This window comes from Neomonachus schauinslandi, chromosome 10, assembly GCF_002201575.2.
Source record: "Neomonachus schauinslandi chromosome 10, ASM220157v2, whole genome shotgun sequence".
Taxonomy (NCBI): Eukaryota; Metazoa; Chordata; class Mammalia; order Carnivora; family Phocidae; genus Neomonachus; species Neomonachus schauinslandi.
Genome location: NC_058412.1, coordinates 104038685 through 104110773, shown reverse-complemented (window position 1 = coordinate 104110773; position 72089 = coordinate 104038685). Strand labels below are relative to the sequence as shown.

At 42.2% G+C, this 72089-nt stretch overlaps 1 pseudogene; it reads left to right on the top strand.

Annotated features, from left to right (window-relative positions):
* Positions 1-26111: 26111 nt before the first annotated feature.
* LOC110579690 lies at positions 26112-38630 on the top strand (annotated as a pseudogene).
* The last annotated feature ends 33459 nt before the right edge of the window (positions 38631-72089 follow it).

Here is a 72089-nt window from a genome sequence, read left to right as displayed (position 1 = left end):
TAAATCTTCCAAGAAGACTCAAAAAGATGTTGGAAGTGGAGGTAAATTTTATGCATAACATGAAACACTCATCTTCTCCACCTATCTCCTCAGAGTCCTATCACACCAACTACTGAACCAAACTAATTCCTTCCAGTTCCTCCCTTCTGTTTCTCAAAAAATCACAAAAAAGACCTAGAACTGAAGCAGACAAACAAGGGATGCCCTGGAAGGTACTTATGCAGTGGATACATACCAGGAGTATCTATGTCCTGGTCAACTTTCTTCAGTCAATTTCAATACCTGAGACAGGTGTTGGCTCTTACACCGGATCTAAAGCTCTCCTGGTCAGGCATTATGTTCAAAGGTACACTGTGGGATTAAGAAAACAGAACTAAGGTCTAAAGACCATGGTTCAAAACTCAGTCCCATCACTTAACTAGCTGTTTGAATGTGGAAAGTTACTTTGTTTTTATGAACCTATTTTCTCAACTATCAAAAAGGAATAAAAAATCCAACTTCACAGTATTATTGTCAAGATTAAATGACACAATGAATAAAATCTGGAAAGAAATGGGTACTCACATAGCCTGTGCCAATTCTGAAAGGCAGTCAAGGTGAGAGAGGACTTGATCCCCTACAGAGGCCATTTTCCTCATTTATGTCTTGTCTCTTAGAAAAATATGAAAGCTTCCAGACTCATAGAGTGCCAGTCCATTCACTGAAGTGGTCTTTGGGAAATGGTACAGTTTCTACAGACAGGGAATCCAATATTGGAGATTTGCTTTCTGTGTACTACATGAGTACAAATAAGGGGGTGCTTGGGTGCTCAGTTGGTTAAGCATCTGCCTTGGACTCAGGTCATGATCTCAGGGTCCTGGAATCAAGCCCCACATCAGCAACCTGCTCAGCAGGAAGTCTGCTTCTCCCTCTGCCCCCTCCTTCCCTGCCCTGCTCCTGCACGCTCTCTCTCTCTTTCTTTCTCTCCCCATTTCCCTCTCTCACTCAAATAAATAAATAAAATCTTCTAAAAAAATTAAAAAAATAAATAAAAAGATGGCAGAGGATGATGTTGGACTGCCCAACATCATCCTCTGTCAGGAAAGATTAACAAACCCCAAAGAACCAGGTACCTGCTCTCTGAGACAAGCCCTTCACCCCTCAGTCCCATTCAGAAGTTTGCTATGTTGGTAGTTGTTAGAAACCTAATTGAGCTTCAGTTTGTCTCTGCCTAATTTTAGGGACTATCTCAACAGTGCCGGAAATGTCTGGTCCCCCAAGAGCATTAACCAAGCTATCTGGAGTATAGAACAGATTGCCATTTATCCAACTTGGTGTAAAATCCAAGGGGAAGTCTTCTGAACTGAGGAAGATTCGGGACTGCTGCGCGGGCTTGTGCAGCATGTGGACCCCACCAAGGGGGTAATGGAGGATGAAATTAAGCCCTGAGTCATAGCACAGGGCTGTAGGTTGGCAGAAGGGATGTTGTGTTCATAACTTAACTGCACGGAGGAGGTGAATTTTTTGTTTAATTCTCACAAAGTTTCTAAAGATATTGGCTGCAGTCCTGGAGAGTTTAATGAACCTTCTGGCTATTAATCTGAGAATATTAGGGGGAGATTGAAACTTAGAACTCCTTAGAGGAAAGATGCTATTATATGGACAAGATCTTAATTGTTTTCAAGCCTTTCAAAGAAGCCATTGCCTGCCCCAGAGAAGACTAACGGCCAAGACCAAACTTACATATTGAGTAGGAGGCTTCAGAAAAAAAAGTCAACATTTGAAAAATGCCAAAGTCAGTTGAAACACAGGAAATTCAATCTGGCAGGTTGTCAAGAATTGGTGGTTTCATTTCATTCACTTAAGCTATTTAACATAACAGGAATTCTGACTTCTCGCTGTCAGACAATCTCCTCTATTTAAAAAAAAAAAAAAAACAGTCATCTGTTGGAGTCATGTGCTTGCCAGGACCAGAATTCTTTCTCATTTTGCACTTGCATTGTTGAAAGTTTCAATAACAAGTCTGTAAACAGAAATGTCTTCTCAGGCTTGATAATGAGTCAAGATTCTTCCTTCAATACAGAGAGAGAACTTCAGTAAAGATATCTGTTGTAAAAGTTGCCACATCACTTAGAAATTTATGTTTGTCCCTTGCAGTAGACTGTGAATCACCATCTCTCATCCCAGAGTAGGAACATTATCTTTTTTCTCTTCCAATGCCTGAGATACAACAGATACCCCAAAATTTTTTTGTTGATTAAATGAATGAATGAACTAAAGTTAAGAAGTTACATAGTCTTTCTTTTCAAATCTCAATGTGAAATTTGTTCTATGGTAGTCTAACAGGAATGTTTAAATGATATATTCTTGCTTGATGAAAATGTTTACATATACACTCAAGTGTGTGTACTTCATGTAAATATACATGTATATAATGTATCATAATACATTATTTGTTATATGCTTTATATATGTGTTTAGATTATATACATATACAATACAGAATATTTTCCATTTCTTTACCAGCATCCGTAAGAAAGAAATAGATTTGTCTAGCTACCATTAAGGATTGGGAAATAGGTAGACTTTGTCATTGCTTCCAAATGATGAGCTAGAAGTTCCTAAATATCATCTTTCCTATCCAGGAAGATGTAAATCTAGACCTTCAAACACAGTACAGGTATTTCTCTAGACCGTTTTTCCCCAAGTGTGGCCTGTGAATATCATCTGGGGGCTTGATAGAAATGTAGAATGTTGTCTTTACCCCAAAGCTACCTAATCAGAATCTGCATTTTAACAAGATTCTGGGCTGGAAGACTATGCTTAAACCAAAGTCCATAGCCTCCACGATGAATTATTTAACTATACCTGGTGAGGTGGCCAATGCTTGAGACAAGGAAGTTGGACCTCTAATGAAGAGGAGGCCCTCCCCGCCCCAGGCCTTCCCAGCTCCTGAATCTTTCTGCTTGAATTTAAAATAGATGGGAGGCAGTCCATTCCCAAACCCATCCTCTTCTCTCAAAACTTTACTGTGGCAAAATAAGTGCTTGGATAGAATGGGTAACACAAAATATTGATTCTTTGAAGCTGTGAAATTACTTCATCCTGTGCTTTGTTTTCTGTGCCTTGTCCACCTGGGCTGTCTTTCTTAGAATAAAGTAACTATGTAGCTTACCCTTCACTTGACCTTGCACAGAGCATTTATGAACATTCAGGGTTTTTTGTGTTTTCTAAGGATGATGACAATAATGATAGCGACAGCAATGGTAATGTTATGCTAAGAGCACTGCAAAAGCTCTCTTCTAATCATGCTTCCCAGTCTGCTCAGAATTCTAACTAACTGATGATTCTCAAACCAAGTTCTGTGGAGTTGATAACACAGTGGGAGAGGAGGGCTGGGGGAGGCAGCTGAGTGACTTGGCATACCCACATGGGCTGAGGTTAATATCTAGAGGACACATACTTTTTAAAAAAGATTTTATTTATTTATTTATTTATTTGAGAGAGAAAAAGCATGAGCAGGGGGAGCAGCAGAGGGAGAGGGAGAAGCAGACTCTCCGCTGAGCAGGGAGCCCAACTGTGGGCTCGATCCCAGGACCCTGAGATCATGACCTGAGCCAAAGTCAAATGCTTAACCGACAGCCACCCAGGTGCCCTAGGTGATACATACTTAACCATCTTTACTTTGCTTTTATGTATTACAGTCTGATGATATTTTTAACATAAATTTTCTTTGGACATAAGATTCGTATGCAGCCCTGACCTAAATAATTGCTGAAGTCCTGAAGTTAGTAGATCCTGGAATATTTAGTATTAAAATTTTTCTGAAAAGGAAAGAGAAACATTTAAGAGAATGAAAAACTATGTTTGGGTTCGAAGCATATTTTTCAGTCCATGGGGGTTGGTAGGAGTTGTTTGCATTTTTCAGGTTCAGACCTAGGTTTCAGCAATACCATGAGATGTTATGATGAGGGAAATACCAATACTGATGACATTTAAAAAATTTTTAAAGATCCTGAATTCTTTGAAGAACCTAGAGCATACAACCAAGAAATTTCATAGAAGAGTCTCCTTGTATGGGTACATTCTGGGCAGGGTGATTTAAAAAAAACCTCCTTGGAGCATGTTAAATTCAGTTTTGTCTGGAGTCGAAAATATGTGTTAGATACTCACTAGTGACCTGAACCACTACAGTAACTCTATGACTCTAAGTTTACTCTTTTATTCCTTGGGGAGAAAGCCATTTCTACTCAGAATCACAAACCTGGTAGGTTAAATTGCATTGATAATAAACCCAAATATCCCATTGTTCCATTGTCCATTCCTTTTGCCCTCATTGAGGTTCATGATCTTATCAATTCTTAGAAACACACTGAAATAAGAAGAAATAGGAACTATATCCCTAGCTGCCATGCTGTGAGGACGTTCACACTATATGGAAAGGCTACGTGCAGGTGTTCTAGCTAACCATCCCAGCTGAACTTCTGGCCAACCACCAACATCAACTACCAGCCATGTGCCTGAGGAAACCTTCAGCTGACTCCAGCCCCGCCACAGTCTGACAGCAGTGCTGTGAGACATCTCAACAAGCTAAGTCCAGTCAACCGTCCTAAAGCTAATAAGATAATGCTTGTGGTTGTTTTGAGCCACTAATGTTCGGGTAATATATTAAATAGCAAGAGATAAAATACTCAACACACTGTGTCAACTAGGACAGAAGACTCTGTGGTCCTGATTGATCAGCTAAATTGTCTGCCCTAAATAATTAATTCATCATAAGAAGTCGATGCTATTAATTTTAGGCTATATTGTAATCGCTTTCATTTCCTAAGGGAGCAGTTTGGCCTTTTCTCATAAACCGCACATGTCATTCTACCTTCGTAACTAATTTGACTAATTTCTCATTTTCATCATGACTAACCATTCAGTTATCAAGGTTTTCTGATACTTTATATTTGCAAATGTCTTCTAAATTGCTAAAATTCCTCTAACAACTTCAGCCCCTTAGCCTTCTGTCTTCATATTCCTGTTCTATAGGCTGCCACCAGATAGTCTTTTTTAAAAAATCACATTTATTCTGCTATTCTATTGCCCCCAAGTTCCACCCCTTCAATAGTCCCACTACTTATACTAGAGTTGCAAATGAATATGCTGATAAGGGCCAGTCCGGTCCTGTAAATGAGTAAATCAGGCCAGCTGTAAGACAGTAGCGAGTGGTAAGAATTGTAGCAAATTGCATTCTGCAGTTCTCTAACAGAGGTAAATGCACTCAAGTCCCAATTGTTGCTAAGCAGGCATGCAGGCCAATATTTCCACATCATATGATTTTTTTTCCTAGGGAAGACGTTTCTCCAGATTTCTATCAAAAATCACCAATTTGGGGGCGCCTGGGTGGCTCAGTTGGTTAAGCGACTGCCTTCGGCTCAGGTCATGATCCTGGAGTCCCGGGATTGAGTCCCGCATCGGGCTCCCTGCTCGGCGAGGAGCCTGCTTCTCTCTCTGACCCTCCCCCCTCTCATGTACTCTCTCTCATTCTCGCTCTCTCAAATAAATAAATAAAATCTTTAAAAAAAAAAAAATCACCAATTTGATTTAAGTAGCTTAAAGCAACAGTCTTTTACTAAGTTAGTTCTGTGAATCAGCAATTTGGGCTGCGTTCATCCAGGCAGTTTTTCTGATCTTAGCTGGGCTCCCTTTTGGATTTGCACTGTGCTGCCAGGTTGGATGGGGACCTAGTTTCTCTAGGATGGGATCAGCTAAAGGGCTCGCCTTTGCTCCATATGTCTCTCATCTCCGGAATGCTAGCCTGGGATTGCTCCCCACCATGGAGGCAGGGCTCCAAGGATGAATACTTGCAAGGCCTTTGGAAGCCTAAGCTTGAAACTGGCACACAATCATTTCCTCTGTTTTCTGCTGTCCAAGCAAATCACAAGGTTAGCTCTGATTCAGAGTAAAGACACTGACTGCATCTATCGGTGGGAGGAAGTACAACATTACATTGTAAAAGGCAATGGATATAGAAAGGAGAAAAGAATTAGGGCCATTTCTGCATTCTACCAAAATACTTTTTTAACTTTAAAAATGTTGTTAATGCTGGGCACCTGGGTGGCTCAGTCAGTTAAGCGTCAGACTCTTGATTTTGGCTCAGGTCATGATCTTAGAGTCCTGAGATGGAACCCCAAGTTGGACTCTATACTCAACATGGAATCTGCTTGAGATGCTCTCTCTCCTCCCTCTGTGCCCCCTCAGATAAAAAATTAAATTTTAAAAAAACAAGATAAAATGTTGTTCATACTAAAAAAAATGTGGGTCAAAACTCTACATCTTCATTTGGCCACCTGTGCTTCCTTCTTCTGCCCTTACTCATGGAGCAATGCTTTTCTCTTATCTTCCCCTTTCTTCTTGCTCTTAACCCACTGGCCCCACACACACTTCCATGCAAGTCTTTCATTTGTCCCCCATACCTGTCCTGCTCCATTTTTTTGTTTTTGGTTTTTTTAAGATTTTATTTATTTGAGAGAGAGCGTGCACACGTGCACAGGGGGAGGGGCAGAGGGAGAAGGAGAGAGAGACTCTCAGGCCGACTCCATGCTGAGTGCACAGCCTGACATAGAGCTCAATCTCACAACCCTGAGATCATGACCTGAGCTGAAATCAAGAGTCCAATGCTTAACCAATGGAGCCACCCAGGCGCCCTCTGCTCATGTTCATTTTTAAACATCCATCTGGATTGGCTTTCATCACCATTTCTGTACCTCACGCTTTCATTGCTTCCAAGGCTAACTAACTTACATTCCTGTATCTCCATGCAGCATGCTTTGAGTATACCCAACTTATTCTCACCACACTCATGACATTAGTACTTATTTCCTGAACTCTTCTTTATTTATACTTTGGCACCATTTCATATTGTTCTTTAGCTTTTTCTTTTTTTTTTTTTAAGATTTTATTTATTTATTTGACAGAGAGAGACACAGCAAGAGAGGGAACACAAGCAGGGGGAGCGGGAGATAGAGAAGCAGGCTTCCCACTGAGCAGGGAGCCCAATGCGGGGCTCGATCCCAGAACCCTGGGATCATGACCTGAGCCGAAGGCAGACGCTTAACCGACTGAGCCACCCAGGCACCCCATTCTTTAGCATTTTCATTTCTGAATGCTTTGTTTGCACACCAAAACTCTGTTTCTGGGGTAAAGAAACACATATTTTCTTACCTAGGAATCACAAATTGGGGTGTATGTCACCATCAACTACTACTGCACAGTGCCCATCCCCAAATTAAGTGACTTAACAAGAACAATAACTTAACAATAATAGCATCGTGAATCATTTAATAATAATCCCCTAATTAAGTAACTTAATACATAGTAAAAAAATAATCATCTATTTAGCTCACAGGTCTGTGGGCTGGCAGTTTAGGGTAGACGTAGATGGATAATCTATCTGGTCATGGCCCGACTCTCTCATTAGCTGGCTTTACTAATTCTGGTGTATTCTCTTACGTGTCTGGGGCCTCCAAAGGGATAAATAGAGAGATTTGTCCTTGCCCTAGGTGGTCCCTCTTCCTCCAGCTGGCTAGCCCAGGCTTGTTCACATGGTAGCTGGGAAGAATGGCAAGAGAATGAGGGAAAGCTCACAGGTCTTCTTGAGTGTAGAGTCAGAACTGTCAGCCTGTTACTTCTTTGCTTTCTACTTAGGTTAAGGAAATCACATCCTAAAGGATATTCTTTAGGAAGTCATATGGCCAGCCTAGATCCAAGGACTGAGGATATAGACTCTATCTACTACTAGGAGGAGCTACAGCATCGCATTGCAAAAGGGAGCAGATACAGAGAGAATAGTTGCACCCATTGTTATAAATAACCCACCAAGCAATGCTGGCCTGGCTCCTAAGGATTCTTCCTGGACCACATGTGTTTATCCTTCTCATTGTGGGGAACTGCTCCTTCCTTAATCTGAGCTATGTCATTAGAATAGGAATTATATCTTCTTCCATAATCAATGCCTCCCTGAGGGAAGTAATTGGATAAAGATTGAGTTCCTGATCCAAATGTGTGAATTGTAGTCACTCGTCTGCTACCTTCCCTCCCACATCCCCTGCCACTAACCTTGTGCTTGTCCAGAGATGGGCACAAAACCCAAGCTAATCTAATAAGAATACTTCTCCAGGGTTTTTATGCGTGGAACTGATGATAAAGAGCTACTTTTCTCCTTCCTTGTCCTTGCACTAAGGCCAGTCCTGCCACTGCCCACATGACTGGCCATGGCAAGGAGCCTGCCCTCTGTAGAGAAGGATGAAACCCAAATGCAGAGCAAAGCAGAGGTGAAACACCAAGGGAGTCCAGAAGGGGTTCAGTTCCCTCCTTCAGCTTCTTTCCCACAGCTTAGTAATATGGACAACGAATTTCTTTTGCTTCACTTACTGTAGTTCAATTTGTAGCTCAAGTTCTTCTTGCTCGCAAGCAGGGTCCTGACAAAAACATTAGGCATATCCTTCAGAATCCAGCACAGGGCTAGGCCCACCACAGGTTATGAAATAAATACACGATAAATTCAAACAGAACACAATGTGATACCACACAACCCAAGACAATGACTAAAATGACAAAATTTTTACTCTAAATGTATACTCTAGGACCCAGCAATTCCAACTCTAAGTACAGTCACAATAGAAATGCAAATATAGTTCAACAAAAGCTTAAGAGAACATTATTCATGGTAGTCCCAAGCTAGAAACAACTCAAATGTCCAACAGCAGGATGGATAAGTTAAGTTGTAGTGTGTCCATAAATGAAATATTATACAGCAATGAGGATGACTGAACTTCAGTTAATGTAACAACATAGATCTCAAAACATAAAGTTGAGCAAAACAAGTCAAATACGGAAATGTACATATTGCATGATTTTATTTGAAAAACACAAAACATTGCTGGAAATCAGGATAGTGATTGCCTTTGTGGAGGAGCTGTGATTGGAAGGGGACACTGGGGCCTTCTGTATCAACTCCATGGTGTGTCAACTCATGGTTCATGCACACTTATATATTTTTATGAAAAAGTTTTTAAAAGAAATTGGAGTAGAAATAGTTTTTTGGTCCTTTGGACAGTTGTCTGCCAGCCAGGTTTGTCGTCTCCATCTGAGCACTATGCCTGGCACATCCTTTCTCTGTAGTAGAGGTGAGAACTGTGAGAAGCACAACTACCCCCATAAAGGAGCAAAGCCATCAAGAGAAAACACTTCTGTGACAAGGGAAAAACATGTTCCCCCACTTTTCCCATCTGTCATGCCATATGTAGCAGTTTCTATCAACACACAATTTGCTGTGTGTGGTTGAGGACATTCCTTCCATGGAGGAGAATAACTTGCCCCAATTAGATCTTAAGATTAAAATGCTTTGGAGCCTGAAGCTCTGTGAGTCAAGTCATTACCATGTGAAGCAGCCTCAACTCAACAGAATTTCATCCTGGACTTATCAAAACCCAAAACTCCACACCTAAAATCTTAAATTCCAATAACCCCATCTCCACGCACGATCTTTCAATGTTCCTTTCTTTCTCCTCATTTTTCTGAGTCTGCACTTCATTTAGACCATGACTCATAGGCCATTCTACTTCCAAGCTTTATATGAGCACCTTCTATGCATAGTGGTTTCCCTAACCCATCTTCAGGGATCCAGCAATCTCAGTTAGTCTAATCATTAACTTTTATTCTTTTGCTTTTTTGATCTTCAATAACACTTGCTTTGAAAAACCTCACCTCTACCATTCCAATTGCTTTAAGCCCTATAGCTAGTCTTTTGAGATTAAACAGTGAAAAATCACAATCATATTACTACAAGTTCAGGGTCTCTGACCAATGCCCTGCCCAGTAATTCAAATCCATGGTTAGTTCTCTCTACAATTCTCCTCAAGGACAGTTCCAAATTTCTCCCATTCTCTCATTTTAGCTACTCCAGTGCCTCCTCTTACTTCCAATTTTCATGAGACAATCCATTTTGTGAGATCTCCCTTCTGCAGGGCCAGTTTCATGGGAATGCCCCGTTCAATCACACAGGGCCCAAAGCTTGGTTTAACGCTCTGCTGTCACTGTCTTGAAATTCTTAATAATTTGTAAACATGGGGCTCCACATTTTCATTTTGCACCAGGCCCCACAAATCATGTGGCTGTTACTCCCCTCCTGCAAAGTGGTAACATGTCATTTACATTCTTTTTGGCATTTCTACCTTGGAGATTAAGAGGTCTCTCCTTCTACTCAAGGAGCATTCCTTTTTTCTTTTCAAAATTTGTTTTAATTGTGATGTAATTCACATACCATAAAATTCACCTTTCTAAAATGTACGATTAAATGATTTTTTAAATTTTTATTAAATTTTGCCACCATCATCACGATCTATTTCTAAAAAACAAAGATGACTGACCATTAGCAATCACCCCACATTCTCTCCTCCCACCAGCCCCTGATTAACCACCAATCTATTTTCTGTCTCTACGGATTTGCCTATTCCAGACATTTCATATAAAGAGAACCATACACTATGTGGCCTTTTGGGTCTGGCTTCTTTCACCCAACATAAGTTTTCGATGCCAATCTTTACAATAAAATGCTTTCCTTCCATCAGTCAAACTTCTCCCACTGGTCCTTGCTTTCTTCCTCCCTTCCTGGCCAAGTTTCTTCATTCTCTCTGCTTTCTTATCTCCCATTTATGCCTCGACCTTCTCTAGTCTGGTTTCCACCAGAAAAAAGGAAATGCTCCTGCTAAGTCCCAGTAGGTTAGTTACCTGACCCACAATGTCTCTGCCTTTGGCTTTCTTGACATCTCTGCAAGATGGGACATGGATGACCACTCCCTTATGATGTCTTCTTTTCCATTGGCCTCTTGATTCCCTAACACCCCTTAGATATCTTTGGCTATCTTCTTTTTTTTTTTTTCAGAATCTTCATATTTCCCTCAAACTCTAAATTCCAGCACTCCTCAGGACTCTCTGTTCGTTTTTCCTTATTCTCACTATAGATTTTCATTGGGTCCTTCATTGAAACCGAACTCTCACAAATATGTTAAGGATTCATATTTATGTTGTCTCCTGGGTTCCAGATCCATATGCAAATGTCTACTGAACATCTCTCTACCTGTATATCCATGTGCTCCTCAACCTCCTTAAACATGTTTATAATTAAATTCACAGTGTTTTCCCAAACCTATTTAAGTGAATGAGATCTTTGCCTATCATCCAAGCTATTCCACACAAAAACTGGGACTCACCAGGGACTCGAAACTTCCTTCACCCACACACAAAAAATCTCCAAGTCCATTTTCTCTTCTCTATCAACATCACCCAAGCATTGCATTTGTCTCCATTCTCTTCCTTCCCACTGCCACACCACAGGTCAAGAAGGCAGGCCCTGCACATCCAACCAATCTGTCTAATAGTTCTTGTAGAATGAGCTTTCCGAAGCACAAGTCTTATGATACCTTTATCTGCTTAGAATCTTAGTTTTGCTAGCAAAGCTCAAACTACCTCTGTGACTCCCACTGCCCTAATCAAAACATGAGGTATCATTTCACTACTCCGTGTTTACATATCTATTATTTTTCTCTTCCAGAATAGGCTTCATCCCTCAACCCCATTTCTCAGACTAAATAATGGTCTATAACTCTGTAAAATATTTTCCCAAGAGTTTCTCTTCCTAGAAGCCTTCCCTTAATCACATGCTATAGTTTCAATTCTCCTTTTTGCACCCAGTATTTCTCTTATCTCTAATTGCACTTCTGTCTAATTGCATGCTGGACAGTATCAGTTAATTTATTTGCTTTTTCCCCTACCTGAGTGCAAGCTCCTTACCAACCATACTGGTTTATCATTCATACCTCAGTGCTTAGTTGTTATGCTCTGAATGTCTGTGTTCCCACCTCTCCAAATTCATATGTTGAAATTTCATCCCCAGTGTGAGAGTCTCTGGAAGTGGGGCCTTTGGGAGGTAATTAGATCATGAGTGTGGAGCCTTCATGAAAAGGCTTAGTGCTCTCAGAAGAAGAGGCCAGAGAGCCAGCTTGCTATCTTTCAGCCATGTGACTATAAAATGAGAAGTAGTCAGTCTGTGACCCAGAAGATAGTTCTCACTAGATCCTGACCATGCTGGCATCCTGATGTGAGACTTCCGCCCTCCAGAGCTGTGAGAAATAAATTTCTGTTGTTTGTAAGCCACTCAGTCTATGGTAGTTTGTTATAGCAGCCAAAACTGACTAAAACACTAGTATTGTGAATGGCACCCAGTAGGTGCTCAATTAAAGCCTAATAGAGGCTCCTGGGTGGCTCAGATGATTGGGTAACGGACTCAATTTCAGCTCAGGTCTTGATCTCAGGGTCAGGAGTTCAAGCCCCAAATTGGGCTCTGTGCTGGGCATGCAGCTTACTTAAAAAAAAAAAAAATCCTAATAAATTAATTCCATATGATTCTGTGGTTCTTAGTCAAAATTCTTAGGAAGCAGCACAAGATACCCATGGGCTAGAGATTATATGGAAAGAAACAGCATCCTATAAAGTTAACTAGTCTATGGTCACTGACCCTTTTAAGAACTTAATTAAATCTGGACTCTGTCCCTAGAAAAAAGCTCAGACAAATCTGGAAGTTTGTATACAATTCTGTTAAGTCCCTAAAACTTATTCATAGACTCTGCTTGAGATCTTAGGTTTTAAAACTGAGTTCCACTTTCTCCTGTGCTCTCCTGAGCACTCAAAACTCCCAAGAGAAAATTTCATCTTGGCACCAGAGCTGAACAGACTAGCTTGAGGGCATGAGGACTTGACTAAATGTATTAACATATCAAAAGGAAAGATGTGAAAATCAGAAGAGAAGTAGCTGAGCCCTGGAAACACAGGAAGAAATAGCCATATAAGGATAAAAATTAACAGTGTCCACCTTAGCACCATTAGATCAAAGTGGTGATGAGCACAGGGGGTGGGGATTAAAAAACCTACTATGTTTTAAATAACTTTATTTTTTTAAAGATTTTTTTTTTATTTTAGAGAGGGAGGAGAGGCAGAGGGAGAGGAAGAGCGTTTGTTTAAAAAAGATTTTATTTATTTATTTGAGAGAGAGAACAAGAGCTTGTGCACGCGCGTGAGCAGGAGGAGGGGGAGGGGCAGAAGGGACAGAGCAGGATGCTTAACAGCCTGAGCCACCCAGGCGCCCCTTGTAAGGAATAACTTTAAAAGGTGGTGAGGGGAGACTCCTGTATGCCCTGTGGTAGGAGATGAAAGGGAGACATGGTTGAGATCCCAAAGAAAGACTGGTCCTGCCCCAATGTGAAAGGAGCTATAACCCTCGGTGCTGCAACAAATCTAAGGGTTCAAAGTCCTTGGCCTAAGAAACACCAAGTCCACCTCAAAGCTGGGCAACAGGGATTTAGGTGCCACCACCAGTGCTCCTGACCCAAAATTACAGACAGCTTTGCCAGCAAGGATGGGGCCAGCCTTCACTGGAGAAACTCACAAACAACCCATCCCCAACCCACCCCTCAAGTGGTTCCTAAACTCAATGTCCCTCATGCATCCTAGCCTATGAGGCAGTAAGCACCGCATTCTTGCCCATCTCCCCAGTCCTGGGTTGAACCCAAGGAATTTTGGTCAGCTTGGCTGAGAGTTCCCTATGCTAAGTCATTGCCCCATCCTCCCCACCCCCTCACCCCTTAGAGACAGGTCACACTCAGAATAACTACCGTTGGAGCCATATACATCGGCACCTGGGGCTAGTAAGGGACCAAGAACACCCTTGCCTTACAGCAGCTTTTCTCTCCTGTAATAGTTCAGGGAGGACAGCTTCTCCTCTGACAGCAGCTTCCCCCCAGCATAGTCTGAGTGCTGAGATGACATGAAGTAGGAAGGTACAATTTCCTAGAGCAGACAGTTCAAAAGGGTCAATACTAGGTCCTGCCACCAGGCAGAGGGGAGACTGGAGATCTGGACCAGTCTAAGCTATCATATGATGTCACTGCTGAACATGAGTCTCACACAGCCCCACCAACACCTGCCCACTGCTGTGGGATGCAGGTCTGAATCCTTTAGGCATTGGCATTGTGCACCTGGTTAGTCTCTGAAAATCACGTTTGGTGTTTAAAAGCAGGTGGTTTTCGGGGCACGTGGGTGGCTCAGTCAGCTAAGCATCTGCCTTTGGCTCAGGTCATGATCCTGGGGTCCTGGGATCAGGCCCTGTGTCGGGCTGTCTGCTCAGAGAGGAGTCTGCTTCTCCCTCTCCCTCTGACCCTCCACCCTGCTTGTGCTCTCACTCACTCTGTCTCTCTCAAATGAATAAGTAAAAAAACTCTTTGAAAAATAAAAAGCAGGTGGCTTCTAACCTTTTGACCAAGACCTTCAGAAGAAATACATTTTACAACATGATGTGTCAATATTTGAATTTTATACCATTTGGGGAGAAGAGAGAAGCCTCAAGAGATTTCTTGCTCATTGGGACTATGGCAAAAGTGTATAATAACATCTATCCCCTCAGCTCGTTCACAAGGTTATGTGAGCTGCAAAAGGTTTTCTTAAAGACGTTTGTAAGGAGAAACCAGAATCCTCAAGATTGTGTCAGAGAACATCTTTTTCCTCCAATAAAAGTCCTTCCAGAGCCAGGTGCCAGCAGGGAAGTCTACACTTAAGAAATTCAGAAAGGGGGAACCTGGGTGGCTCATTTGGTGAAGCATCTACTTTCGGCTCAGGTCATGATCCCAGAGTCCTGGGATTGAGCCCCACATCAGGCTCTCTGCTCGGTGGGGAGCTTGTTTCCCCCCCTGACTGCTGTTCCCCCTGCTTGTGTTCTCTCTCTATCAAATAAATAAATAAAATATTAGAAAACCAAAATATTAAAAAAAAGAAACTCAGAAAGGTTACAGGTAGAAATAGATTAATGACTCAGTGACTACATGTTGGGGGTGCTGTCTGTAGTATGACATGATGTGACACTTGCTGTTCTTAATAACCTAAAGTTTTCCGCTCTTAATTCTATACTAGGACCAAGAGTAAATATGTTCATTTTGGGTGTTCTATTGGCAAATCCAACATACTACGGGTATTAGTAGCTCCACTGCTTGTGACAGCCTAGGCTCTTGTCCCAAAACAACTATGAAGAAGCCTGATATTCAATGGAATAAGGAAATGGAATAGGGAAACCGTTGCCTCAATTAACTTTTTTTTTAACTTTATTTTATTATGTTATGTTAGTCGCCATACATTACATCATCAGTTTTTGATGTAGTGATCCATGATTCATTGTTTGCGAACAACACCCAGTGCTCCATGCAATACGTGCCCTCCTTAATACCCATCACCGGCTACGCTGTTGGTGGGAATGCAAGCTGGTGCAGCCACTCTGGGAAACAGGATGGAGGTTCCTCAAAAAGTTGAAAATAGAGCTACCCTACGACCAGCAATTGCACTCCTGGGTATTTACCTCAATTAGCTTTACAGAAACTGGAGGAGGAAGTAAAGCGGAGGAGGCTTTGCTGGTGTATTTGCAAATCCCCCTCATATTTAAGAATGGCCTCCGCCTTATCTGCCTTAGGTCCCCTAGATAATCACATAAGTCTTGCAGGACCAGGTGCCACTTGAAAAATCTCTCTTGGTGGTTTTAAAACATGACCTCAAATTTTGGGGGACTCCTCTCATCAAAAAGTGGGTTCTGTGTCCTCTCCACTTGTATCTGAGCTAATCTTGGTGACTTGTTGTAGCCGCTAGAATACAGCAGAAGTGATGCTGCTTCCAAAGCTAGGTCACAGAAGAAAAAGGCCATGCAGAAAGCCCATGTGACTTGTGCTGCTTCTGTTGGGATGCTTGTTCTGGAAAAGCCAGTTATCATATAATAAACTCAACTACCCTGAAACCACCATGCCGGAAATGCCGTGGGAAGGGGCTTCCATCAGCAGCCTACATGATGAGCTCCTAGCTGACAGCCTGCATTCACTGTCAGCCATGCAACCCAGTCAAGCCCCCCGATGATGGTAGCCCAGCCGAGGTTTGATGTCCGCCATATAAGAGAGCCCTTCTGAAATTTCTGACCCACAAATTTAGGAGCAAAAATTTTAAGTAGCAGTTTTAGGTTGTTACATTTTGTGGTCATTTGTTACTGAGGTATTAAGACAAAACAAAGGAATTATTGTTCATGAATTACTAGTAATAGTAACAACCATTGTACAACAAGCAAACAGCCCTGCCAGACCATAATCTCTGCCAGGGCAAAACCACATCCACTGTATTCCCTCTCATATCCCCAGGGTCAGGCCCATAGCAGATGCCCACTGAGTCATAAGAAAATGATGCCCCATAAGAAATTTGAAAAACACTGTATTGCTCTTATACTTTCAAATAAATTATCTTTAATTATTTTTTTTAAATCCCATAAATAAATAAATTTTTATTAATATTCCCTGACTGGCTTCAAGGGGTGATGTTTTGGGTTAAAGTGAAAACCAGCACCACAAATTAGGGCTTTTTCTAACGACAGAGATCTCAGAACATAAAAATATATGAGTAAACCATGGCTAATTTCCTAAAAACAGGAACTATGCTTGCTTAGCCAGTCCACTGATTAGAGTCCTGTATACACTTCTGCTTTCAGCTACAGTCATTTGCTTATTTGGACCGCAGATCCCCGTTGTCCTGGATTTTAGGACCACAGTCAGTTTGTGACTCCTCACATCTCACACTGGGACACACACACCCCCCTCAAGTTTGCCTCAACACTCACAAAGTGGCCTGGGGCCATTTGCAAAATGAAACAAATGGTCAAATAGCAAAATTAGAAGGGCGAAGCCACTTAATGGGAGCAAAGGGTGACGTGTCTAGATGCGAGACAGACTAATTACCACCATTGGGCAAGGACTTGGTCCTGAGGTTACTTGCAGTTAAGACAAAAAGGAAAACAAACTCTTCCCAGGAACCAAACTCTACCATCTTGATATTTGTAGGTTAGACAAAGGCTCCAGCCATAGCTTTGGACAAGACATAGAAATACATAGTTCCGATGAGTAGTTCTTACTCAGTCATTTATTTTTCTTAAAGTTTTATTTATTTATTTGTGAGAGGAGGGAAGGGCAGAGGGAAGGGAGAAGAAGAGAATCTTAGACTCTCCACTGAGCTTGGAGCCTCACACCTGGCTCAATCCCAGGATCCTGAGATCATGACCTGAGCTGAAACCAAGAGTTGGAGGCTCAACCGACTGAGCCACCTGGGCACCCCACTCAGTCATTTAGAATGGTGGAGAATATAGTCAGTGATCCAGACACCCAGGGAATTGGGGTGCAGGGTTGGGCGGGGCGACGCATCTTAATTGGCACTGCTGCACTCCTGCTCTGATGTGTCAGGTTTCCAAATGCTGACTTCTGGAGGGGTACCTATGAAGATGTTCCAAGGGCACAGCTGTCTGGCAAGAAGAAGCTCTCTGCTCCAAGGCACCTCGTCAGCATTCCTCCATCTCTTCATCTCCAGCCCCCAAGGGAATACTTCCTAGCCTCCTGCACCTGTTGTCCATCTGCCTCCCTGGAGCTGTGGTCCTTGTAGAGGTGGTCTCAACAAGTGTTCAATCTTCATGGAAGTGTCAACTTAGAGGTGTTTCTAGAGTAGAATTTGACAACTGTCACTTAGAGCTGAAAAACAGACACTTTAGATCTAGCAATGCTACTTCTAGGAATCGTTCCTAAAGACATGAGCAGGAATGGGACACATATATGTGTGAAAGGATGCTCATCTATTAAGTTACTATATTAATTAATACAATGGGATAGTATGTAGATGTGAGGAGTCACAATGCAGTTAATAAAGCATGAGAACATTCATGATAAATTAAGTGAAAAGAGCCAGTACAAACTAGAACTGTGGTATGATCTCCTTATATGAAGGAATGTGTGGAAGGAGATAGGGAAAAAATGTAAACTGTGCTTATCTCTGGGAAGTGGAGAGATTATGGGTGGTTTTACTTTATTTTCTATACTTTTCTGTTTTCCTGATTTTTTTCAGTAAATGTATACTACTTTTGCAATAAGAAGGAAATAATAAATGATATTTTAAAGTAGAAATAAAATCCAAATGAGCAATTAATTTATCGTTTATGGCTGACGACGCTAAGACTGAGGGGATTGGCACAGAAGAGATTTGTAGGGGGAGAGCAGGATTAGCAGAAGGGATTACTTTGTTTTGATGATAAGAACATTCTTTGGGTTGTAATCTGGTGGTAGGTTAAGTAATACTCCAATTGTGTGGGGGGGCGCGCGCGCGCGCGTGCACATGCGCGTGCGGGTATGCATGCACAGGAACACGCACAAGCATGCACAACAGAGAGCTATCGAGAAAACAAGAAGATGATGAATTTACCAGGATTTAACATGGCAATGATATTGATAGATGAGGTTCCAGGTTGACTTTGTGTTTACCTTAAGTTATACATATCAGTCAATATCTATCCATGTATTGCTGAGGTCAAGAGCTTGGGCTCTTAATTGAGTTCAAATTGAGTTCAAATAGCAGCTCTTTTACTCACCAGCCATGTGGCTTTGACAAATTATTTAATCTCTCTCGGTTGCCACCTCATTAAAATACCAATGATGGTGATGATAAAAATAGTAACAGCCAACCACATGTAGTTGTTTTGAAGACTGACTGAATTAGTACATGTAAAGCACTGAGAACACAGTCTAGCATATAATAAAAGCCCAATGAAAGTTACCTATGACTGTTATTGTTAGTACAAATAAGTTTTCGTAGCACACTGCAGTGGAAGATCCCAGCCTGGGAGTCAGAAAGCCTGAGCCGGAGGACAACACCCCACTTCATAGGAATGGGACTTGGGCCAAGTGCTTATCACATCTGTCTTCCTGTCTTCACAACACCATTGTGGGAATCCAATAAGGTACAATTATCGAAAATTTTGACCATAGAAATAAGCTGGAGGGCACCCGCCCTCTCTTCACATGGATATAGATTTTCAAGACTCCCCTGTGTAGAGGATTATAGCTTAGTATGGTTAGAATGAGTTGAGGCTCTGGGGTAATAACCAGGAGTCTGTTATAATAGCTTCTTAACTCTGTCACCTGCATGGTTGAAGTATCTAATACAGTTACATTCGTGTATCAGCAAGACTCTGTTGTGGAAATATGAGATGCAGCATTTTCTCCTTGGTTTATAATCATGACAAACCAGGAAACATCTAGTTTCTCAACAAAAAGATTTCATTAAGTGAATTTCTGTCCGTATATGCAATGGGATGTTTTGTTAGGACTAAAAATAGCATTTTAAATGTAAATGTAATGGAAAGGGAAATTGTTCATTATATGTTAAGTCAACAAAGCATGCACATCAAGACACATCTTTCTAAATTACATGGTGGAGTATATAAAGAAAAAAGATAGGTTAAGTTTTAAACAGGAGGTTGTATGTATTGAAGTCCTACTGTATGGAAAGGGATTTTATGGGAAGACTATACACCAAGGCCACTCACCCATAGACCTCAAGGCTATTAGGAAAATTAGTGTAAAAAAAACTTTATACTGAAACTCCAAACAGGTAGAAGGTAAATACTCTTTTAGCAAACAGGACCAGAGCAATTTGCTTACTAAAAAAACAGTCACAGATGTATTTCTAGAAGGATTATGAATACCACAGGCAGACGACATGGAGATTTCAGAAAGAAATCAACTTTGTAATATGGGGAATATTTTCTTCCAGATATTCTGGGGGAGAACAAACAGGAGTCCCAAGAGAAGTTCCTCACTGCCTCTCCCACCATACCATGACTTCTGAGCTCATCTAATCCTGTATTCATCCTCAGAGTCGGTATAATGAACATAAATTAGGAAGTGAAGGTCCATGGGAACACCCAGGCCATGCCTACCACACCTGGAGACCATACTAGAAGGACTTTGGCAGGTGTGCAATCACTATACTGATGGATTTTTTTTTTGCCCATCCCTCTGAATATAGAAATGTTAAACTTTATTTGGAGACCAGAAGGTGACTTTCCTTTCACTGGGGGAGAAGGGAAGTTGAGCTAAACCTTGTTAATCTACGAATTGTGGACATTTGAGCAGTAAGGGACCATCCCTGGCTAGAAAGCAGGTCTTTCTCCACTGAGAGGTAGCCATTCACCATTTGCCTTTCCAGAAGGTGGCTAGAGATTCATCCTATGGGACAGAAGTGGAAGAGGCCGAGCTGATGAAATTGATTCCAGAGGGATTTTTAAGTGAATTCTGTTTTAATATGCCCAAATGTACCTCAGATTGAACTAAAATTTATTGATTAGTATGGAAGACTGAGTGTGTTAATGGCCCATTTATTTTACCTCTCTTTCTATGTTCCTTGCCACGTGACTTTGAATTTCTTCCACGAAGAAAGATAGTCAATTCCCCCAGTCCTTAAATCTGGGCTAGGCTATGTGATTTGCTTCAGTTAACAGAATGCAGGAGAAGTGATGGTGTGCTACTTCTGAGCCTTGCCTTTAGAGAATTTATGTGCTTCCATTGCTCTCTTGTGCCTCTGTTATCACCATGACAACATTTTCAGGCTAACCTGCTAGGGGATGAGACATAGATGGAACAGAGCTGAATCACCCAGCCATCCCAGCCAAGGCCAGCCTAGATCAGCTGACAGCCAGCCTAACCCCAGATACATAAAAGAGTCCAGTCAAGATCAGCAGAGCTGCCCAGCTGAACCCCAAGCTGACCTCAGATGTGTGAGTGATCAATCTATTGCTGTATGTCCCTGTGGTCCAGTGGTTGTCCATTACACTGTTGCATATTGTTACAACCACAGATAACTGACTTAATTACCTACCTTCTTAGTGCTCAGTTCATCATCAGCTAAACTTCCCAATCATCTGTAAAAGATGCGTCATTATTTTTACTCTGCAGATGGGGAAAGTGAGACATAGTGAGATTAAGTGATTTACCCAAAGTCACAAATATAGCAAATCAAGGAGATTTCATATTCCAAGTCATATTCTTTGACAGGAAGAAAAAGGAGGATTTGGAGTTAGACAAAACATCTTGATCAGAAACATGAAAGAAGAAGGATTTTTCTTCTTAGAATTTCTAGCTAAACTCCTCCATTTGGGGTTAGGATTCAGAGAGTCGTACTCGAAAGGGATCTGGGATCTCAGAACAAAGGGGAACAGCACCCTATGACTTCAATACTTCTTTTCTGGAGGATTCATTTGGGGGAAGACATGGGAAAATCTCCATGCCCTGAGAATAGCATGACAAAATCAGTAGAATGAAAGGGTATAACTTCTGCTATAGCAGACATCTCTAAGGACCTATGTCAACAGGCAGATCAATGACAAGATTCCTATCCTGCCCCCAATATCTCAGAAATGCATTCTAGAACTCTGGCATAAATTCTGGGAAAGGAATACCTTAGGGACTCCAAATAAATCATCTTGCTGTACTAGAAGGATAGAGCTTCAAAATGCAAATTGTTTCAAGTTACAGGAAATAAAATCATATATTTTTGCAACCCAATTTTGAAGCCTTTGAGTTATGGACTTTACTTAAAATCCAGCAAGTGTTAGCTGTTGTTGTAATCATCTCTTATAAAATAAGGTAAAATGTAATAGCCAACACTTTCTGTAGTTGACGGTTAGTTCTCCACCAAAATGTGTGTTCCCTGCACTGTGATAGGGTTTTTACCAGAAAGCAGCTGCCCAGCAGGAGATTACATTTCCCAGAACCCCTTGCATTAGGTAGACCCATGTGATCAGTTCCCACCCAATGAACAGAGGTGATGCGTGTCCTTTCTGGACCTAAGTATCTTCTCTCTATTTTTTCTTCCCTCATTTACTATCTAAATGAGTAGATAGTAAATGCGATTTGCAAAGGAGGGGCGCTTGGGTGGCTCAGATGGTTGAGCATCTGCCTTCGGCTCAGGTCATGATCCCAGGGTCCTTGGATCGAGTCCTGCATCGAGCCTGCTTCTCCCTCTGCTTCTCTCTCTCTGTCTCTCTCTCTCTGTCACTCATGAATAAATAAATAAAATCTTTAAAAATAAATAAATAAATAAATCGCAAAGGACACTGAGGACCTGGTGAGGCAGAAACACAAAATGAAAGGAAACTGAACTCCTGAATGTCACCTGGAAGGCCATCTCTGACCAGGAAGACCAGCATTAGACCATTATGAGAGCAACAAATAAATGTGTCTTGTGTTGAACCACTGATGTTTGTAACCACTGTTACATCAGTTAGTATTACCTCAATTAATACAAGATCATCCCTACGAATAAAAAAAAAAAAAAACTGAGCCAAGCAAGAAGCAGTGTCTAGGTTTTAAGAAACCTAGACACTGAAAAAAATAATTTCTCTGTGGCAACATGTAGAATTGATGCTGGATTAATTAGAGGTTTCTGGGGTAGAAATCTCCCTAAAATAGCATTGCAGAAAGGTGTGTGTTAAGGAATCTAAGTAGAGAATCTTTAGGTTTAACAGAAAGTCCCCAAGTTTCATACAGAAGAAGAATCACCTAGTTAGATAGGGATCTAAGTAGTAGCCAGATGTCATAGCCTGTTTCTGCCCCAAACCCTCCTTGATGCTAGAAGATCTCCTTTGTTTTCCACCCTTAGCTTTGCTGTTGGAAAGTGTTAATGAGCTTGCTTTTCTCAAACAGGTGTGAATTGCATGGATTCTATTTCCTAATGAGTCTAATGTCACTTGTTATTTTCACATAAAAAGAGTTGTGAGTGGCTTCTGAAGCTGACATGAACTTATCCTTCACAAGCCCACAAAAACTGCAAACTGTCATTAGAAATTTGATTTGGCTGTTCCTGTGAAAGAAAACCTCCTGAGCACAATGATGTCCTTGACTCAACATTTTCCTTGCCGTAAACTTACCTTCAACAGGAACAACTGACATTTTTTAGAGCCACATCCCGAAGGATACAGTCCCAAAGGACTTCAACGACTCACTTTAAGTCATTAACATGGTTTAGAGACAACTTTACTTTTCTTTTTGCCATTAAAAAACTCATCAGAGATAATGGTTGCAGTTTAGAGAGTCTCCATAGAGGAAGATCACAGTGAGACCATATTCCAAAAAGCTACCACATTGGACGCTCAAGATCTTCAGTGGACTGATTCCAGTGATAGCTGCAAATTCTTCATTAAGTTGAATGAAATATTATTGAGACCATCAGTAGAGGAATGAATAAGTAAATCTATGATATATTGGCACAATGGAATGTTATACAGCAATGAGAATGGACAAACGCCATCTGACCACGTGTACAAATTTCACAAATATAATATTGAGCAAAAGCCACCAGAACAAAACAATACATACAAATAATACTTTTAAAAAGTTTATTTTTTTTAAAGATTTTATTTATTTGATAGAGAGAGACACAGCAAGAGAGGGAACACAAGCGGGGGCAGTGAGAGAGGGAGAAGCAGGCTTTCCGCGGAGCAGGGAGCCCGATGCAGTGCTCGATCCCAGGACCCTGAGACCATGACCTGAGCCAAAGGCAGATACTTAACCGACTGAGCCACCCAGGCTCCCCTATATATATTTTTTTAATGAACAGTTTCTAATACTAGATTTTTAAAAATCTTTCCATTTGACTGTACTGATATTGCAAAAAACATTGTGATGAACCCCATTCAACCCCTCTGCCTGCTGATCCCCCTGCTTGTGCTTTCTCTCTCCCTCTCTCTCTCTGTCAAATAAATAATAAAATCTTTTAAAAAAAATAAGTTTACCAGAAAAGGAACTACTATGGCTTTCTGGAAGATAAATTAAAGTCTGTGTGGAGGGGTGCCTGGGTGACTCAGTCGTTAAGCGTCTGCCTTTGGCTCAGGTCATGATCCCAGGGTCCTGGGATCGAGCCCTGCATCAGGCTCCCTGCTCCACGGGACGCCCGCTTCTCCCTCTCCCACTCCCCCTGCTTGTGTTTTTTATCATAAGCAAATGTACACACTTTAAAGCATGGGCTAAGTTTCAGATGTGGTCTGTCCTTCGTAGATAATATACGGAAGCAAAAGCAGACCTTGCCCTGATGCTGTTAAGCAGTCATGATTGTTACTTGCTCAAAAGAATCACTATTGCAATTGGGCACCTGGGTGGCTCAGTTGGTTAAGCGACTGCCTTCGGCTCAGGTCATGATCCTGGAGTCCCAGGATCGAGTCCCGCGTCGGGCTCCCTGCTCAGTGGGGAGTCTGCTTCTCCCTCTGACCCTCCTCCCTCTCATGCTCTCTGTCTCTCATTCTCTCTCTCTCAAATAAATAAATAAAATATTTTTTAAAAAAAAGAATCACTATTGCAATTAAAACCTCATCTCCAACACAACGGGAATGGGAGTTAACCAAGGCTTGGACCTCAACCCATGGTCTCCACTGTGTCTCCTGCTTGACTCTGTCCTAGTGACACAAAGAAGTCACAGTCAATACGTGTAAACCTAACACTTTAAAGTTGTGCCTTGTCACCACCAGCAGCATCTCTACCAACCACTCTGGTCTGTAGTCACATCCCCTTGCTTTTGTGACTACAGGTTCCGGTTATGATTGCTGGTAGTGTTGCTATATAACAAATTACCCCAGAACACGGCAGTTTCCTTTTTTTTTTTTTTTTTTGCTCTTGGTTTTCTGGGTCAGAAATTTGAGAATGGCCCAGCTGGACAGTGATCTCTGGGGGTCTCTCATGCAGTCGCAATCACATGTCGGCTGGGCTACAGTCACCGGGAGGCTCAACTGGGCTGGACATCCAAATTGGTTCACCAGGTATGGCTGGCAGGTAGTGTGGACTATCAGCTGGGCTCAGCTGGTGCTGACAACTGGAAGCGCTGACGACTGGAAGCACTGACTCGTGCTTCCCCGGCATGGTGATCTCAGGGTTGTTGGTTTTCTTACCCGTAAGGTGCCTGACTTCTAGCTTTCCCATAGTGAGCGTTCCCTGAGAACGCGGGAGATTGGCTAATATTGCCTCAGAAGTCACGTAGCTCGGCTTCTGTTGCATTCTATTTGCTATACAGGACACACAAGCCCACCCAGATTTGAGGAAAGGGGATTAGACCCCACCTTTCAATGGAAGGAATAGCAAAGATATTTCGACTGTTTTCTAAAACTGCCATGCTCTGTGACCAATGTAATAACCAAATTAAATGTGATCGCCTTCCTTATACTGATGTTCTCTGGGGTCTTCACCTATAATGTTACAAGTAGTCATAGAAATGCAAATCTAATCAAATGGCTTGGCTAGATTTATTATCGCAGAAGCCTCAAGAGGCTCCCATCTAATGAAAACAGATATCTGGGGCACCTGGGTGGCTCAGTTGGTTAAGCGTTTGCCTTTGGCTCAGGTCATGATCCCAGGGTCCTGGGATCGAGCCCCGCATCGGGCTCCCTGCTCAAGCGGGGAGCCTGCTTCTCCCTCTCCCTGTGCCCCTCCCCCCACCTGCTCTCTCTCTCTCAAATAAATAAATAAAATCTTTAAAAAAAAACAGATTTCTGTGCATCTTGACCCTCTAATTTTGTAGGAGAAGCATTGTTTTTCCACCTGCTCCACGTGAAGATACTGAAAGCTAGCAGGACTTGCAGTCACTTAGCTGTGTGAGTTTCAGGGCTAAACATTGAACATTCGTTGACTCTAAGTCTGATATCTGCAGCTATGACTCTGAGAGGTGAGAGCTTAAATGAACTTCAGTCATGTCAGTGACATATTCTGCATCAAGTACCTGGACCATTGGAGATGAGTATATCTTACATCCTAGAATTGTATCCTGAGATGTTCTGACCCACTTGTTTAGGCTGAGCATTGTACCAGTGCCAACTGAAAGGAGTATTTGCTGTTCTTCTGGGCAAAGAAAATGGAATCAACCATCTTTAGATTCCTAGAACTGCAGCAAAACCATGCACCAGAAGGGAAGGAAATTTTATTCTGGGGATAGCATGTTTTTATCAATCGCCTGGCTGAAGGAATTGAGGATTAATAAGGATTAAAATGGCAAGCAAAATGAAACTAGATGGAGTTCCTAAGGGCTCAAGGGACCAGACTAGAATTCAGTATGATTCTCAGCAAATTAAAAAGGCAGCTTGTTAGAAAGGAGATAAAACACGGGGGCGGGCGGGGACAAACATAGGATGGCTCATCCCAGTGAAAATCCACATGTCTAGACAGGTAAGTAAGACTGGCTGGACCACAACGAGAGTAGACACTCATACCCAAGCCGGTGAGCATCATGTCAGTGATGTTTATTCCAGCTAGGGAGCTCATGAGCACGCTACAAAGTATTACCTCAGTACGTAGCAGCTATCTCGGACCCCCCCCCCCCCGCAAGATCACCTCTCCTTGTAATGCACGCTCAAATTTCCTTTGTCTTTTCTTTAGTGGCCTTTATCACTATGGCAATTTTTAAAATTTTGGTGTGATTATTTGACAAATATCATCCTCCTACAAATGGTCAGTTCCATGAAAGCAAGTTCTGGATCTGGTTCTATTATACATGTCATGCTTGTCACAACACCTCATTTATAGCTACTGTCCTCTCGATGTGTATTGAATGAATAAATTAATACTAGGATGAGTATAATGTAAACCATGGGTCAGCATCGCCAAATGTGGCCTGCTACTTGTTTCTGTATGGTCTGTGAGCTAAGAATGGTTTTCACTTTTTTTAATGGTTAAAAAAAAATCAAAAGAAGAATAGTATTTGGTGACATGAAGATTATATGAAATTCATGTTTCAGTGTCCACAAAGGAAGTTTCCTTGGAACACAACCATGCTCATTCACTTACATAGTGTCTGTGTAATAATGTAACTTTTGTGCTTTAGTGATTTCATGCTAAAATGATAGCATTGAGTACATAACAGAGACTAAATGGTCCACAAAGTCTAAAATATTCACTACCTGGCCCTTTACAGAAAAAGTTTGCTGACCTCCTTGATAAAATCTGGCTTTTATCATTCCTGGGCTCCCATACATGGGGGACATATTCCTAAGCTTTGGCTGAAACCTAATGGGAAAAGTGACTTTTGTGGACCCTACATTGAAACATACAAAATAGTGATTCTGTTTTCTAATAGGATGAAGGTTATAAAAAAGGAACTGCCCTGTTCTCCAGAATTAGGGGAACAATGATTGACTGAATCAATAAATATTAAGATAAGAATCATGTAGAGCAGGGTTTGGCAAGCCTATGAGTTTCAGAGTCATGTAGAGCTGGGTTCACATCCTCTAGACATGAAATCTAAGGCAATATAATCCTCTAAGCTTCAACTAACCTTCCTGTAAAATGGGAATAAAATTCTCTTCCTTGGAGGATACTGTGGGGATTAAATTAGATATGATAGACACCTTTTGGGTGTGTTTGCCCATCCAGAAATCCTTTCTCTGAGACCCATTCTCCCAACTGCAGGGGCAACCTGTGCAGGTCTGTCCACAGACCTGGCCTCCCGTCCTCTGGCCACAACTGACTGGACAAAGCAGGGACACCTGATGCAAAGTCTGTTGTGGGCCAACTGGATCTTCCCCCCTGAAATATTGAAAATGGAATATGGAAACTCTAGTTAGCGCAAGCAAGGCACTTGGATTTGAGCCACCTGTTTGGACCACAAGCAAAGGTGGGAGAAACCGGTTTGCAGACTGAGCATAATGAACACATGGCATGATATTTTATGTGGAGAGAGTGAAAGCAATCCCGCTCTGTTGGTACAGAGCCCTCCTGGACCTATTCTTCATGGCAGCCGGCATTCCCCGCTCATGAGTACAGGTCTAAAGTCCTGCCCACGGAGTCACCCCACCTCTGCTTCCAAGCTGCATACACACCCCAGTCCCTCAAACATCCACACCCCGTAATGGATAAGTCACAGAGGCAGGGGAGATAAAGGATCCCTTGTCTTCCACTGTATGGGCTAAGCAATTACTGCAGATTACTTTTCTTTGGAATCCTCCAGCATCAGAGGATGAGACTGGGAAAGAAAACAACCACACACAGAATGGGCAATCCCATTCCTGCTAAACCAGAACTTTGGAACCTGAACATCAGGACCAGCAAGTCTCAGGAAGTGTTGTTGGGAACATATTGTTAAAAATGGAGCTTCAGCTCGAAGTTGATCTAACAACTCCCTGGCTGTGTATCAGACACTCGAGTCTTTCTGGAGGCTTTGCAAGAGTGGGATATGGGCAGGAATATAGAAGATAGAAAAGAAACGAGGGGCCCCAAGATTTCTTTTGCTACAGATTTGTAGAGAAACACATGACAGCTTAGGAAAGCCCCTAATGCCAACAACTTTCCATTTCCAAGTTTCATTCCCTTGGGTTCAACCTCATTACCTTTGTGCCCTTCGTTCAGGGAGATAATCCTGCTTTTTAAAACTAGTTCCAATGGACTTCAGTCTCTTGTCACAAACATGCCCTAACTGAAACAAAACGTAAAGTTCCTGGCTCCTAATTGTTGTTTAACAATGTAACGGTTGCTGTTACTATTACTTTAAAAATTAATATGAATTGGCACTGTTGCTGTGGTAGCCAATGGTCATAGTTTTTATCGATGCATGCTGCAGTACGTAGGCATGAAATGACACTTCTGGGATTTGCTTTAGAATAGTTTCACAATAAAACTATTTTTAAGAAGAAAAAATAGGGGCGCCTGGGTGGCTCAGTCGTTAAGCATCTGCCTTCGGCTCAGGTCATGATCCCAAGGTCCTGGGATCGAGCCCCACATCGGGCTCCCTGCTCCGCGGGAAACCTGCTTCTCTCTCTCCCACTCCCCCTGCTTGTGTTACTGCTCTCTCTGTGTCTCTCTCTGTCAAATAAATAAATAAAATCTTTAAAAAAAAGAAGAAGAAAAAATAAATAGATAAAGCAAGTGTGGCAAAATCTTGGTAATTGTTGAATCTGGGGGTGGGTATATGGGAGTTGATTGTATGATTCATGCTACCTTGTATATTTTAGAAAACTTCATAAGAAGAAGATGATGTGAAAATTGTTTTTCAGAGTTAAAATAATTAGGTTTTAATCATGTTAAGTTGCTTAGACAAAGGCTCTAAAACACCAGTTCATCATGCATGCTCTAAAGAAAGTGTCCGGACGCTTGATTCGTTGAAAGCTAAAAGGAGACCTATCTTGGATGATGTGGGAAGGCCCAGAGACAGGGAAATGGACCAAATGACACTTTAAGATCCATCCCCGCCCCCAACACACATGTACACACTTCTCAGCTGTAGTATACTATATTGGAAATTGAAGGGTTTCCCCAAAAACAAAAGGCAAGGGATTCTCCTTTCTAGGGGTACTTAGGAAGCCATTGATAATCCAGAATGTGTCAAAGAACTGCAGTATTTTCTTAGCTCCCAAAGTGGAAGACAGAATCACATTACTGATTTCTTCTGTATCCATACAGGATGCTAATGGAAATGAGGGATACAGCATCTGTGTTTTCGAGTATTCTGTTCTGCAGCGGATAAATCGGCCCCTGGGAACTCTCCGTGCTGCCCTGGTTGCCTTCCTCCCGCAAGTACAACCAACTCCCTCCGAGCCGTGGTTAATGAAGTCCAGCCGCTCAACGAGCTGGGGTTTTCCCAGTTTGGAAAAGTGTGAGAAATGAAGGCCAAATATGGCCCAGCTTAAGCACGAGTAACACTTTTCAGCGGTAGATTTGGGGCCAAGAAAGGAAAATGTGGAAAGAAGGAGGCAGAGAACAAAGGTGAAGCAAATGGAGGACATAAACCCTCTCCAGAGGATTGTGTTCCCTTTACTGAAAGTCATTCTAAAGAAAGGGGCAGGGCAGGAGCTGGCAAGAATCTGGCCTATGCAAGGTTCTCCACAAATTCTTTCATTCATTAGAAAAGACCTTAGGAAAAAATGCTGAGTTGGTGTTTACTATGAGCTCCGTGCTGAGAAATCCAGCTCCGAATGAAATGGACAGAGGTCCTTGACCTCCTGTTAACATAGGGTCTGTTGGGATGCCTGCAGATGAAAGTACAATTGCTAAGTGATAGATAAGCAGAACAGCATTGATCTAGAGGAGTTCTGGGCTTCTTTAAGTGTCTTGTGCCCAGAGGCACTGCGTGGCAGGTGAGCATGGTAACTAGGAATTCAGGCTCTAGACAGAGACTGTGTTCAAATCCTGGGTCTGCCCCTCCCTACCCAGGTGACCCTAGGCTGGTTTTGTAACCTCTCTGTTGCTCTGTTCAGTGATGATAACGATAAAGTGACTATGAGATACAGCCCAGCCCAGCCCCATACCCCAGGAAGCTGATCTCTGATGACTATACCACCCCCTTCTCTTGCCTCTGGCTTCCGATTGGATTTGACCTATGGGAAGCACATCCAGGAGATTGGAAGTCCCAAAGGGTTGGCAGTTGCCGACTTCTCCTCCCTGGCAGCCCTCCTAGAACCCTCTCAAGCTATAAAACCCCACCTCCTTCAGGCCAGTCAGCAGTAAAGGCTGTTTCTAGCAGGGCAACTTCCACTGTTTTCTCCCCCCCAAATAATCCCTTCACTAAACGTCCTTCAACTACCCATTTTGAATATACCATGTGCCTTGACCAGAGCACCTTAAAACAATGCCTGGCCCTAAATAAGCACTCAGTAAGCAGAAGCTAATGTGATCCAAGTAAGACTTTGGTTTTGATTTGTGCCATTTCACAGAAAATATCTATGACCCCCTCCCACAAGCTGAAAACATATTGGAGTGGGGAGTAGCCCAACTTTCCCCAAAAGTTTTAAGAACACATCAAAAGAGGATAAGAAAGTTAGGACTCTGCAAAATGCTAATGTAAAGTGGCCATATGTGTGTGAAGCAATCATAATTTTGATTCCCTGGTGGCCTTTGCCTTGTGTCCAAAGGTCACAGTGTCATCATAAGAGATAATAATGCTGTAGGCCCTTTGACGATGATGAGAAAGGGGAGATTTTCCAGTAAGAGAGGCCCTGCCAAATTTGAAGTCGTTTTTTACCCACTTAAGACAGAAACTATCCTCTCTGGGTTCCTCGTGATCTAATCCTTTAAGCCTTCTGCTGGCACCGGGAACAATGTTAAGCTTCAGGATCAGGCCCTTTGGTTTTTATAATCCATGGGAATTTGAAGATGATAAATCTGTGGAGAGCCTGAAAGTTCCTAACATGTAATTGGAACCCAAAGGGGAAATAATTAAGATAGAGTCATGTAACTCCATCAACTCTTCTCCAAGCCTCTGAATTATATAAGTCCCTAGCTGTAGCATCCCCTGTCTGCCCCATTCTGCTGTGAAACAAGAAAAAAGGCAGAGACAAAGAAAGACAATGACAAGAAAGATCTGTCCAATGTGACTACTAATTAGCATCTGCTATGAGAGGTCTGGTGGGGAAAGAAGTCCAAACACAAGCAAGAGGCAGGAATCGGCCTTTGACCGAACTTACTCAGTCCTCCCCAGCCGCCCCCCTCCCGCCCCCGCTCGGCCACACTTGCCAAAGATAACTGACAGCTTCATATAACAAAGAGCACATCTGATCTATTCTTATTAATAAGATTGGTGGGGGCAGGTTAGTTCTAACTTACGATGGCCAAGGCTTCATATCCAAAGTAAGATGAACCAGAAGTTGCTTTCATTTCAGCTCTCACTGTCCCCGCAAGTAGGAGCATCCCCATGAAATGGGGTGCTCCAGCCGCAGCAATGAAAGGTTTAGCAAAACCTCAGAAAATGAATCCGTATTTCTCTAGTTGTCAGAGGTGCTAACCTCAATTTGCCATCAAACCCGTGCCAGGAAGAGAGTCTGTGAAGAGCTGGGTGGGCACCAAAGCACAAGCCGGGAGCACCCCTACGGGGTCGGTGGCAGGGAGTGTTGGCTGGTCTCAGAAATGGGGGACATTCCCTCCACCTTGGCCCGCGCTTGCATTCTGCTTCATCTCCTCTTCCCTCGCCTACAGTCTGATGAGACATTATCTGACTCACTTTCATTCCTACAGGTTTGGTAGGAGCCTACAGTAAGCCAGAAAGGAAAGATCATTGAGAACCACCCCTGACTTTCAAGCCCAAATAGCTTTGAATAATATCTGGCATAGAGTGTGTGCTTAAAAAAAATGTTTGCTGGACGTGAAGCCAGTGTGCAAGTTTTTGTTATGAAGCCGACCAACACATTGCTGGTGTAGCAGCTGGTTTGCCTTAACGAGCTGATCAGTATCCCTGTGGGCTTTTAAGCCATGACAATATCGGACTCAGCTATAAGCAGAGATGAAACAGGTAAATTCAGGTATATAGCACAATCTGAAGAACTATTGGGGCTGCCCTATTTCCAAGCCCTTGAAATTCCATGATTAGCAAATTACTTTGGGGGAAAATACTGCCCTCTGTAAAGTCCTAAAAAGGACTCCTCTGGGGAGCAGATCCCATAAGATCTCGTATTCTTACAGCACACTCTGGACTGTTCTGTTTGTCTTTTAATCCGTTGACTTACTTAACTTTTAGAATTGTTTTTTGAGCCAGATACGATTTTTATTGGTAACCGCTGTACAGATTAGGAAATTAAGGCCATGCCATCTTGACTTTGAGGAAAGTGGCTTTTTAGAAATTTGTCTCAAGCGGGTGCCTTGGTGGCTCAGTCAGTTAAGCGTCTGCCTTTGGCTCAGGTAATGATCCCAGAGTCCTGGGATCGAGCCCACAGTTGGGCTCCCTGCTCAGAGGAGAGCCTGCTTCTTCCTCTCCCTCTGCCCCTCCCCTGCTCATGCTCTCTCTCTCTCTTTCTCTCTCTCTCAAATAAATAAGATATTTTAAACAAAAAAAGAAGAAGAAAAGAAATTTGACTCAGGAATTCCAGCACAGGTAACATTGAGAGTGTGGACTTATTTTGCAGAGCAGCTTCCTTCCTAACTGTAGAGGTTAGAGAGTGGGACACCCCAGGCCACCTGGATTGGGAGCCAGAAATGGAGTCCATACAAGGACTCCAAAAGAACTTTTGCACTTCTGTCTATGGGGTGTTGTGAATAATTTAGTACATTATTCTTTCTTTCTTTCTTTCTTTTTTTTTTTTAAGATTCTATTTATTTGACAGAGAGAGAGAGGGAGAGCACAAGCAGGGGGAATGCGAGAGGGAGAAGAAGACTCCATGCTGAGCAGGAAGCCTTACTCAGGGCTAGATCCCAGGACCCTGAGATCATAATCTAAGCTGAAGGCAGATGCTTAACCGACTGAGCCACCCAGGGCCACCTAGTAAATTATTATTAAATGAAAAACAGGGCGCCTGGGTGGCTCAGTTGGTTAAGCGACTGCCTTCGGCTCAGGTCATGATCCTGGAGTCCCAGGATCGAGTCCCACATCGGGCTCCCTGCTCAGCGGGGAGTCTGCTTCTCCCTCTGACCCTCCCCCTCTCATGCTCTCTCTATCTCATTCTCTCTCTCAAATAAATAAATAAAATCTTAAAAAAAAACCAAAAAACAAAAAACAGAGCCTGGTCCTGGAGACCTAATACACAGTACAGTGATTAGACAACAAATTGTGTCTTTAAACACTGAACTTACAAAGAGACTAGATTTTAATTTTTCCCAATGCTCGAAAGAATGATGGCTTATGTGACCCTAGAAGGTGTTAGCTAACATTATCCGGCAATCATATTGCAGAAAAATGATCAAATCAGTGTCGTACACCTTGAACTTATGCAGTGTTGCACGTCAGATATAACACAGTAAAGAAAACAAAAGAGCCCAGACCCTGCAATAATAACAAACGGATCTTAAGAACACCTCACTTGGCAATGTCTGTGTGTTCTGACGGAAGTGCTACAAACACAGCTTTCTTTCCAACCAGTTGGCAGCAGGTTTCCGTGCTTGCAGTCTCATCAAGCACGGAATTGGGAGACCAATATTTGTGCTTTCCGCTTCCCTGCCACCTTGCAGACTGACTTTATCAACTGGCTTGATTGAATGTTCTGATTGAAAAGTTTCTGTGCAGAGCATGTGGCTACAACCTCACTTCCAAAACAGTTATCTACACTTAGGCAGAAACCAGAGGTCTAGGAAGGAAGAATTGAAAGAATTATGGTCAAGTGTAGGTTCTTGAAGTAATCTGTTAATCAACTTTAGGAGGAATACACGGCTGGAGGAGGCATATGGGTAACAGGCATTCCCTGGCTACCTTCCGCTCAGTAAGGGTTCATCTTTGGGTCTGTGCCTTCAAGTATCCTCACTACATTCCACCCCTTGGCTTCTGGTCTGGCTTGACCTGGGCTAGTCATTAGCTTCCTCTGTTGAAACTATACCTTCAACTTCCTCCACTTAGGGCTCCTTCCCCATCGCCTTCTTTCTAACACTTGCCTCAATCCAGCAATGACATTTCAGGGAAGTGGGAGGGGGCACACCCCATCTGACCCAGATCTATCCCACTGTTCTCTTCACCTGGGGACCAAGAAACAGTTCTCTGAAAAATATCTCTGAATTCAGTTGATGGATAACAGCCCCTGCTTCAATGATGAATAGATAGGAATGTCATGATGGGTGTCCTCTGGAACCCATTTCATTGACTCAACATCCCATAATGTGTTTACTCCATCCTAACATGTATTTGGGGGTGGGTGTGGAAGATGCTCCCAGCTGTGCCTCCCCCTGCATAGACCTTCATTTTGCTTCTTTGCTCCTGCCAGGCAGAGGGGCACCAGGGAAAGAGAGGAGGACCAGGGGGACAAATACCATCATTTTGGGTTTTTTTTTTTTTTTTTTTTACCTTTCAATTCTTTTTGTCTTTCCCTCAGGACTTGAGATAGACTCTGCAGGTGGTAGAATATAAAGCCTCAATGTTAATTCATCTGAAACCCTGGGTACAAGAATATTTTCCCAAGTTACTTCCATTCTGGGTCTAGTCAAATAATTATCACAGTGGCTGTTTGCCCCCTCCCACGTACCCTCACCCCAACACTGAGTCATCTGCAGCTGCAGGGGGACCATTCCTGACACTCCATCAGCTCCCCACCTGAAGCAGGTGCGTCTCTCTTTCAAACTGTTTGAGGGCTTTCTTCAGGGCCTCCGAGAATTGCTCAGCTCACCTACAATGCAGCCAGGAAGTTGGGGATTTAATGCCCCCAGGAGTAGCCCTCAACCAATGAGAACCTGAAATCAGTAGATAAACACTTCAGCTTCTTCATTTCCTAAGGTATATTCATCAGGGTTCTCCAGAGAAACAGAACCAATAGGAGATACAGATATAGATATGTTTTTATGTTTATATATATGTTTATGTTTATATATATATGTATATGTTTATTATAAGGAACTGACTCATGCAATCATGGAGGCTAAGAAGTCCCACAATCTGCTGTCTGCATGCTAGAGAGCCAGGAGAGTCGGTGGTTTAATTCCTGTCTGAGTCTGAAGGCTTGAGAATAAGTCTCAGTCGAGAGCAGAAGACTGCCTGCCATCCCAGCTCACAGTCGGGCAAAGAAAACAAATTCTCCCTTCCTCCACCTGTTTGTTCTATTCAGGTATGAATGGATGGGTAAGGCCCATCCACGATGGGCCAGGCAATCTGCTTCACTTGGTCTACTGATTTAAATGCTAATCCCTTCCAGAAGCACCCTCAGAGACACACCAGTAATCATGTTTAACCAAAAATCTGGGCATCCTGTGGTCTAGTCACATTGATACATGAAATTAACCTTCACGGGGAACAAATCTGAAGCATGCTCTCTGCACCTGGGGCTAATGGTAGAAATCAGTTACTAGCTTTAAATTTTGCTAAATGGATACTGATGAACTCTAGATAGGAAACCAGCTCAACAACTGAAATCAAGTTTAATTCTACCAACCCACCATGTAGCATATAATTCTCAGCGTAGAACAGATTTTTAATAGTATTTTTCTTTACTTAGAAAAATTAGTTATGTATAAAAAGTCAGGTTTCTCTGGTGTTAATGCTCCATAACAAACATGTCCAAAATTTTAGTGGTTTAAAACAACAAACATTGATTTTACTATCACAGGTCTGCTGGTTGGCTGTGGTTTGGCCATTTTCAGCTGGGCTGAGCTGAGCTAGACTGGACCCCAATTTGTGAATCAGCTTTAGATCTGCTCTTCTCTTTCTCCTTCTTCTCCTCCTCCTCCTCCTCTTTCTTCCCTTCTTCTGCTTCTTCTTCTTCTTCTTCTTCTTCTTCTTCTTCTTAAGATTTTATTTCTTTACTTGAAAGAGAGAGAGAACACAGGGGAAGAGGGAGCAGCAGACTCCCTGCAGAGCAGAGACTCCAACAGGATCCCAGGACCCCGAGACCACAACCCAAACCGAAGGCAGACACTTCACCGACAGAGCCACCCAGGCACCCCTGTACATTCTTCTTTACAGGACTTATGGTTGAAGGCACAACAGTACCCAGGGCACCCTCTTCTCATGACAGATGGTGAGAATGTAAGAGGCCAAGACAAACCATGCAAAAAATGCTAGTACATTTAAAGGCCCTGCTCAGACATCCATGTCAAGTCTGCTCACATGCCATCGGCCGAAGAATGTCCTTGGGCTGAGTGCAGTATCTGAGGAGAAGGGACATGTACTATGCCTAGCAGAGTGGGAAGTACTGCACAACAGCCAAGGGCAAGCATACGTAATCCTGTTACTTAAAAGGAATGAAAAATTGGAAATCTACCACAATATGGAAAATTTTAAACATAGCCAAAAGGAGACAGAATGTCATAATAATCCTTATCACGCAGCTACAACAGTCATCTCACTACTAATCTTATTCACTCCCCCTCACTCCTTCATTATTTTGAAGCAAATCCTGGATGAGTGTCTTTTAAGGGAAGAAAGTAAATCTATATTTTTGCAGGGTGTGGGACATTATTTAGATCTCAAAGAATTTACAAAACAATGAAACAGATTAACTAGTAAGTTAACTTGATATGAAGTAAAGCATAAGAACATATTCAACAACATTGAGAGTTAATTCCAAGATGCTGTCATGGGCACTTTACACTGAATATTGATGTATTTTATATTTAACTGCCTGGTCTAGCTAAAATAATGAATACCACCAAACTCTAAAAGTAAATGCCTACTCTTTAACTAGTTCATGAATCCTAGCAACAGATGAGGAGGAAGAAGAAAAGAAAATTTGAAATAACAGCATTTTAAGATGCAAACCAGTCACTTTATCTGTGCATGAGGATTGTATCACTTTGGCCAAAGCCTGGCTTCCTTGAGCTACTTTATTTCATCTATTGGAACATTTCATAATATAAGACTATTACAAAAATAAACTTCAAGTGAGTTACAAATGTCAAAGAAGCACAAAACTTCAATGAGTACAAAAATAAATATTTCAGAGTGTGTTTAATAAAAAGAAGCATCACATCAATTTATCAAACTATCACTTTTAACCCATATTTAAAATAACATCTTGGGGCGCCTGGGTGGCTCAGTTGGTTAAGCGTCCAACTCTTGAGTTTGGCTCAGGTCATGATCTCAGGGTGGTGATATCGAGCCCCATGGCAGGCTCCACACTGGGCATGGAGCCTGCTTAAGATTCTCCATCCCTTTCCCTCTGCCCCTTCCCCTACCCTCAAATTAATTAATTAATTAATTAATTAATATCTCAATTTCTGAAGTGGTCAATGGAAATATATTTTTAAAGTCCTGTGGGATTACTCCACTGGTCAGCAGCGTGTTGTAGCCGGCCCTGTCATCCCGTGCCCCATTATCTACATCCTTCACCTCTGCTGTGTGATACCATATGGGCCAGAGCATTTTATATGAGGTGGGTCCCTTGAACATTGAAAAGGCCTTAGGAGAAGGGAAGTAGCTTGAGGTGGTGGTCTCTGTGATCAGAGGGAACCTGGAGACAGCGTCCAGTGCCCAAGTGAGCATTGCTGTGACTGGGGAACCTGGCAATGGCATGTGCTCCTTCATCAATGCACTGTGGGGAATTAGGCATGAGGAGGAAGCCTCGGCTCCCACTGGGGTGGTGAGGACCACCCAGAGTCACACTTGCTACTCCTTCTCCCACTTTCCCAATGTGTGGGACAACCTGCCCCCAGCACAAGGGCTGCTGCCCAAACCCTAGAGAACTATTTGGAAGAAATGCCATTTAGCCAGTATGCCTCTTCATCATCATTGCAGCCACACATTCAGCATGAATCTCGTGAAGCTCGCCAAAACCATCCAGGGCCTGGGAAAGAGGTTCTACATTGTCTGGACCAAGCTGGACAAGGGCCTCGGCACAAGTGCCCTCTGGGCGGAACAGGTCCTGCAGAATATCCAGAGAATATCCCAGAAACTCTCCAGAAGAAGTGGGTGTATGAACACATCATATTCCAGGTCTCTAGCTTTGACCCCTTATTGCATGACTTCCCAGAGCTTAAGGACACCTTGCACAGGGACCTCTCTGATATCTGGTGCCATGTCCCCTAGAAAACCTGTCCCACACCTGTGAGAAGATCATTAAAGACAAGCTACCTCCCTGCAGAACAGAATAGCTTTAGTGTTTTCAGGACAGCCTTGGTGTCCAGGATGAAGATGATGTGAAGCCGTGTCTGAATGCTACTGCTTGCTCTTTGTCATGGATAATGATTCTCTCTAGCAGGTGGCCCAGATTATGGGGGATGCCCATGGAAGAGTACAGGGCTGTCATGAAGTACCTGGATCTGTACGGTCTCCCTAAAGTGAATGGGAGACTGACTTGTTCAGTCATGAAGCATTTCTTAGCCTTCCTAGCTACATCAAATCCTTGAGTGACTATGTCATTCTCTGCTTTAAGGGAATGTAGCAAAGATGCTTCTTTGAGTTAGATACCAAGGAAAAGAAGACGATCCTGAGAAATCATTCCCACCAGTGAAAACTGGCTTGGGAATGGGTCCAATCATAGGTCCAATAGGCTCATTCTCCAGTGGAAGTCAGGCTGCCTTGGGTCCTCTTCCCAGTAAGATACCTTGTTTCTCCACTAGAAATGAAGAGATTTAACCAAATACTTTCTTCTATTTCTAAAAGGGTTAGTTCCTTAAAAGGAATTTTTTAAATCCCCTATCTTCCTAGCCCCAATCATAATGCACTGTTCCTTCAAAGAATAAATATTTGTTAAAATCATTAAATAAGCTTTTTGGGTTCAGGGGAAAAAAAAAAAAAAAAAAACGTCATGTGCATGATGACTCTATTAGTTTGCTAGAGCTGCCATAACAAAGTACCACAGGCTGGGTGACTTCAACGACAGAAATGTATTATCTTACAATTCTGGAGGCTGGAAGTCCAAGATCAAGGTGTCAGCAGGTTTGGTTTATCTTGAGACCTCTCTGTTTGACTTGTAGATTGCTACGTCCTCACTACATCCTCACATGGCCTTTTCAATGTGCACCCACACCCCTGGTGTCTCTCCCTCCTTATAAGGACTCCAATCATATTGCACTAGGATCCCACCCTTATGACATCATTTAACCTTAATTATCTCTTTAAAGGTCCTATCTCTGTGTACAGTCACATTGGGGGATTAAGGCTTCAACATATGAATTTGGGGGGAGGGATATAATTCAGTCCATAACAATTACATCAGTCAGTCTTATTACAACCATTTAGAACCAATACCACTAGTAAAAAATGGTTAATTAGCTAATAATATAACAATAGGAATAGTTAATGTGTAGTAATAGAACACTCATTATGTGCCAAGAACTCTTCTGTACACTTTACAAGTATTAACTTATTTTTTAAAATCCTGCCATGTAGGTACTATCATGTCCCCCACTTTACAGATGAGAAAATTGAGGCACAGAGAGTTTAAATTAAAAAAGTAGAGGTAAGGTGGCCAGTTAAATGTAGGAATGCCCAGTGAAATTTGAATTTCAGATCCACACCAAGTAACTTTTTAGGGCATGTATGTTCCAAATACTGCATATGACATGCTTATACTTAAAAAAATCCATGTTATTGATCTGAAATTCAAATTTAACTGGGCATCTTATATTTTTATTTGCTAAATCTTGTAACCCTAATCACAGGCAAGATGCTTCTTCTCCTATACTGAAGCAGTGGATTTTAAATTCCATTCAAGAGTTCCTGGAACTTTCTGGAAATACAATACAAGGTTGCCGAGAGGGTGAAAGAGAAGATGAAGGGTCATATCCCCTCTTTCAAATACAGCAACTCGTTTTTAATCTCTTTTTTTTATACTAAAATTTTCTATAAATATTCATTGAGGAAAAAAATATATTCCCTTGATTTATTTATTTATTTGATTTTTGAAGATTTTATATTTGACAGAGACACAGCGAGAGAAGGAACACCAGCAAGGGGAGTGGGAGAGGGAGAAGCAGGCTTCCCGCGGAACAGGGAGCCTGATGCGGGACTCGATCCCAGGACCCTGGGACATGACCTGAGCTGAAGGCAGACGCTTAACCACTGAGCCACCCAGGCACCCCTATTCCCATAATTTAAAACATAAGTTTGCAAAGTCACTGTTTTTCTGGTAAAGCCAGCATAACTTTTGACATTTTGAGGTTTTTGTTGTTGTTGTTATTGTTTGGTTGGTTTGGCTTTGGGTCTTCATTTTTTTTGTCCAAAAACTTCTACCTTTGTCTTTTCCAACCTTGATATTCTCTAACTCTTTCTCCCTACAAAGAACCCACCAAGACTGGGGGACTCTGAAAGAAATGTTAGCAGCTTATAGCTGAGGCTGCCGCAGTTTAGGTCAAGTTAAATTTGAGCACAACATCATCCACACTTTTACATAATATTCACAGCTGCTTTGGGGCCACAAAGGTAGAGCTGAAGAGCTGAGACAGAGGCCATATGGTCCAGAAAGACAAAAATATTTACTATCAAGCCCTTTACGAAAAACCTTTGCCAATCCCTAGTCGGTAAGAATCTGCTTCTGATGGCTCCTGGCATGGTTTAGAAGCAAGCAATCCTGAAGATTGTTCTGAGTTTAGAAGAGGTAAGAGTAACTGGGCAAATTGACTTTCTGTAATAATTTTTAATTACTTTATGTCACTGGGAAAAATTGTCTCAGAAAATAGCATAGCTTTCAGAACAAGTGTTTCTGTTGAAAATGCGATCACATGGATTGTTGCTGGCAATGACCTGTAATTCTAGATAGATGAAATAGCAAAGTAAGCTTTTACTGGGACAAAGTCTATCAATATTTTCCGCACTGTTTATGGCTCTTTTCAAAAATGAACTGTGAAGCAGACACCTGATAATTTTTTATTTGTTTTTAAAGATTTTATTTATTTATTTTTAGAGACAGAGCACAAGAGGGGGGAGCGGGAGAGGGAGAAGCAGACTCCCTGCTGAGCAGGGAGCCCGATGCGGGACTCAATCCTGGGACTCCAGGATCATGACCTGAGCCGAAGGCAGTTGCTTAACCAACTGAGCCACCCAGGCGCCCCAACCTGATAATTTTTTTAAAATTTTTTATTGAGGCATAATTGACCGACAACCTTATATTAATTTCAGGTGTATAACATAATGATTCGGTATTTGAATTCATTACAAAATGATCACCACAGTAAGTCTAGTTAACACCCATCACCATACATAGTTACAGAATTTTTTTTTTTCTCATGATGACAAATTTTAAGATTTACTGTCTTGGTAACTTTTAAATATACAATACGGTATTGTTAACTACGGTCACCATGTGCACAGGATAGCCTCATGACTTACTTATTTTATAACTAGAGACTTGTACCTTTTAACTCCCTTTATCCATTTCAGCCACCACCCACGCCCCATCTCTGGCAACCATGTATCTGTTCTTTGTATCTATGAGCTTGGTTGTCCTGTTTTGTTTTTAAGATTCCAAAGATAACTGAGATAATACGATATTTGTCTTTCTCTGTCTGACTTACTTCCTGCAACATAATACCTCCAAGATCCATGCATGTTGTCACAAATGGCAGGATTTCATTCTTTTTTTTTTTATGGCTAAATAATGTTCCATTGTGTGAATATATATTATACCATATTTTATATACTCCTTACTGTTTTCCAAGTGGTTGCACCAATTTACATTCCCATCAACAGTGTACAGGGGCTCCTTTTTCTCCACATCCTTGCCAACATTTGTTATCTCTTGTCTTTAGGATTTTAGCCATTCTAACAGATGTGAAGCGATATCTCATTGTGGTTTTAATTTGCATTTCCCCGATGATAAATGATGTTGAGCATCTTTTCATTTGTATGTCTGTTGGCCATTTGTATGTCTTCTTTGGAAAAATGTCTATTCTGATCCTCTGCCAATTTTTTATTCAGATTGTTTGGGGTTTTTTTTGCTATTGAGTTGTATGAGTTCTTTATACATTTTGAATATTAAGTCCTTATCAGGTATATGATTTGCTGATATTTTCTCCCATTTAGTAGGTTGCCTTTTCATTTTGTTGATGATTCCCTTTGCTGCACAGAAGTTTTTTATATATAGGTTGATGAAGGCCACTTGTTTATTTTTGCTTTTGTTGCCTTTGCTTTTGGTAACAAATCCAAAAAACTCATTGCCAAGACCAGCGTCAAGGAGCTTACCACCTATGTTTCCTTTTAGTTTTATAGTTGCAGGTTTTACATGCAAGTTTTTAATCCATTTTGAGTTAATCTTGGCATATGGTGTGAGATAGTGGTCCAAAGAAACCCGATAATTTTTTCTGATTCCAGATCACTCTGTGTCAGTTCTCCAACAAATCACAATAGTCAGCAACATTAAAATTCCAGACAAGGCGCTCAAGGCCACTGGATGCTTACAATAATCTAAAAGGGTTTAGGTTGATAATCCCAGGATTAGCATTGGAAATTTTAATAGAGTTGCGTGTCTTTGAAGTCACATCTTAGCAACACCCCAGTCTTCTTTCATGGAAAGTTTTCCATAAACACATTATCCACCGCTTGACCCTGGAGAACAGAGTTCATCATTTGCTGCTTCATTTAGCATTTTAAACAGTTATTTTCTGTAGCTTCCCAGATTCGTCCTGCATAATCAATAGCCATAATTATTCTAGGGCCATGAGGAACTCAGGGAGAATAAAACCTCCTACAAAAATATTCTTCTCTGAAGTTGAACTCTATACTCAATACTATAAAAATCAGATGTCTGATCTAGCTGGTATGTTTATCAATGATATTACCTTTTCTTGTCTTTTACTTATTTACACTTTCTTGTCATGTTGATTATTTGTGATTAAAAGAAGTTAGAGTGTCCAAACAAATTAAGAAAATATTCTAAAAGAAGGATGCCATGATATAATTTAATTTAGAAACTATATGAAAAGATAGATATCTTGTAAAGTCATAGAAACATCCATTTTTTTTTCTATTCCTCTTAACTTTCTGAAACATACATTTTAACAGCATGATTTATGTGGTATTTCATTGGATAGATAAACTACAATTTATATAATCAATCCTACTACCATTTTTTATAACATTCTTTTTTTTAAATTTTATTTTACTATGTTATGTTAATCAACATACATTACAGCATTAGTTTTTGATGTAGTGTTCCATGATTCATTGTTTGCGTGTAACATCCAGTGCTCCATTCAATACGTGCCCTCTTTAATACCCATCACCAGGCTAACCCATCCCCCCTCCCCTCTAGAACCCTCAATTTCTTTCTCAGAGTCCATAGTCTCTCAGAAACATCGATTTTTGTACCATTACCATGGTTTGGATTTCCCTCCCTTTGAAACTTGAAAAGAGGTACATTTATTTATATTTATTATAAATGAGAAGACAATCCCTTTACATCATTTATGTGTCCACAGAAATAGGTTCAATACTATCTCCCTAGGAATGAGACTTTCCATGATCCAAACAAGAATCAGTCATTTTAGAGATTTTCTGAGTGTGTAAAAAAAAAATGTTTTAAATAGACAGGGCAGTTAGGGAGGCCGATGTACGCCACCTACAGTAACCTCATTTCTGGTGAGGTGCATTTCTTCTGGCCTTGGTCTGTCTTGGTGATTCATTTGGGATTGGTGTTGGTCCAAAGGTGCCTTCTCAAGATGAGGCAGATTGATCCCTGTTCAGAGCTTAAAGAATAAATTCCCCCAAAGGCCACAGTAAGATGCAGATAGATTTCCAGATAGAAGTTGAGAAGGAATTGCCCCAGGAGACACACCAAGAGGCTGGGTGTTTTCCAGACAGAATGAGCTTCCACTTTCTTCCTCTAATAGACATGGCAAGAAATAATCAACTTGTGAGAATCAACACTGAAAGTAGGCAGATGGGGACATCCAAACACCCAGACACAGCCCTAGTCAAGCCAGTAAACTACACTAAAGATAGAAGAGAAAGGCTCAAAATTATCCTAAGATTCGAGTTCTCAGAGCAGTTGCATACAGTTGTATGATTTGTGTACTGCACAATGGCACCCAGGCAAGGGAGTGGGTATGGCCTGGATTATAATATGAGCTGCTCTCTGCCCAGAAGGAGAACCTTTTCCTAATTTTACATACTATTTCAGTGATTCCCCAGCCCTCTGAAACCCATTCAGAAACCCTCATTTGAGAATCCTTCACTGGGACTCTGGTATTATAACTATGTGTACCAGAGTAATCTTTTCTTATTAAATGTTGTTTTTTTTTTTTTTTTCCCTTCTGTTCATTGTGAAAGAATAATTCAGTCATTCATTAAGCAAGATGTGGATACCAAGGGCTGGGGATACCATATTGGGGTAGATTGATTATATTAGTGATCTCAATACTACACCCTCCCCTATGTCCTTGTTTATTGTTATATAACTTTCTACTGCCCATCTGCTCTGTCCCTGGGCTTTGTCAGAGTGACTTGCTTTGGCTAATGGAATATTAGCAACCATGACATAATGAGAAGCTTGTAAAATACTTGCTCACTGGGGCTTGTTCTCACTGTTGCACACTTAACCACTGCCTTATGAGCAAGCCAAGCTAGTCCAGTTATTCAAATCATCCCAACTGACAGGCAGCTAAAGGCCAGATGTGTAAGCCCAACCAAGGCCAGAAGAAATGCACCACCAAGAGTAGCCTAAATGGCTAACATGCAAATAAATGTATGAAAAATAAATGCTATTTGTTTAACGCAAGTTTTTTGGGGCTATTTGTCATACAACTTTATTGTGGCAATAGATCATAGATACACATAATGAACATGACAGAGAAGGTCTCTGCTCCCCTGGGCTTACATTCCAGTGGGGGAAAGAGACAATGAATGAATGAATGAATGAATGAATGAATGAATGAATAAACAAATAGACTAGAAGAAAATAGCTGGTGGTAAGTGATATCAGAGAATTATTTTAAAAGCATGGTGGGGAGATAGGATTAGTTAGGGTCTGCACAGCTGCTTGATTTTGACTTTTTTCTGGAGGTACATTTGGGTTAAGGTCTGATTGAATAGAGTCGGCCAGCCAAAGACCAGGAAAAATAGCATTCTGGACAGAGGGACTAGCTAGTGCCAGAGTCCTAAAAAGGGAATAAACTTGGAGGGTTCAAGGAACAGAGAAAGGTTACAGGACTTGGAGTATGAGGAATGAGGGAAAGACAAGCACAAGATAAGACCAGAAAGGAGACAGGCCAAATTACAAGAGGTTTTGTAAGCCAAACAAAAAGATGAGGTTTCACTCAAACGCCATGGGAATTCTTTCATTTTCATCTTTAAAAAAAAAATCACTCTGGTTTCCTTAAGGAGTGTGAATTCTGAGAAACAAGACTGGAAATAGGCAGACCAGTTAGGGGGGTTATGTTAGTCATCAGGTGAGAGAGGATGGCAGCTTATTCCAGACCAGAGAAAGGTTGACATATAAGATATAAACTGTGAAGATGGAGTAGGTAGAACGTGGGGGTGGGTTAGAGATTGTTGGGAGAGAAAGGCACAAGAGAAAAAAAACCTCAAACCTAGATTTTTTTCATGTGAATAACTAGGTAAATGGTAATACCTTTTATTTTGAAGAATGGGGGAAGAACAGGTTTGAGAGGAAATTCAAAGAATTCTAGTCCGACAATGTTAAGTTTCAGATGCCTATTATAAATCCAAGTAGACATGTAAAAAAAAAAAAAATGTGTGGGATATGTGAGTTCAGAAGTCCAGAAAACAGACTAGGCTGTAGATATGGAGGTAGTTTAGAAATATGGGAATGAATGGGGACATCTAAGAAGAATGTTTTGAAGGAGAGGGAAGGGGACTGATAATGATCTCTGGGGGATTTCAACCTATAAAAGTCAAGAAGAAGAGATGCCAGAGGCACTTGGCTGGCTCAGTCAGAAGAGCATGCAATACTTGATCTCTGGGTTGTGGGTTCAAGCCCCACGTTGGGTGTAAAGATTACTTAAATTAAAAAAAAAAAAAAAAAAGAAGACGAGATGCCAGCAAAGGAGGCTGGGAAGTAGAGGCAAAGATGGAAAGCAAGGATCAAGAGAGTGCTATGCATGGGAGACCAGAGAAACTAGTTATCAAAATTGCAGTAGTGCTGAGAGGTCAAGTTCAAGATCAGTGGAGTGACAGGTGGATTTGGCAACCTGGAGTCATTGGTGGCCTGGACAAGAGCAGTATCCATGGGGGTGCCTGGGTGGCTCAGTTGGTTAAGCGACTGCCTTCGGCTCAGGTCATGATCCTGGAGTCCCTGGATCGAGTCCCGCATCAGGCTCCCTGCTCGGCAGGGAGTCTGCTTCTCCCTCTGACCCTCCCCCCTCTCATGTGCTCTCTCTCATTCTCTCTGTCTCAAATAAATAAATAAAATCTTAAAAAAAATAAAAAAGAGCAGTATCCATGGAATGGAGGTCAAGCATGGATTGTGTGAGAAGGTTAAGTGAGTTCAATGAGGGGATCCAGTGAACCACTCTTCCACAAAAGGGAGACACTATAGAAACATTGTACAATAGCTAGAGGAAGATAGGTGATTATTTTGGGGTGAATTGTGCCCTCTAAAAAGTCATGTTGAAGTCTTAACTCCTGATTCCTGTGTATGTGAACTTATTTGGAAATGGGATTTTGCAGATGTAATTAGTTAAGATGAGATCATATTGGAGCAAGGGGAGCTCTTAATCCAGTATGACTACTGTCTTTAAGAAAAGAGTAAGAACAGGGGCTCCTGGGTGTCTCAGATGGTTAAGCGTCTGCCTTTGGCTCAGGTCATAATCTCCAGGTCCTGGGATTGAACCCCATGTCAGGCTCCCAGTTCAGCGGGGAGTCTGCTTCTCCCTCTCCCTCTGCCTCTGTCTCTCCCTCTCCTCCTGCTTGTGCTCTCTCTGTCTCTCTCTCTGTCTCTATCTCAAATGAATAAAAAAAAAAAAGGGGTAAGAACAGGGGCACCTGGGTGGCTCAATCTATTAAGCATCCAACTCTTGATTTCAGCTCAGGTCATGATCGTGGGATTGTGAGATCAAGCTCCACGTTGGGCTCTGTGCTCAGCGCAGAATCTGTTTGAGCTTCTCTCTCTTCCTTTCCCTCTGCCCCTCCCCAAATTGTGCATGCTCTCTCTCTAAGTAAGTAAGTAAGTAAATAAATAAATAAAATCTTAAAAAAAAAAAAGAAAAGAAAAGAGGAAGAACAATCAACAAAACAAATACCAACACCAAACACAACCTACTGAATGAAAGAAGACATTTGCAAACGATATATCTGATAAGGGGTTAGTATCCAAAATATGTAAAGAACTTATACAACTCAACATCAAAGAAAAACAAATAATCCAGTTTAAAAATGGGTAGAAGGTATGTATATGCATTTCCCAAAAGAAGACATACAGATGGCCAGCAGACACGTGAAAAGATGCGCAACATCAATAATTATCAGGGAAATGCAAATTGAAACCACAATGAGATATCACCTCACACCTGTAAGAATGGCTAAAATCAAAAACAAGAAACAACAAGTGTTGGTGAGGATGTGGAGAAAAAGGAACCCTTGTGCACTATTGGAAGGAGGTTTCTCAAAAAATTAAAAATAGAATTACCATCTGATCCAGTAATTCCACTATTGGATATTTACCCAAAGAATATGAAAACACAAATTCAAAAAGATACATGCACCCCAATGTATACAGCAGCATTATTTACAATAGACAAATTATGGAAGTAACCCAAGTGTCCATTGATAGATGAAAGGCTAAAGAAGATGTGGTACACACACACACACACACACACACACACAGAGGAATATTACTCAGCCATCAAAAAGAATGAAATCTTGCCATTTGCAACAACACGGATGGAGCTAGAGTATAATGCTAAGTGAAATAAGTTTGTCAGAGAAAGAAAATACCATTTGATTTCACTCGTATGTGGAATTTAAAAGACCAAAAAAAAAAAAAAAAACCAACAGAGAAAAGAAGACAAACCAAAAAACAGAGTCTTAACTCTAGGGAACAACAGATGGTTACCGGAGGGGATGTGGGAGGGGAGGGGATGGGTGAAATAGGTGAAGGAGATTAAGAGCACACTTATTATGATGAGCACTGAGTAATGTATAGAATTGTTGAATCACTGTATTGTCCACCTGAAATTAATATAATACTGTATATTAATTATACTGGAATTAAAATTTTTTAAAAATCATAAGAAAAGGAGAAGAGACAAGGACAGGCACACCCTAGGGGAGAAGGCCACGTGACAACAGAGGCAGAGATTGGAGTTATGTTACCACAAGCCCAAGAACACCTGGGGCTGCCAGAAGCTGGAAGACGCAAGGAAGTAGCCTCCCCTAGAAACTCTGGAGGGAGTGCAGCCTTCCCAACACTTTGATTTCAGACTTCTGGCCTCCAGCACTGAGAGAATAAATTTCTGTTATTCGAAGCCACCCCATTTGTGGTACTTTGCTATTACAGCTCTGGGAAGCAACATGTTTGTTAAGATACAGTGTGCTGAAGAGACTATACCTCTAAAGAAGGAGAAATTGGTGATATAGGAGGAAAAAAGACTCAATTTCAGGAGTCAAGTTTTTAAGGAAAGGAAGAGGACAAGAGATCCAGAAGATGTCGGATCTCCTCGGTAGGAGGCGAGGAGGCCGAGGGAGTGGGTGCCAGTGCCTTGCAAATTTGGAAATAGCAAGATGTTAGAGTTATGGTTGGCTGCTTCCTGCTCCTCACAGGAATCTGAAGCAGGTTATCGGCTGAGGGGGTGGAGATGGATGGTGTGTGGCGCTGGGGAGGGAATTGGGGAGGAAGTTTGAGGAGAGAGAAGATCCAGAGGAGTTGTTTTGGAAATCAGGAAATTGAACACTCTTGGAAAGTATTAAAGGACTCCAGACCCATTTGAGTTTTGTGGCCTTCACTTTGAAGTAAGACCAGTCAGCATGGTTGTGCATTTTCCTCACGAAACATTCCATGGGTCTGGTGCTGGTGTGGACTGGGCAGGTATTTAGCTTAAAGGGAGGTTTTGTGTTATTTCCTCTTTTTTTTTTTTCCCCCCTGGTGAGTATGAAGAAGCAGGAATTAAAATAGCTCACAAGGGAGTGACTTGAATAACTCACCAAAGTGAACAATTTATTGTGGACTGGAGATTTTTCTGAAAGGTCGAAGACCAGCTGAAGTGAAGTCCTGGGGTACTATTTCCAGAAGTACCCATCAGAGATGGCCTTGTATTCCTTTTTCTCCGGCCCCAGCCAGGCTATAGAGAAGCTGCTGAAAGAAAACAATTTCATTCCCGGCTTTTATAAAAGGAAGAGGAGGGGACACAGAGGCAGACTCTTGGGGTTGGGAGAAGGGGAAAGAGGGGAAGAAGGAGGAGATTCCCTTACACTGGACAACAAGTGGAGGTCTGGAGGCCCCCACTATTGAGGATCCAAGATGGAGCCTTGAGGTGGGGCAGAACTTCCAGGCAACAGCTGCGAGGACACCCAGGAGGCATTCTCTAGGCATGGAGGCCCTGGGCCTCAGCAGAGGTCCCTCATCTCAGAATTGCAGGGCTCCCAGTGCTCTTAGTTTCCAGGCACTCAGCAGGCTCAGACAATGGGCCAAGCAATGTGGAAAGAGGAAGGGAGGGCCCTCACCAAAGGCTTCTGTCCCCTCCTCCCCACTTCAGATTTGCCATGACCTTGTAGCTAAGGCTGGGCGAGAGGGCCCTTACACCGACAGATGAATGTCCAGCAGCCCAATGTCACAGGGGCTCAAGGTCAGGCAATTTGATGTCTAAGAAAATTAAGAAAGGTGCCATCTGAATCTCAAAAACACTACATTGTAGGAGAGAAATCAGACACTTACATGAAGTTCACAAACAGGGAAATCTAATCTATAGTGGTAGAGATGAGAACAGAGATTTTCTCTGGGGATTGAGGTAGAAAGCAAGTGACTAAAAAGGGGTGGAGGGGACATTCTGGGGTGATAGAAATGTTCTTCTCTGGATTCAGGAGACAATCCACCCAAGATTTGTCTATTCACTGTATGTAATTATGTCTTACTAAAGTAGTGACTTGGAGCTCCCATAGTATCCCATGAAGAAAAGAAGGAAAAATGAGAGGAAGAGAGGAAGAAAAGAAGGCAAAGGTGAGACCAGTTACCTCAGGCTGCCGTAGCTGATTCATACCCACTGCACATTTGCCACCCATTTGTTCCACAAACTTTTACTGAGCACCTAATCCGTGCCAAGTGGCCAGAGAGCAGAAGAGTGGAAGCAAAATGTTCAATACACAGAGTTCAGACCTGGGCGGCAGTCGTTCTGCCTGGAGGGAAGGAGCTGTGCTCGTGGGAAAGGTCTGAAGAGTCAACACAGGGGCACGTGGGCTGGAGAGACCAGGAATGCTGAGACCTGAATCCACCTGTGCTTACACTTCTCTTTCTCCTTAAAAATCTGAACACAAAAACCACAGTCTTGAAGCCCAGGATTTCCTGCCGCAATCGCCGTGAAAGGTGCTTGTGACTAATGCTGTTGTAATGCTAAGCTTGGGAAGCCATTCTCAGGGAAACAGGCTCTCTGGGCACCAACAGGCAGCACTCCCACCCCGGGGGGCCGTTCTGACAGATTTCTGCACAGGTTACTGAGTTTCCCAGTTGTCACTGGAGAACCCGAGCAGAGGGAGAAGGAAACCTCCTCAGGCACACTGTTCCCTTCAGGAAACAAGGGACAGAGTGCTGCCCTGAGGAGACTTGGGAAAGTGACATTTCCTCAGGCTGAATGACATCATGAGGTGATTTTTCCAAAACACTTGGGTTAAATTGGGCCTGATTGTTTATCTTCTTCAGCTCTCTGCAGGAAAAAAACAAGCTCCAGCTCTTGATACCAATAAAGAGAACATTTGAGACCATGATAAACATTGATAGATATTTCTTTGAGAGAACAGGAAACAGCAACACCACACATTTAAAATGGCGACACCCACAACATTCCATATAACCATTTCTCGGCCTATATACTTAGAGGCCAAATAATATTAACTCTGCTGCTCAGCACTTTGCTCTGGAGAAAGTACGCAGGACCCATGATTTCCTCTGCATTTAATTTATTTTTAAGATTTTATTTATTTATTTGAGAGAGAGGGAGAGTGAGAGAGAGAGACCACGAAGAGTGGGAGGGTCAGAGGGAGAAGCAGACTCCCTGCTGAGCAGGCAGCCCGATGTGGGACTCGATCCTGGGACTCTGGGATCATGACCTGAGCTGAAGGCAGTCACTTAGCCCACTGAGCCACCCAGGAGCCCCTCATCATGAGTTCAGAAGTAAAATTTAAATGTGTTTTACAAGACAGTATTTCACTGACACTCTATAATCCAGATCGTGACATCATTTTGCAAGAGGCAAAGGATTCTCTCCCTCTGTCCAAATAGGTTAGAGGTGTGCTGAGACAGTGGTTCTCAAAGTGTGTTCCTTGGGCCAGCAACATCAGCATCATCTGGGAATTTGTTAGAAATGCAGATTATCTAACACTACTCAAGACCTACATAATTAGAAACTTTGGCGGTGCAACCAGGATTCTGTTTTCTCTGACACAGGCTGAAGTTTGAGAAATACTATTTTGAGGAAATCAGAAGCTAGGCTTTCTCTGATAGCAGTTCAAAATTAAATTCATCTCCTATTTAAAGACTTTCAAAATAATAGTGACTTAAACAAGTGGAAGTTCATTTTTCCAACATAAAAAAGAAGTTCAGAAGTGGATGTTCATGGCTAGTATGAAGGCTCTATGGTGTCAGATGAAACCAAGTTCTTTATTTTTCCTGCTCTGCCATCTTTAGTGTATGGTTTCCAATCTCAAGATGTTTTCATGGTTCAAAATGGCTGCTGGAGCTTCAGATATTACACGTCTGTTCCAGGTAAGAAGCAGGAAGAAGGGGAATAGAAGGTAGGGTCTACTCTAGCTGTCTGTATATTTCTAAAGGAATTTTTCCAGAAGTCCCACCTACCAGTTCCCACTTATATTTTTTGGCCACTCATAGTTAAGAGAGGGTTAGGAATACAGTCTTTTGCTTGGATTAAAATTAGTTATTGAGAGGCAATTTACTTTCTCTGCCATCACAATCCCAGGACTTCTTCCATATAAATGCACAGAAATCCAAATATAAAGCAGGGTCAAACTCTTATATCCCAAAGAAAGGTCAAATATGATCATGAGTGCATTTTTTATGAATTTTATGAAAGAATTTTAAATCATATGGTTGGAACCTCATAGATTATTTGATTCAAGCTTTTCCCTTCACAGATGAACTAACTAGGGCCCCCAGAGGTAGATTTTCATGTCTATGGAGGACAGAGCTGACTAGGAGCAAACCTGGGATACTCCCAACCTGGGGGAGGTTGTAATCAATCTGTGATGGTTAATTTTATGTGTCAACTTGATGTGGCCATGGGGTGTCCAGATATAAGGTTCCACATTATTCTGGTGTTTCTGGATGAGATTAACATTTGAACTGGTAGACTGAGTAGAGAAGACTGCTCTCCCAAGGTGGGTGAGCCTGAATAGACTATAAGGCTGAGGAGGATGCCTGATTGTCATCAAGCTGGGACGTTGGTCTTCTCCTGCCCTCAGACTTGGGCTCACAATAGGACCACTGGCTCTCCTGGGTGCCAGGCCCTCGCACTCAGACTGGAGCTATACCATCAGCTTTTCTGGAGCTCTAGTTTGCCGACTGGAGATATTGGACTGCTCAGCCAACATAATTGTATGAGCCAATTCCATATAGTATCTATCTATCTATCTCCCATTGGTTCTGTTTCTATGGAGAACCCAGACTGATTCAAAATCCTAAGCTTCCCAAAATACATTCTGAAGCAGTAATCATGAGAGACCCCGTGGGAAAAGAACTCTCCGACCAAGTGTTATTAGTTATTAGTCAACATAGCAAAGAACCTGGAACTCCCTATGATTTTTTCTTTTTTAAAGGCTGCTCTTCCCAGAAAGGACATCTGCATACTACATACATAACAAACATACTATTTATCACTTAGAGTTAGTTCTTGGAACAATAAAAAAATAAAATTTTTGCATTGGGAGTAAATTTTACCATAAATTCTCAGGAATTATTTCTGAATTTCTCAGTTCTGCTTAGACCAGTTCAGGTTCTACTCGTGGAGTGTAACCCACCAGTCATGGCACCTGCCTTCTCTGCCTGGGGAGTGGAAAGGGTACTGGGGGGTGGGGAATGGGCTGGGACAGAAGTGAACAAGTGAAGAGAAGTACTATGTCTGCCTCTAGATAATTTTGATATAAGAACCCTGATTATGGTTTGCATTTCTGAAGCCATGGCCAGATTTTGCACAGTCTGAAAGAAGGCCTCCTTCCCCAAATCCCAGTCACTCAAGGTGATTACAAGATGATTGCGATCTCCGTGTCTAAAGGCCACTTGAAACTCAAGGGTGCCTTCCTGCATGGTAGCGGCAGTGACTATGCTCACTGGATGTCGGTTCACTCCCTTCCTTACCCTGGACCCTTGCCAAGGCAGCTGCGGCTCTCTGGCAGCTGTTTAAATAATCAGCTAGAAAGATAAGGCCAGGGCTGCTCTTTTGTTATTTCCTTGGGCCTCTGTGCTCAGGAAAAAGCTTCCCTGGACTGATGGGTGTGGCTGGGGCAGGACTACACAGAAATCAAAAGTGGGAAGGAAAGGAGCCACCCCAGGAACTTCACCTGAATGAGATGACAAAGGGGTGAGGCATTGGGTGGGAATCACCAGGGGCCTTTGGGAATTTTTTCAAGAGCAGAAACCAGTGGCTGTCCAGAGTGGTCATGCCCAGCGACCGTTCACAAGAGAAAATGACAGTGACGTGTATTCAATCAAACAGGATGCACTCTCTAAGTGAAAGCACCATGTGATGGGAAGGTCAATGTTAGATACTGTCATGGATAGTAGGCTGTGGTGGCCTACCCAGATCTCCATACAGGGCTGCCCTGAGGATTTGCTGCTAACAAAGAAGGTCCTTTTCTCCAGAGAACTGCCCTGGTATGAACAGATGCCAGGCTGCCCAGATGCACCAATGACTGCCTGACACTGGGAAACAAAATGCCAGTGTTCTTGCTTCAAGTGAGATAACTCTGGGGTATGATTTATGCTCCAGAGCTTCCCGTGAATCAAACCAAGGCTGGGCTTTCCCTAAGGCCACATCCTTGCTCAGCTCCCAGCCCTGCCCTGCTTCCCTCAATCCCTGTCTCCTGAGAGGACTCCTCAATAAATCAGATACACCCAAACCCTTGTCTCAGGCTCTGTTTTGAGGGAACTCATCCTAAGACCGTCACTGAGTCCAGGAATCTTTCCTGGAGCTATCCTAAATCCCTCCTGCTTTAGGTGAAGACCTCACATAAATTTCTTATTTCTATTCTGTAGTCAGGACCCAGAGTGAAGAATCCAAAGAAAGATCTTCTCTTCTAATCATATTTCTGCCTCATTGTGTTTATCCAAATAATTGGATACTAAAATGGCCAGTGGTTTCCCTGTGGAATCACAAACTTCCTGAATCATTTTACATCTGCTTTTTAGTCTACAGGGTATACAAGATTCTGGGAGATACAAAGCCACGGGGAGTAAAAATCCACTGCACCTTCCTGAAGCCTCAGTTCCATTCAGAGATTTGGGAGGTAAAAAAAAAAAAAACAATTTTATGTTAAGGTTAACACCAATATACCAGGAAATAGAATGCAAAATTCATATGAATTTCTAAGATGAAACAAGAGACTTTAAAGAAATCATGGGCTTTCTATGAGCTACATTTGGTTTTGTCCAGAAAAGCCCTGCACAGTATCCAGAGATCTAACACCTGTTTTTTTTTTCCCCCCCAAATGATGACAGTAAGAGAACTGCAAGGGAGGGAGACATAAACCTACATGTTTGAGACAAGAAAGGAAGAGATCCTAAGGCACTATTTCTTAAAGTTCAGCTTCTGAAATTTTAATGTGCATAGAAATTACCCGAGGGTCCTGATTCAGCAGAACTGGGGTAGGTTCCAGGTTTCTGCATTTCAGACAAGTTCCCCAGTGACACCTAAGTTGCTGATCCCAGACCACTTTTTGAATAGCAAGGCTGTAGAGCCCAGCCTCCCATCTGTGCTTCCATGGGATTCCAAAATATGGATTTTTCCCAGCCTGTAGGAAGGGGTGGAGGATGGAAGGGAGATGAGCATCCTGCTCCAGAGTGTCTGTCCTAATGGCATCAGGGCCTGGTGGCTGCCACGTAAGAGGCTGGTGGGGTCACTCGTGCTAGCCCCACCCACTTTGGACCGTGGAGCTGGAAGGAGGGATTGTTCTTGGACAAAGATTTCACTGGGCAAACACAGAGGTCAGTCTCCCAGTATTCTGAGCCAATATAGCTCAGAAAGACTATCCAGTTGTCAAGATCTTGAAACACCTCCCTATCAGATGGTGAACCACCACTGCCCTGAACCCCCAGAGGGGCCCTTCATGGCCCCAGCTTCCTAAGCCTCTATGATCCAGCCATAGACATCCTGCCTCTCTGGCCTGTTCCAGACCTTCTCTCCAGTACCACATAATAGTTAGAATAGCATTCCTGCCTACAGGAAAAGAAGAGAAGGACATTACCATCTGACTAATACATACTTTAATACATGCTTTTAAAAAAAATTGACATAAAATTCACATAACATAAAATTAACCATTAAACAGTTCAAAGTCTACAATTCAGTGGCATTTAGTACATTCACAGCATTACACACCCCCACTTCTATTGAGTTCCAAGACATTTTCCTTGCCCCCAAAAGGAAACCCCACATCTGTTAAGCAGTCACTCCCCACTCCCACCTCTGCCCACCCTCTGGCAACCATTAATCTGCTTTCTTTCTCTATGGATTTATCTCTTTTGGATGTGTCACGCAAAGAGAATCATACAGTGTGTGGCTTTGTGTGCCTGATGGCTTTCACTTAATAGTTTCAAAGTTCATCCATGTTTGTAACACATACCAGCACTCTTTTTGGGGGGGCTGAATAATATTTCGTCATATGGCTAGACAACATTTGTTTATCCGTTCATCACTTGAGGGACATTCAGATGGTCTCCACCTCATGGCTCTTGTGAATTGGATAACACATTCTTGGAATCCCCTCCTTTGGAATTTTGATCAATGGGAGGAAAGAGAGTTCTGTCACCTACCTGAATCAATCTTACATTTTAGACTTATCCTGGGTTAACTTTTGGCAATTTAAAACAATTCCATTAATGCTCACTCAGCACATGAACATTTCTGGAGATCTGAATCCAATATTCAGTGAACACTGAAGGCAGTTCAAAAAGAAGAGCTCCAAAAATCTCTGAGCAATGGCAGAGAGAGTGGAACGAGGAGCCGGCCTCCCAGTGGATCTGCTTGGCCTTGGGCATGTTACACGAGGGGTCCCTCTGCTGTGGATCATGTTTAAAGATCTGCTATATCCATACCTCATGCATGCCTGCCCAAGTGAAGATCGCCCTGAGTTAGACCCTGAGACAAGAACATGAGTGCCACAAGCTTATTTGGGGGATGATTTCAACAAGCACAAGCGAGAGGGCCATTGGAGTGAGACAGGGAATGAAGGCAAGGTAATAAAGAGTATAATGCTGAGCAAGTGACCACTTGCACACCTGAGGCTCAAACCTTCTGGGAGTACAGCCCCCAGAATAATCCCCCTGAATGATGAAGAAAACGTGGTATTTATCCGCTAACTGCTGTCCATCACTGGTTGCAGATTGTCCCTGGCTCATTGAATCCCTGGCTCATCCAGGCTGAGCACAGCCACGCTGAGCACCCTTCTCTGGCCAAGGAAACACTTTAGACCAACGGTGTAGCGGGTCCTTCAGATAAGAAGCTGTCTGCATGAATAGAAAGTGTCCCCTAGTTGGGCAAAATGGGTGAAGGGGATTGGGAGGTACAGGCTTCCAGTTATGAGATGAATAAATTATAGGAATAAAAGGCAAAACATAGGGAATAGAGTCAACGGTACTGTAATGGCCGGCGTTGCATGGTGATAGATGTTAGCTACCACTGGACAACGTATAAACCTGTCGCATCACTGCCTGTACACTGACACTAATGTAACATTGTGTGTCAACTGTACTCAAGTTTTCCAAAAAAGTGTCCCCCAAAGCTGCAGTGGAGCCCAGGCAGGGCCCCCACGTGCCTGCGGTGATGCTGAACTGTGGGGTCCCCATGAGCAGTGAGGGAGGAGGGGAGGGCACCCTTCACACCATCGCAGGCTGGACCTGGTCATCAGAGAATCTTCGTGGAAGAGGTGAGGCCCCTGCTGGGAAGGGGGAGCCTTCCAGGGAGAGAGATCTGAAGCAAAGACACCCCAAAAACAACCATCTGTCCTTCACATCTCACCACCAGTCATCCTAGGCAACAGGCTACAAAAGACAGCTCTTTGTGGGCAAAGATGATGGTTCCACGAAAGGAGCAAGGAGCGGAAGGGGAATTGTTTGCACGCAATGACAGAGGTGTCTTCCTCCGGGGAGGGTGGGTGGGGGTGGAGCGGAGGGGAGAGGGGAGCAGAAAATGAAAGCAAGTTGCTGCTACTGTTTCCTGTTCTGGGGTTTCCTGAGAGCAGGGACTTCACCGGGAAAATGGAAGGAAAATGTGATACCCCAGAATAAGGAGCAAAGGCTTGACCTCCAAGCCCCTTGTTTTGTTACTATAGTCCTCTGAAAGTGACCCAGAAAAATTTTCCCTGATATTCACATTCCATCCTGGCAGTTCCGTATTGCTTTATTTCATGATCTAAATTTAGTTCCTTAAACTCACAATATTTAGCGGTTGCCTTTCTTTTTTTTTTTTTTTCATTTAAATCAGAAGCTCTCTGCATATTTATCAAGAACAAGATTCTAAACTTTGTGTTTGTGCTAATGGACCCATAAGCAGCCTGGGGAAGCCTACAAGCCCCTTCTCTGAATACTGTTTTTTTAAACACTTTGACTGAGATATAATTTCCATACCATAAAGTTCATACATTGTGTAAATTCAACAGTTTTTAGTGTAATTGTAAAGTTGTACAACCATCACTGGAATCTAATGTTAGAACCTTTTTTTTCACCCTAAAAAGAAACTCCGTATCCATTTAGTAGCTACTGCTTTGGTCCCCGTCCCCCAGCCCCTGGCCACCACTAATCTGCTTTCTGTCTCTACAGATTTGCCTCTTCTGGATTTTTCATAGAAATGGAATCACTCGATATGTAGTCCTCTAAGATTGGGTACTTTCATTTAACATAATGCTGTCGCAGGGGCACGCAGGTAGCTCAGTCAATTAGGAGTCCGACTCTTGATTTTGGCTCAGGTTATGATCTCAGGGTCCTGGTCTCAGGGTCGTGAGATCAAGCCACACATCGGGCTCCCAGCTAAGCATGGAGCCTGTTTAAGATTCTCTTTTCCTCTGGGCACCTGGGTGGCTCAGTTGTTAAGCGTCTGCCTTCGGCTCTGGAATCAAGCCCGGCATCGGGCTCCCTGCTCAGTGGTGAGCCTGCTTCTCCCTCTCCCGCTTCCTCTGCGTGTGTTCCCTCTCTTGCTGTGTCTCTCTGTCAAATAAATAAATAAAATCTTAAAAAAAAAAAATTCTCTCTTCCTCTCCGCCTGCCCTCCCCATGTGCACATACCTGTGCGCCCTCTTTCTCTCTCAATCTCTCAAAAAAAATAATAATGCTGTAGCATGTATCAGTAGTTCATTCAGAATGATGTTTTAAATGCATAAAATTAAAAAAAAACATGGATTACCAAAAAACCCGATTTATTGAAAGAGTAAAAAATTGTTTAACCAATTTATGATTTATATTTTATGAATGCTTTATTTTTTTTAAAGATTTTATTTATTTATCTGACAGAGAGAGACACGGCGAGAGAGGGAACATAAGCAGGGGGAGTGGGAGAGGGAGAAGCAGGCTTCCAGTGGAGCAGGGAACCCGATGTGGGGCTCGATCCCAGGACCCTGGGATCATGACCTGAGCCAAAGGCAGATGCTTAACTGACTGAGCCACCCAGGCGCCCCTTTATGAATGCTTTAAACAACAACGTGTAGTGGTAGGTGTAATAACTACTGTGATTACCAGGGAGTGAAGAATGTAAACGATATTTCAAGAGAGCAGCCACAACTCTCGCGCCCTAAGAAAATGTGATGTCCGCTAGCAACAACCACGCAAATGCTATAAACGCCGCTGCGGTCTGTTGCCCGCATTCACAAACGAAGCAAGTGCTACAGTTCAGCTAAAAATGACCAAAAGACGGGATGTTTTTCCCATCCCTATATAAGGATCCTCCTGAATTCTATTCTTGGGCTCAGGGTGGTGTGGATGCCAGGTGAGAAAGTCCTAGTAAGATTAAGGGTTGGACTTGGGGGGAGGGGAGCGCCTGGCTGGCTCAGTCAGAACTCAATGTTCAAGCCCACACTGGGTGTAGAGGTTACTTACAAAATAAAATCTTTAATAAATAAATAAGTAAATAAATAAATACATAAAAGAGCTGGACTTGGAAGCCACCAAGGGCGCTCCCAATGGTCGGAAAACCTGCTTCAGCCATCTCCCAGCTCTGTGGCCTCAGGCAAGTTACTTAACCTCCCTGTGCTCCATGACTCCTTTGCAAAATAAGGACAATAAAATGCTTGAGAAAGTTAAATGAAGTGGTGTACCCATCTTGGAACAGTATGCATTTTGTAGTAAGGGCTCAATGAGTATTCTCTATCCTCATTATTATTTGAGTGTCTATACTCTAAGCTGATCTTTGCCCTGAAGAAGCTCATTGTATATTTGTAAAGGGAGGCACATAGAGAAGGGAAATCTCCAGCCGCTGCCTTACAAATTGTGGTGTGACTGGAGGGTTCTCGGAGTGCCTACTATTCGAAATGTCTCCTGAAGGCTAAGTAAAGAGTTCACACAGCAGAAAAGAACCAGAAAGGAATTTCCAACCACAGAATGCATGTCCAGAGACACTGCTGTTTGGGAGAACGTGCACCGATAAAAATTCTAAGTACAGGATTCAGTTTTAAAATGTTAAACAGAAAAGGCTATACTTCTATGTACACATTTCTTTGGGCCCTTATTTTGGAAAATCCACATGGGCTGCAACAAGTGGGGATCCCAGGGTGCTGTGGGCCCAGGTACGGGTTATGATCCATATAAAACTACAGAGCCCTCAGGATACGGTCACTGGTCCTTCTCATTGGGAGCCGTTGTTTTCACTGTGATTTAAAAAATGATCCTCTAACTTTTAAACTAAGATACCTTTGTCCCAAATAGACCATAACTTCACAGAGCAAGGCTGGGTTGGGTTCATGGCTATGTCCCCAGTACTGAGCACAGTGATGCATCCAGTAAGTGCTCAATAAGTGGCGGAGAAGATATAAAGGATCCTTTTCTGGTCTGCTTAGATGCCAGTGAGGGACTGGTTTCCAGGACATATTTGAGAAAAAAAATGGAGCCCACAGAGGCAGGATAATAGGAGCCCCTTGGATGGAGCCTCTTGGCCTCAAAGTGTGAAAGCCTCGAACAACCGAATATTGCCAGCTTTGCTGAAGGGAAACTGCCCATTAAATGAGCAAACATGACCACCTTCTGAGGTCTGCACTCTCTCCTCTAAAAGCCACCTCTCCTTGGTGGCCGTGGCCTAGATGCTGCCATCAGAATGGTGAGGGGGGTATCAATTACTTTGCACCGTCTCTATGAAATCCCGTCCCCTTTTGCCCTGAAAATTCCACTATAAAATGAGTACTTACCATAAGTTGTTGTAGCCACAGAAGCAGCATGACTAATGCGAGGGAAAACATCTTAGTTTTGTTTCCCTATACTCAGAACCTGAGACATGGATGCAGGAGAATGTGATTTATTGAGGGAGTGTTCTCAGGGGAAGGGGAACGAGGGTCATGGTATAGGGGAGAGGGGAGAGCTGAGCAAGGATATGGACACTGGAGTTCAGCTTCGGCCTGATCCCACAGGAGCTCTGGAGCATGGGAAGCATCACAGAGTTGGTCCGCGTTGGGCCGGGAGGCTGGCCTCATGGCTCTGGTTGTCAGTTAGGCACTGTGGGCAGGCTGACGGAGGTGGGAGGGCTGAGGCCCAAAGCCACTCCCTAGAGAAGGGGCAGCTGTGAGTCATGGCAGGTGAACTGTCACAGCAGCCGGGACAGGGTACAGGTCTTTGGTAACGGAGATAAAGCAGAGCACTGACAGTACCCAGCAGTGAGTTTTTCAAGCTTTGCTGGAGTGAGACTGCCAGTGAGATGAGCTAATATGACAACCCTTCCTCATCTCTGAACTTCTTCTTCTTTCTATATAATACAGACATATAGGTAGAGATACCGTAGTGACCGAAACAGTGGCCATCTATGTGTCAGTTAGGGATCTTTGGTTACGAGCTACAGAAACCAACTCTTTATGACTCAAGAATGGATCATTTATTTGAGTGATATAGGGAAGCTCACAAATGGCGCCAGACTCGGCAGAACTAGGCTGAAACACAGGGCAGGAAAATGGCACCATGAGGCATCTAAGCAGCAAAAAGTATGCCATTTGCTGGTACGGTCACTCTCAGTGGAATAAGCGTGGGGTTATGTTGTGGTGGTACTTGTTAAGTTTTGTTGACTATTTCAGATTCCCACTTTCCTTCATCAATTCGATCTATACTCTGAGCCGCACTGGTTCTGAGAATATGTTTGGGGACGTTAACGTTAGTCAGCCTCTGCTACGATTAGTCTGTGTGACAAGCATTCCAAAATCTCAGGGGCCTTCAGAAGCAAACCTGTCTTTCTCATTCATGGGTTTGCAGTCTGACCATAGAGGGTGTGCTTGAGGCTAAAAGTGCTCCATCTGTCTGCCCTTCCAGGCTGTAGGAGCACTGACTGTTTGGAGCTCATTTTTCCCACAATGGAGGCTGGGAGTGCAAGAGGCCAGGCCATCTTGATGATGGAATCTCCTTTTGAATGGGAAGGATGTCCTGTCTCTTTCATTGGCCAAAGCAAGTCACAAAGACAAGCCCTTCATCAATGGGGTGGTAAAATATAGTCTCCTATGGAAGGGGTAAAGGAAAGGGAGTATTTTCTGAACAATAATGCAACAGAATACGCAGGACTCCTCAGGGGCAAAATGGAGGTCAGGGCTCTAGCTCCCACGTAGACTTCAACCAAAGCAGTTTTACTTTGATCTGTTTTCTATCCTGGGCTTGAGTAATATTTTATTTGAAAGAAATATTCCATTGCTTCAAAAAAGAGAGGTTGAGAATTTCGAAGCTGATTCCAAGTCTCTTATTTTGCTAATGAAGAATCTGGTGTCAGAGGGTAAATGCCTTGTTGATTTGCATCTGTGTCAGCACTCAAACTGTGGGATTGGAAGTCAACCAGATCTGGATTTGTAATCCCATCTCTAGCATTTCCTAGCAGAGGCACCTTGGATGTCCTTCCTTCAACACGGGCAAGGGTCCGGCCAGCGCCCTGAGTCCTAAAGCTCCCCCACTGCTGAGCACACTGAGGGGATGAAATGCGCGCCCAGGCCTCCACCTGGAGTTGTCTGCTCTCAGGTGGGGAAGGCTGTCTGTGCTCAACTATGACCCTGGGATGAGATGGAAAAGTGTACTGTTCCTGATGCTGATGTTCCTAGTTGTAATATCACTAAACCGTTGGGTTTCCCACCTCGCCCTTCTCTCCCTCTTTTCCGTGGGGAAGTCATGGGATTTGTGTCCCCAAGTGGAGCACAGGCTGTTTTGAGGGTAAGGGTTACTCTTTTGCCCACAGCTCATGGGTCTTTTCTGCTCCAAAGCACAATGATCCTACCTTCCCACATCAGGGACTCTGTAAATGGTTATACATTAAATAATGCTTTTTCTTCTCATGACGCAGAGGTAGCTTCTTGGAGAAGACATAATTTCAGGAATGATTTCCCAGAAATGTTGACGGTCCTCAAAACCAGAGGGAAAGTCTTGTGCTATCTGCAAAGTCTCATCTGCAGAAACTGGCCCAGCCCAAAAGTACAGAAACAAACCTGTAGGGCTAGTCAAAACCATTAGGGCCTTTGGCTCTGATTTCAAACAAGCAAAATAAACAAACTCCAGTCCAAGTAGGAACTGGTTCTGCTGTCCTCTTCTTTTAAGCTACAACGTTTGAATGTTTCAGAAGTTTCCTTTTAATGGATTTCCTTTTATTGTATGTTCCAGATGGCCAATGGATCCTAGGATAGTAAATAGACAGGCCCATTTTAAATTTGGACTTAATTTGTTTAGCATTTTCTGTCACTGCTTATGCATGTTCCAAGGAAAGAAGTGTGGCCATTACATTGTTCTATACTAAATCCAGCTGTGTCTTACCTATATTGTTATTCTAAATGTTGTGACATCTGGTTATAGACAGATCGACAACAAGGGTAGTTGGTGTATACATACACATATCTTCTCCACCCAACACTCCTGGTAAGTAACCAAATCCATCCTCCACCCTGAAATTGAACAGCCTCGCGGTTAAAATGGGTGCTTTGAGACACAAGGAAAGATTCATGCCAACCATTCTCATTCTTAGAATTCATGGGCTCAGATACACTCATTTCACTTTTTCATACTTAGTTCTCTTCTTGTTTCTGCTTTTCTAAGACCAGAATATTTGGTGAAACTACCTAATTATTAAAGAGCTCTTCCCACCCTACACATTTAAATTTCACAATGCAAGCAAGAGAGAGATCAAATCACCAGTCTTCTTCAACTCCTGCAACTTTTCTCTCCACTGCTATTGTAGGGATTACTAAGATCACCTGCTCACAATGGTCCTAAACTGTACAACAGTGATGCCCTCCAAGAGGGCCTCATGGCTGAAGATACTTACTGCTTCTAAGAAGTCAAGGAGTGAATTTCAAATACGACAGCAATCAGGAAAGCAGAACACATATGCATACCCATAACTTAGTACTTAAAAGCTAAGACAGCTTATTCAGGAGAGTCCTGAATGACTGAACTCACTGCTCCTGCAGAGGAGGAGGTTTACCTCTTGGTTCTCCTTACAGATTCAAGATGGTGGACTGAGAGCTGATCTTACAAGAAGATCTTAGAAAAGTGTTTCACCTCCAAACTTAACCTTCAACTTCCAGCTCAGATGTCCCCTTCTTTCTGAAGACTTTCTTATCCTACCCTCTGCGGACATGGTTAATTATTTCCTTTTATGTTATACCTATGAACCTTGTATATACTTCCACTGCAGCATTAATCACGTGGGATCATCATTTTTATTTATTTTATTTTGAGAGAGAGAGAGCAGGGGGTGGGGAGGGGCAGAGGAAGGAGAGAATCTTAAGCAGACTGCACTGAGCATGGAGCCCAGCAGGGGGCTCAATCCCACAACTCTAAGGTCATGACCTGAGCCGAAACCAAGAGTTGGATGCTTAACCAGCTAAGCCACCCAGGCATCTCTGGAATTGTCATTTTTAAATTATACATGTATCTCTTCTAGTTTCTGATCTCCTCAAGGATAAGGATGGTGCCATCCTACCCAAAGAATTTAGTATCATGCCTGTTCTTTGATAGAAAATCATGGACTTTCAAGGAAATCACATCATCTAGTGTTAGTAGGTTATTTTTTCCTTCTGCAACAGTGAAAATCAGGAATCAGCACTTACAACCTCTTCTGAGAGTTTAGAATCAAGAAAAAGTGGACAAAATTCATCAATGGCCGATTCTGTGGAATGAAATATTACTTTTCTTGTTTCTTCTTACGTTAGCCTGACCTCACCATTCCCTGATCTCATTTTTAGCCATAGATTTTTAGCAGGTTCCTGTTACTATGGGTACCATAAGTCCCCACCCCTCACTGACCACAGCTCATTGGACTAGCATGGTCATTTAACCACAAGATGGGGGAAAATGGATTATATGAATGAAGATTTTGAATGAAGAAGACTAGAAGTTGAAAATCTCTTGGTAATAATCCCTATATCTAAGGGACTATAGACTCAAGATGAAGCAAACATCTACTATTTTATGAGAACATAAAATGAAGAATGATTACCCAGAGAAGCAAGATAATGAAGCAGACACACAAAGAGAAGCAGAAAATCATCTATTTCATGTGTCTCCAGAGAGACAGACAGATAAATAGAGAGATACATATAAAGAGAGTGAGTGTCTATGGTTTTGTTTTTCCCAGTTCCTGTCCCAGGGGAAGTCTGCTATTCTCCTGATTTTGAATTCCATGTCCCACCCCTTTACCATATATTCAATATTTATTTTAGCTAACTTGTGTGGGTTTTAGTTTCTCATACATAATGAGGCATCCTGCAAGACAATTCAATCTTGATGTAATATATCCATCATTGGTACATACCCATTAACTGGGGTTTCATTAATTATTTTCAGAGAAGTAAAATCTTTCACAGGGCTCACCTATGAACACAACCTTAACAACTAAATATCATTTATTCTGTATCATACTCTTTGTCATGTAAAGGTCACAGATTTTTTTAATCAAACCAATCTGCGTTCTAATCCCAGAACTGCTCATCTAATAACTAAGTTAATGTAAAGAAGTATGTAACCTTATTCTCCTTTGTAAAAAAAAAAAAAAAAAAAATGTTACTTCTATAGAAACTTTCAAACATACTCAAAAGGAGAGAGAACAGTATAATTAAAACCTAGGTATATATGTCACCCAACTTCAATAATTATCAACATAAACTCAATCTGATCGTGAGGAAACATCAGGCAAACCTAAATTGAAAACATTCTGCAAAATAACTCATCAGTCCTCTTCCCAAGTGTCAAGGGCATGAAAGACAGGACAGACTGAGGGATGCTTGAGATTCAAGGAGACTAAGGAGACATGACAATTAAATGCACTGGGGGACTCGGGGTTGAAACCTGAAGTAGAAAAGGAACATGAGTTGGCAGAGTGTGGGAGGAAGAGGAGAAATTATAATAAAATCTCTATGTCAGTTACTAGTGTTCTATCAATATTAATTTCCAGGTTTGATCATGGTGCCATGGTTATAGAAGATATAAACATTAGCAGAAGCCAGGCGATATGCAGTCAGGCCCCCGGTGCTAAAAATAGCCCAACTTTTCAATAAATCTAAAATTGTCTCCAAAAAAGTTCTAAAACATAATACGTACCACATTCCCTCATTCTAATTTCTTCTATTCCTCCCCCAACCCACCCCCACTTTTTCCCACTTTTTTTTTTTCCTGCTGTAATATTTTAAAGCAAATCCAGACAGGATATAATTTCACCAGTTAGTCTCTAACTGATAAGAACTCTGTTTTATAACATAATTGCATTAATATTACCACACCTCACAAAATCAGTAACAATTCCTTAATATATAATCAGTCATGATCTGTTTTACCGAATGTCTCAAAAATGCTGTTAATGGGAGGTTTTTTGGTTAAATCAGGTCCCAGGCAAGATCCTGATACTGCATTTGCTTGGTATGTCTCTCCAGTCTCTTCTCATCTGAGACAGTTCCTGCCCCTCCTCCTTTTTGTATGCCATTTATTTTTTTAAGAAACTAGGTCATTTTTTCTTGTAGAATTTCCCACATTTTGCTTTGGATGATTTTAAGCTAGTGATTCAGTTTCTTATTATTATAAAATGGGGACAATAACATTCACCTCAGAGGGGTTTTGTAAGGCTTAAATGAGAAAACTATATGAAAAAAACCCAGAACAGAGGAAATGTTTGTCCCTAACCCCTATTCACTGCTTCCTCCTGCAATCCTTTCTGAAGGTTTATAACTTATAGGGTTTTAAATGGGCACCATTTATTTAACATTAAGTCTTCATTAGACTCACTCTCAGACAGCACTCACGTGGGCTGACAGATCAGTTTTCACAAACGCTGCATAATAAAGATCTGACCCTAGAAAAAGATAAACCAGAAAATGCTATCCTACTCTAAAAGTAGCCATGTGATCACTACTCCAAGTGTGGTCTGGGGACCACCAGCACTAGCACATCTTCTGGGAGCTTATTAGAAATGCAGAATCTCAGGCCCCACCTGGACCAGCTGAATCAGAATCTACCTTTTGACAGAATCTCCAGGGTATGTTGTGTGCACACTACAGACAGAGAAGTGCCGGTATTTAGAGCTCTAAAAGGTTGTTCTTGGTGCGGAAATTGGGGATTCCCTTTCTTCACCCTGACACAGAAAGTTCTAGACTCCCCTCAAACCGTGGAGGTCTTATCTCACTTCCCTCAATTCCTGTCTCTCTTTAAATTTTAACACAGAGCTGGGAAGCTAGAGGACTTCTATGGGCAGAGGCCGGCAGGAGGTGAGCCCTTTCCTTTCTTTCTTCTGAGTACTCTTTGAAAGAAGTATCAAGAGGGAGATGGGGTTTCTTAGGGAGCTGCAGGGAGCACCTATGGAAATGAGCTGTGAATTCACACATTTCCTCGGCTTTTCAAAAATCCTTGAAAATAGCAGTTATTTTGCCATGGGTTTTGCTCACTTCAGAGCTTCTAACCCCAAGGACTATAAGATAGAGATGTCCTTGCTTTGGTTTGAAGAGATGCCTCTGCGTTGGACATGTCAGATGACCTTGGAGGGTTTTGAAGGAGCATGGACCATCCTAACCCCACTATGACTGTCTGTTCCTAGAGGAGGAGTGGAATGTTGCAACTCTACCTGAGCTAATCAGTCTGCATACACTCTGATTTTAGAGAAATTTGGTTTTGTTTTAACATGGGAGTCATCCTAAATATATGTGAGGAATTTTAATCCCTCCAGAGGAGAACTGATATCTGCCCTTACAGCCAGACCAAATTAATGGCTCTGGGTATTACAGCTTTTATTAAAAACATGCCTTTAATTAAATAAATAGTATATGAATTCATCAGGATATCATATCTCTTCACTCTTGATTAAGTATGAATCTCTAACACAAAAGGATTTTCTTAACATAATCTAAATAATAGTTTCATATCAAAAAGAATTCACAATAGTCCTTAATATCATCTTATATCTGTTCATGTTCAATTTCCCCAGGGCTCTCAATGTTGGTTTTTTTTTTTTTTCTTTTTACAGCTAGTTCATGAATCAGGATGCTGCCAAGATCCCACAGGTTGTCCCTTAAGTCCCTCTCTGTAATCCTCTCCTACCTGTTGTGGTGGTGGAGGTTTAATATCATTTATTTGTTGAGGAAGTAGGGCCTTTTGCCCTATCAGATTTCTCCAATCCTGGATAAGGCTGATGGTTTCTTTGTGATATCTTGTAACATATTTCTCTCCCTCTCTCTGTATTCCTTGTGAGTGGCTAGTTAGCTATTATGTGATTTTCAGTTACTATCAGGCAATGCAAAATTACAGTACTCAGGGGCTGCCTTGACAGGATGTGAGGAAGTGACCTTGTCTTCGAAGCACAGCAGAACCTGCTCTGCTCAGGATCTGTGAACTTGAGCCTGTCCCTTGAAGCCTGTCATGCCATGACTTCTCACAGTACGCTCCTATTTCTCAGAGTGAATAATGAGTGTACAAGGGGTTACCATTTAGATTAGATATTGCCAAGCACTGACTGACATACAGTGGGTGCCCTATAATTGTTTATTTCTCCTTTCCTCTCTGAGCCTCATGCTTCTCAACAGTCAACTGAGATGACTGGACTGTGTATGACTTCAGTTTCCTCCCCAGCTATGAAATTCCATGACCTCTGTTACACGTTAGTATCAGAGATTGGGTCAGTTCAATTGGCATGAAACAGAATCCACTGTTTACTTATGCTCTCTTTCTGATATAAACTGCTTAAAATTAATTTTTTATCTTCTTTTTCACTCAATAAATATCAATTTGTCACTGACTGTGTCCAGAGACACTCCTCTGGGGAATGGGAAAATAATCAAAACATAGTTCTTCTGCATAGGCAGCTCACAGCCTGGGAGCTGGGGAGGGGCTAAACGAACAAGGTGACGAAGTTATACCAGAAGTCTGAGGAGGTGCTTCCTCTAGAAGGGCAACAAGGATGGCATCAACCCTCAGCTTGTGTTTAAGGAGCCTTCTATCACAGGGGGTGAGTTTGGGCTGGTGGAGCAACTCTCCTTATGACCTAGGACAAGCTAGCTGTGATTTACTGAGGAAAAGTCAACAGAAAGAAGGGAGTAAAAACTAAGGGCGTTGTGTTTGTGGGGAAGCCTGAGTCCTGTCGTCTCCAACCAGGGGATAAGAATGCTACCCCAAAGGCAGGATTTGTAGGAGATGCCACCAAAACCATAGGGAAGGAACACTTGGGATTGGAGGCAACCAACAACACCTTGGGGAGTGAGCCAAAGAGAAAATCCAGTGAAGAATAAAATGTAAAAGAAAAGAAGGAATCTTCTTCCAAAAGTTAAAACCCGACAGAGTAAAGAATGGTTCCTTTTTACATAATCAGCATTTTCTAAGCAGCACAAAGATAACAAGGTCAATATAAACAAGTTCATTTCCATCAAGGAACATCTGACCTTGACAGGCGATTTCCTGCTTCAAGGTCCCACCCTCAATTTTGTTCCTAGATTATTGTTTCTCCCACACTGTATTATAGGCACATACCTTAATACACCTACACCATAGGGTTTACACACACTCTCACACACACATATCTAGTAAGGCTACTTAATATTTTATTACATGTTATAATCCCAATAGTGAGATTTATATATATATATGTACATATATATCATATATACATACATATATATATATAGTAAGTACACTAGAGCCATATGTCTGTGATATATAAGTAGTACATAGTATTTATTATAAGGAAGACGGGGACCCTAAGATTTTTTTTTTATTTCTTAAGTGTTTTCAACGGTTCTTCAATACTCTCAAGCACAACATTCACAAACTATTATAGACAACTGGAGACAAACGCAAGTGCACAAAGGCATCATAATGGAATTCTATCCCTGATTTTACCCGAATCAGAAAAGAAAAATTAGAATATAAAAATGCCATCAAATAACAGGACGATCATCTTAGTGACAAATGGTAGTCCTCAAAATAGCCCCCTGCCATCCTTCCACATGAGCAATACCAAAGAACCCAGCTGAAAGTATTTCTTGTACTAAGTAGAAAATATGAGCAGTGTCCAAATATTAGGAAAGCTTTTAAGAAAGAGAGAGAAAGAGAATTGCCTATTCCAAAGTCCATTCCAGCATTTAATACATTTTTTAGTCATTTAAGGAGATATAGTTGGATTTGAGAGAATTTTATCAGAACAACAGTAAGTTTAACCAAGACCCCTCTGTGACAACCATCTAGGGTAAAAAAGAACCTAGATTTATTCATTGGGAAATACATCCTCCCTCTCAACCAGGTTGGTGCCCAAGTAGCTGAAACAGAAATTAAATCACTTGCATTATGTCATCTCCAGAAAATTATCAGAATAACTACTACAACCCTCATCAACGTGAAAGGAGAACTTAAGTCTACAATCCAAAAAACGAGACTGAAACTTGAGGCAACTTAAGCATGCATTTAAATATTTGGAAACTCTCTCTCTCTCTCTTTTTTTTTTTTTTAATATTTTATTTATTTATTTATTTGACAGAGAGAGAGACAGCCAAAGAGGGAACACAAGCAGGGGGAGTGGGAGAGGGAGAAGCAGGCTTCCCGCGGAGCAGGGAGAATGATGTGGGGCTCGATCCCAGAACCCTGGGATCATGACCTGAGCTGAAGGCAGATGCTTAATGACTGAGCCACCCAGGCACCCCTGGAAGCTCTCTTAAGAGACATTCCATGTACCTGCAACTCCTGAATTAGAGGTCAACAAATATTTCATGTAAAAAGCAGATCAATATTTTCAACCTTGCAAGACATAGAGTCTCAGTTGGTTGCAACTACTCAAGTTGGCTATTGTACTATGAAAGCAGAAAGAAAATATGTAAATAAATGAGTTTAAGGGTGCTAGGGTGGCTCAGTCAGTTAAGTGTCTGCCTTCAGGGGCGCCGGGTGGCTCAGATGGTTAAGCATCTGCCTTCGGCTCAGGTCATGATCCCAGGGTCCTGGGATCGAGCCCCACATTGGGCTCCTGGCTCAGCAAGGAGCCTGCTTTTCCCTCTCCCTCTGCCTCTCTCCCTGCTCACGCTTTCTCTCTCTCTGTCTCTCTCTCTCTCTGTGTATCTCTGTGTCTCAAATGAATAAATAAAATCTTAAAAAAAAAAGTGTCTGCCTTTGGCTCGGGTCGTGATCCCAGGATCCTGGGATAGAGTCCCGCATCGGGCTCCCTGCTCAGCAGAGAGTCTGCTTCTCCCTCTCCCTCTGCCTGCTGCTGTTTGTGCTTGTTCTCTCTCAGATAAAAAATAAATACATAAATAAATAAGCTTAAGTGTGTTCCAATAAAATTTTATTTAGAAAGCAAAAACTGGCTGGATTTGGCCCACAGGCTGTCTACTGCTCTATATAATTTCCTCTATTTTTCTGCCTAATCAAAACGAAATTTCTTCTTTAATATGTATGCCCCCCCACACACAAAAATAAAACAAAAAGGACAACAAAACTCAATCATATAAATTTGGATGGTTTGGAATAAGCAAGTAACTTGCTCATTACTTTTATATTTTATTTAGGGGAATGATAGAAACATAATTTCAAGTAGACCCTAGTCTGAGATTTACACACATGTTGACACTGGAAGTGAGTGTAATGTCCATTATTCTTGATGTATTTTGGTGAGGAGCATTTCTGCTCTGAACATTTGCATTCTATTCTCAACTTTGGATTTATAGGACCAAATAGATTTTCTTCTGAGTTAATGGAATCAAAGTGTGTAGTTTCATTGTATGCATTTGATAGAATCAGTGCATGAGATGAGCTTTTCTTGGATGTTTGATTCTGAAATAGGAGCCATCTGCCTGGTGGATTTGATCCTAAAATCAGGCTGATAAAATTTGAGGACGCAGATTTCTGACTTTACTTTCCAATGTGA